Genomic DNA, 63,847 nt, shown 5'->3' with positions numbered 1-63,847 from the left:
ACCACATTTTAGGGGAGGAGGGAGAGGAGATGAAGAGAAGTACCAAGGGAGGTAGGAAGGCAAAGAATGTCAGCAGGGCCACCCTGCCAACGGTGGCCCCTCGCAGCGTACCCCACAGCCAACTCTTAAGCTCACAGTCCGCTCCCTCCATGCCACTCCCTCCTCAGCCTTTGCCTTAAGCTGCAGGCTCAAATACCAAGTACCTGCTGCACATCTGATCTTTCAAGTCCCACAGGTACCTTAAAGTACACTTCACCATAACTGAACTGGAGATCTTCCCACTCTCCCCGCCACTGCCCACCTGTGATGCTTCCTGTTTATTCTACCCCGGCTAATGACCTCATCATCCAAGCCAGAAGTTTGGACACTATTCTAGATTCCTCCCTCCCCTTCCCCGTCCAGTCACCCACCCAGTACTGCCAATTTGACTTCCAAGTAATTTCTTGAAACTATTCCTACTACCTGTTTCTACTGCCCACTACTGTCCTGTTTGCAGGCCTACGTTTTTGGCTACACTTTTTCCTTTCACCTCTTTGCATCTAACCTCACGCTGCCACCCAGTAATCTCTCTGAAATGAAAATCTGAGAATGACTCCTCGCAACACCCACTGTGGCCACATCACCCAAAGGCCAAAGCCAAGGCTCTGCATGCCTGCCTCTGCATGCCCCACCCCCCCAACCCACCTCCTGACAGTCCTCCTAGTTCATATTTAGCAATAGCACCCCAAGCCATTGGACATTTCTGTGTGCTGGTGCTGCACTTCTAACTGGAATACTCTTCACTATCCTTACCTCTTTCTTTGCATGATGAAGTCTTTCTGTTTAAGATTCTTTGGTTTCATCTCCAGGATGTCTTCCCAAACTAGTCCTCACTTACTGTACATCCCACTCACCACCTTCGACCCTTCGCTAGGCCGAGAGCTCCGGCTCTGTGCTGTAGACTTCCTGGTCTATACTCCAGTTGTTGGACTTCTCTTTTTTTCAAAAAATGTTTATTATTTGAGAGGGAGGGAGAGAGAGAGAGAGAGCAGGAGAGGGGCAGAGAGAGCAGGAAAGAAAGAATTCCAAGCAGGCTCAATGCTGTCCAGTGCAGAGCCAGCCCCACACGGGGCTCGATCTCATGAACTGTGAGATCATGACCTGAGCCGAAATCAAGAGCTGGACGCTTAAAGCTTAACTGACTGAGCCACCCAGGCGCCCCTGGACTTCTGTCTTTTCTAGAAAACAAGCATTAGTTGGCTATGTATTTGTCACATTTTTGTGTTAGGCACAAATAGAACAGATCTTGTCCCTGTCTTCATAAAATTTATAATCTGGAGGTCAGTCACAAATGGTGAGCCAGAATGTTCAATGTGTAAATACTCTCAGCCTTCTCTGTCCGATAAGGACTTTGCCTCTCCACTTCTTCACCCTGTGCTCTGAGAAAAATGTATCTCACAGACCAGTGCTGCATGTTTGTGATGCAAGATGAGAGCAGGCAGAAAACATTTGAAGACAGAGCCCTAGGGGCAAAATTTATGAAGAAATGATAAACCAACGCACACAAGGACTGGAGGAAAGTGAAAGAAGAGAGAAAAGGGAATATGAACCTATGAGAACCTTTGGGAATTGTGACTGGAGCCCCCTTGATGTTTTTTTCTTCTAAGAGATCCATGTTGAAGACTGAAATACATTTTTAAATTATTTTTGGCTGCTTGAGTCATACGTTTACGAGTGAAACTCCACATGGAGACTAGACTCTGGCTCCAGGATTCATAAGGCATTTGAACAAATATACAATACAAGTTGTGATAAAAGCCTTGAAGAAAATGACAGAGTACAGGGAAAGAATAATAGGACTGGGCTGGAGAGAGTATGTGCATACTTAGGGTTATTGGGGAGTGCCTTTTGCTGAGGTAACATGCTATTTAGTGTTCACATGACATGTTTTCTGACTGTCCAGCCCCTTTGGACACGCTTATAATACCTGAGGAATTTAATGTGACAAGACTCGCCTCCTTGACCCCCTCTGCAGCACAGGCATATGTGACCTAGGCCCTACCAATCAGGCATGGTCTGGCAAAACTTAAACTTGAACGATAAAGTTGGAAAGATTCAACTTTTTTGTTGCAAGAAACATTTGCAAGATGAAAAAGGAGGAGTGCCTTGGGGGGCTGGGTCAGTTAAGCCTCCGACTTGGTTTCAGCTCAGGTCATGATCTCATTGTTCATGAGTTCGAGCCCCACGTCCAACTCTGCATTGGCAGCTTGGAGCCTGCTTGGCATTCTTTCTCTATTTCCGTCTCTTTCGGCCCCCAGCCCCCGCTAGGGCAGGTGCTCTCTCTCAAAACAAATAAATAAACACATTAGGGGAAAAAAAGGTGAACAAAGAAATGTGCCACTCCGGCTACCCAGTGGTGAGGGTGATGAGTGTACCGAAGGGACTGGTTCCCTCATCCTTACTTTCAGAGCCTGTGTTGGGAGAAGTTGTGATTTTGGTGTCAGGTGGTGGTGGCAGCAGTGGATTTTCACTAGAGCCTCTAGCGTGTTTGGGTATCGGACCCAGCTGTGCTGCACCTGCATCTGGCTTCTGGTCTTCCTGGAGACTCGGGGGCTACATAATACTAACAAAGTCCCAATCTTCGCCAGATTGGATTCTGTTGTCTGTAACTAAGAACCTGACTGAATCAAGCCGAGACCTGAAAGATGAGTCAGCCATGATGAGTCAGAGCAGGTGGGATGAAAATTCTGGGCAGAGGGCACTGAGGAAAAAGAGAGTTGGTTTAAGGGGCTGAAAAGAGGCCTGTGTGGCAGGGGCCACCAGAAGGGAGGAGAGTGGGACTTGATGAAATTAGACAGGGAGGCAGGGCCCAGAGTCTAATGTTAAAGTCATAGCGAGGAGACTGTGGTTTATGTAAAGTGTAATGAAAGTGGACATGATTTTGGCAGGGGAATACACGATTTGATTAATGTGTTCTAAAACTGCTCTGTATGGAACATAGATAAGAAGGGGACAAGAGAGGACATGGAAACAGTATTAAGGTTATGTCATAATGCACCTGTGTTTCTAGGTCTGTGTCTTTACTAGATCATGAACTCCTTGAAGCCAAAAAACATACTAGTTCAAGTGCATAGAAGGTACTCATTATATTAAACTGAATAAACAGAAGACCATGGGGGAGGGGAAGGAAAAAAAAAAAGGTTAGAGAGGGAGGGAGACAAAACATAAGAGACTCTTAAAAACAGAACTGAGGGTTGATTGGGGGTGGGAGGGAGAGGAGGGTGGGTGATGGGTACTGAGGAGGGTGCCTGTTGGGATGAGCACTGGGTGTTGTATGGAAACTAATTTGACAATAAATTTCATATTAAAAATAAATAAATAAATAAATAAACTGCATAGTATATATGCAATAATGCATTATTTTTATAACAAATCAGGTATTATGTCCATTACATAAATGAGAAAAGTAGTGATCAGATCTATGCCCTGCATGCTAGGCATTGTCCTAAGAATTTTACATACTTATTATACATTAACACACTAATCCTCTCAATAATCTTATCAGGTATATGCTATTTTATCCCCATTTTACAGATGAGGCAATTGAAGCACAGAGAGGTTGTGTAATAAGCTCTAGGTTACACAGCTAATAGATGGGAAAGCCAGGATTTGAATCTAGGCATTCTGGCCTCAGAGTCTCTACTCTTTTTTTTTTTTTTTAATTTTTTTTTTTTTCAACGTTTATTTATTTTTGGGACAGAGAGAGACAGAGCATGAACGGGGGAGGGGCAGAGAGAGAGGGAGACACAGAATCGGAAACAGGCTCCAGGCTCTGAGCCATCAGCCCAGAGCCTGATGCGGGGCTCGAACTCCCGGACCGCGAGATCGTGACCTGGCTGAAGTCGGACGCTTAACCGACTGCGCCACCCAGGCGCCCCGGGAGTCTCTACTCTTAACACTGTATAAGATTGCCTCATAAAAATGCTGATAAACTCCACATGACTATATAAAAGTACAAATTTAAATAAGCTAAAATACAGTAAAAGTAGCCACTAGATAAAAATTGAACATAAAATTTTCAAACTACTAAAGAAAAAAAAATCTGGAAAAAGGAACTTTATCAAACCAAAGACAGAAAAGCGAAGAAAACAACAGGAAGCACAACATATAGAAAAACAAGTTAGAATTAAATCTAAGCACATAAATATGAATGGTTTAAGTTTTACTATTAAAAGAGGAAATATCTCCAATATGGGGGCATATGTATATGCTTTTTAAACATATATCTGTAACAAAACAGAGCTAACAACTCCGTTGTTAGTTATGTATCAGGGATACTTTTGCGCATGTGTACCAGGAGACACATACAATGAAGTTTACTACCAGCATTGTTTACAATAGCAAAACAAAACAAAACAAAAAACCCTGGGAAAAAACAAACAAGGGATGGCATGGATGTGAAGCAACATCATGAGGCAACAGAAACTCCTACACTGTTGGGGGCAGGGTAAACTGGCACAAACACTAGAGAAGACTCTGGCATTAAAAATAAAGTTGGATTGTGCAAACCTTGTTGTTCCACTTCTAGACATACACTGGAAAATTCTTGTGATGTGCCTAATAAGATACGTTAAAGAATGTCCGTTAACTGTGTTGTAACGGCAAATGCCAGGAGTAATTAAATTACTAGCAACAGGAGAATGGATAAATTGCTTCCTAGTCATACAATGGAATGTATGTAAAGATCAGCAGTTAAGATGATAAAGTAAGAAGTACATGAAATGATATGGATAGCTTTCACAAACATAACTTTGAATGACAAAAGCAAGTTACACAATGGTAACATTAATATTAGGTTTAAAAACCTACAAAATAATACTACAGGTACTTATATAGCTATATATACATTATACACACACATGCACACACACACATATATATGTATGTATGTATGTATAAAAGCTTTCATGGGAAGGAGTTCATTTTAGGGAAGAAGAGAGGGAGAAAGATTGCAGAAGTGTTCACAAGAGGCTGTAACTGAATAACAGTAAATTGTGAAGAAAATATGGAAAAATGTTAAAATGTGATAAAGTGAAGTGGTTGGTATATAGGTGTTCATATTATTCTCTAATGTTATGTTTGTAATATTTCCTATTGAATATTTCATTTGTGTGTGTGTGTTTATTTTTGAGAGAGAGACAGGCAGAGTGCGAGTGGGGAGGGGCAGAGAGAGAGGGAGACACAGAATCTGAAGTAGGCTCTAGGCTTTGAGCTGTCAGCACAGAGCCCATTCGGGGCTCAAACTCAAGAACCACAAGATCATGACCTGAGCCGAAGTCAGATGCTTAACTGACTGAGCCACCCAGGTGCCCCTTTCCTATTAAATATTTTAAAGAAAATAAGCTTTCAACTCAAGATTCTACAAAAACAAAACACACAAAAAACAAAGAAATAAGAAATTAATAAAGGCACACATTAATGAAAGAGAAAAAACTTCTAGATAAAGGTTATCTATAAAAAATCAAAATCAATCAGTCAAAAACCAAAACGTGGTTCAAAAAATCTGATCAAGAAAAAGAAAAAAGACTTCAATTGAATATGTAAGAATGAATAAGAACAATGTGAAATCAAAAAATGCTAATCCCAGGGTGTAGAGAATGGGATGGAGTCACTCATGTCAAGCAGGAACCTATGTCAAGCAATGACACAAGCAGTTAAAGGTACTGCAGCTAACAGGTATCATGGTGACCACCACCAGCTGACACCCCAGAACTGGTAAGAGGCAGAAGCAGAGGTCTGCAGGGGCCCCAGACTGATTAAATTCATTATTCTTAAAAAATTTCTTTTAACTTATTCATTTTTGAGAGACAGAGAATGAGTGGAGGAGAGGCAGAGAGAGAGGAACACATGGAATCTGAAGCAGGCTCCAGGTTCTGAGCTGTCAGCACAGAGCCCAACATGGGGTTCAAACTCATGAACCATGAGATCATGACCTGAGCTGAAGTCAGACGCTTAACCAACTGAGCCACCCAGGCTCCCCTTAAATCCCTTTAAAAAGGGAGGAATTTTGCAGCAAAATGTCAGACTTTCCAGACACTGACGCCTCTATGTCTGACCATTTAAAAAAGGCAGCTGCCATTGAAGATTGCCCAATTGATTTCCCAATAAAACTGAGAGCCCTCACTGCTTGAACATAAGCAGTAAGTGCTAAGAGCTGCTGACCCAGACCTGACCAAGGCTCATCTCAACTGCGTGCCCCAGACTGACTTCGTGTTTGGTTCTTTAACATCCTATCCTTTGTGTTATCTTGTTTATTGTGTAGCTTATCTTATGTAGTTCTGCTCTATGTACCGGTAAGAAGCCAGGTTAATCACATGGTGGAATGTCATTGAGTTTGAAATTCTGAACCTGCATTATAATTGTTAACCTTGATTTATGACTGAATAAAGTGAACACTGTGGAAAGACACAACCCGGGTGTGTGCCTTCATAGCATGCTCATGACACAAGGATAGTTTAATGCCAAAAAAATTGAAAATGTAAATGAAATCGATACTCTTCTAGGAAAAAAATGTTTATCTCTTAAAAAGGCACCACACCCAGGTGGCTTTGAAGATGAGTTCCTCAAACCTAAGGAATAGATCATTCACACACTAGGTCTATTCCAGGTCATATAAAAAGAAACTAATCTGCGTCGTTTTGAGACCTACCCTAAACTAATATCAAAACTAGACAAGGACAACTAAAGAAAACCATAAGCCAATTTCACTTATGAACCTAGACACAAAAGTCCTATATGAAATACACAACAATTTCATCCAGCAATGTACTGGAAGAATACATACCAGGACTGTAAGGATGGCTCAACATTAGAAAATCTATTACTGTAGTTTCTATTACTGTAGGGTAATGGAGAAAAGCTATATGATCATCTGTAAGACTAATACTGAAAGTATTTGGTAATAAATACCCATTTCTGATTTTAGGAAGCAATAAAACGAATTGGTAAACTAGAAAAAGAACAAAGTGCAATTAATTTTTTAAAAAGGTAAGTGCCAGAAACCTTCAAAAACCCATCATGAACGAAAGGTAAGATGCAAACCAAGTAACTTTAAGATGCAATCCAAGTAACTTCGGAAAGAGGTAAGCAAGCCCTGAGGCTAGTAAACAGCGTTGTGCTGGATTCTTCAGAAAATGCAAAATTGTTATTTACAGATGAAATCTTACCTACAAAATCCAAGAGGATTATTAGAAAATAAAGGTTCAGCGAAGTGACCACATAGATCCACACACCAAACCCCAAAGTATCCTAGGGTACAATAATAGTCCATTAGGAAGAGCAAATAAACCAAAGCAGCAACAAAAACTTCCAGGAAAAAAACCTAAAAAGACATGTGCAAAACACCAAGGAAACTGGAAGACTCCAGCGGAATAACGAGGGAAGACTTGAATTAACGGAGAAATATCCACAGTGCTGGATGAGAAATCTCAATATTGTACTGGTATCAAATCTGGGCAAACGAATCTATGGAAAACCAAATCCCAGGAAACCTCTGCCATTTGGCAGCAATCCACTATAGAATTTGAAATGGAATCCCAAACAAATGCCGGAAAAAGGCTGCATTTGGCGACAATCTGCCTAACGGCTCCAGGCTCCCGACGTGGCGTGCGGAAACGCCCCCTGAAGAGCGTGACAGCCAGTGCAGAACCGCCCCCGCGCCCGCAGCCCCGGCTGAAGGACTCGCGGCCGGAAGTGGCCTGTGGCCACGCCCCTCTCTGCGGCGTGGGCGGGGCGCCTCCTGGGCTGCTGCCCCAGCGCGTTCCAGTCGCGCAACGACCGCGTGGTAGAATATCCGGCTCCGCGGCTTTTGCTTCGGTGTTTCCTAGGCATCGTCGTGCAGAGAGTGTCGAGCCCGCCCAAAATGGTCGTTTCCCCTACAGTTTCCTGTAAGTGACGGTCGCAGTCAGTCCAGTGACTGGAAAAGGGTCGCATTGGCGTTTTCTTCCCCTTCCCGCTTCCCCCACCCCCCTCAACGTCTCTCCCGACCTCTCGGCCACGCCCTGGGCTGCCCTCCTCCTCTTCCCAAATGAGGCCGCTTCCAAAGCTCCAGGTTTCCCTAAAAGATGAGACCTTTCTCCTAAGCTGCATTCATCTTAGCCGATCTCTGGTTTCTCGTATATATATTGTGGAGGGTGTGTTCTTGGTCTGACACTTCTCCCAGCTCTTCCTCTCGCTGCCACTGAGGGGTCCTGCGGGTACACACCGTGGAAACGCGACTCCTCGCCCTTCTTTGAATATACCTTACCTGTCTGCTACGGAATCTTCCCGCTTCCGACGGAACGGACCATCCCTCTCCGCACAGCGCTCTCCTTCCGTCCCCAAACCCTTCTTCTCATTAAATAATAGCAACAATTAATGAAGGAGTGCCTTAGGCGTTAAGACCCTGACCTAAGCACTTCACAGGCATTATTTTAATCACTGCAACAATCTTTAGGGAGATACAAATGAGTAAACCGAAGCACAGGAAAGTTCAATAATTTGTTCAAGGTGACATAGCAATAATGACAATAATTTGTTCAAGGTGGAGTTGAAATTCGAATCCATCGTGTAGCTCACTCAAAAGCAGGTGCTGTAATCCTTTCTCTTTAACAATACCTGGACATCCCCCTGTCAGTTGCTTCTGAGGAATTGTTTCTGAATGCTGTCTTGAGCATCCCTGTTTGTGGAAATTTGGCCTCTGTCTAGGAACTGTCAGAGCTCTCCTCCTGCAGACTCTTGAGAGTTCACATTGTATCAGAGGCTAAGATCTGAGCTTACTAATATTTTGTGTCCTCCAAATGTGCTTATTATGCTTCTTAAAAATGCATTCCTAACCCAGTACTTGCTAACCAGCCCTCTTCCTTTGCCTCAGTATGACTTTTTCATTATCACTGTTCTCAGCAAACATTTGAGCAGCTAGTTTATGTAAGACAGTAAAGATAATTGGAGTTATAAAGAACTCTGAGGTTTAGTTCCTGACCTCAAGGAGAAATATGAAATTTATTCATAAAAAAAGACCAACAAAATAGCACACCAGCACTCAGTTGCACAGAAAAGTTCTACAGGAGCCACTTTGGACAAATTTGTTAAGTGCTAGATTAGGTCCTCATCTGTAAAATGTTAAGGTTAGGCTAGATCATTAAAGCTATGTGACTCTTAAGTTCAGAGAAATGAGTGATTGCTACTGATGTGGGAACTGTTGGAGAGGCTGTATTATGTTTTTTTTTTTTAATAGTGTATTCTTGAGACATTATAGAAACAAAGATTAGGTTGAAGGCTTTTCCTAGCACTTTTTTTTTTCTTTTTCATTTTGAACATCTGATAATGGTTGGAACCTTGCCTTGGAAATAAAGTTCACATTCATATCACATTTTATACTCTAATTTTAGGAGATTCATGACCCATCCCTCCCTTCCAAAGCTTGCATGTTAAAGACCCCCCTGATTTAGGAGGATACAATGGACTGCAATTCAAAAGGCAAGACTAAACCAGACGTAGAGGATCCTTATCTTGTAGGCAGAGTGGAACCATTGGAAGTTAAGAAATAAAGCCTGGCAGAAGTATGAAGGGTGAATTAAAGTGGGAAAAGGCAGTGAGACTGGTTAGGCAGGCAGTGGAATAATTTAGGTAGATAGTTTAGGAGATATTACAGGGCTGTGCCAAGCAGTAATGGAAATGGAGGGAAACTACAAGAAATACTGACAAGGACAAATCAAAAGGATGTGGTACCTGACTGGGTATAGAATTTAAAGACAGGAAGGAGTCAGTGATAACAAGGCTTGAGGCCTCTGCAGCCGTAGTTACATACTTTCTCTTTTTTTATCTGTTTTTGATCGTACTGTGTCATTCCTGATGTATACGTGTTCAAAGAGAGTATCATTACTGACCCAGTGGATAATAAGGGAATAATGTGAACAACTATATACTCACAAATTCAACAACTCAGATGAAATAGACCACTATCAAAGCTACCAAAATGTACCCAAGAAGAAACAGATAAGCTGAATAGTACTGTAACTATTAAAGAAATCAAATTTGTATGTAAAAGTCCAGATGGCTTCACTGGTGAATTTTACCAAACATTGAAAGACAAAATAATAGTTCTACACAAGCTCTTCCAGCAGATAGAAGAAGGAAGACTTCCCAACTCATTTTTATGAAATCAAAATTATCTGAGACAAAAATCAGATAAAACCAATATAGACAAAACCAAATCTATATTTCTCATGAACAAAGATGTAAGAATCCTCAAGAAATTTAGCAGATTGAATCCAACATGTTAGAAGAAAAATGCTTTGTGACCATGTGTCATTTATCCTAAGAATTCAAGTCTGGCTCAACATTCAGAAATCAGTATAATCTACCACATTAACAGACTAAACAGGAAAAACTACATGATCCTCTGAATAGATGCAAAAAACAAAAACAAAAACAAAACTACTAAACAAAATTCAACATCCATGATTTTTTAAAACTCAGCATCACAAACCCAAGAGGTTTCATCTGTGCTCCTAAAAATAAATAAATAAATAAATAAATAAATAAATAAATAAATAAATAAATAAATAAAAATAAATTTGGTTCATCCAAGATGAGGTCAAATTCATGTCTGGAGCCCCAAAAAAGAATCCAACCCATCTAGAGGTCATTGGTTCTTTAATAGCTATGGTAATGACCATCGTCTGAGGACTTCACAAGAGGACTCTCAGGCTGGGACTCCTTGAGCAGTTGAGATGTGCCTGGCCAGATTCTGGCTTTCCAAGCAAAACTGCTCTGGCAATTCAGCATCCCAACTCCTACTCCATCAAAGAGACGACATTGGTAAAATGGCAGAGAGATAATGAAGAGTGAGGAGGGGTGGTAGCATTTGACATGGTCTTAGTAGTCTCTTCAAGAGATGGTATTCACTACTTTTCTATGCATTTGTTTCTATCTTAAAAATTGTGCATTTTTACTTCAGCAAACAAATAGAATATAACCATAACATTTATAACGTATGTAGCTGTCTTCATATCTCAATGTTAAAAAAACAAACAAACAGCAATCTAGGAATAGAAGGACTCTGATTAAAGGCATCCACAAAACCTAGAGTTACATCACACTTAATGGGGGAAAGACTGAATGTTCCCTCCTCCCAAGATTGGGAACCCGACAAGGATGTACATTTTCCCTACTCATACCCAATATTTTGGTGAAGTCCAAGCAATTGCAGTAAGGAAGAAAAAAAAGGCATTCTGATTGGAAAGGAAGAAATAAATTTATCTTGATTTTCAGATGACATAACTGTCTATGTAGTAAAGCTCAAAAATCTACATAAAGGTCCTAATGTTAAGAAATGAATTTAGTAGGGTGTCAGGTAAAAGGTGAACTAATTGTGTTTCTACACTAGCAATGAACAATTGAAAGGTGACCCACTCCTCTCTCCCACAAATGAAATACTTAGGTATAAATCTAACAAAATATGTGCAGAATCTTTATGCCGAAAAGTACAAAATGCCAATGAAAGAAAGCAATGGACACCCATACAGTGTTCATGGATTAAAAGACAGTATAGTTAAGATGTCAGTTCTTCCCAAATTGATCTATGCATTTAATACAACTGCAATAAAAATCCTATCAGGATTTTTGTACGTATAGATTAGTTGAATCTAAAAGTTATAAGGAAAGATAAAGGAACTAGAATAGCAAAAACAACTTTACAAGTGAAGAGCAAAGTTGAAGAATCCACACAATCTAGTTGTATGGCATACTATGAAGCTATAGTAATCAAGACAATATGGTATTGGTGAAAGGATAGACACATAGACCAATGGAATAGAATAGAGTCCAGAAATAGACCCACAAACATTGGCCAACTCATTTTTGACAGAGGTGCAAATGCAATTCAATGAAGAAAGCACAGCCCTTTCTATACATGGTGCTGGAAAAACTGGATATCCACATGTGAAAAAATGAACCTTGACCTACATCTCACACCACATATAAATATTAAATCAAAGCTGGATCATAGACCTAAAAGTAAAAGTTAAAATATGAAACTCTTGAGGAAAACATAAGAGAAAAAAATTTTTGTGACTTTGGATTAGGCAAAGAGTTCTTAGATACAATTCCGAAAGCACCATATTTAAAGGAGAAGACTGATTTGGGGTGCCTAGGTGGCTCAGTTGGTTAAGTGTCTGACTTCAGGTCATGATCTCACGGTCCATGGGTTCAAGCCCCGTGTTGGGCTCCATACTGACAGCTCAGAGCTTAGAGCCTGCTTCAGGTTCTGTGTCTCCCTCTCTCTCTGCCCCTTCCTCACTCATGCTCTCTCTCCATCTCTCAAGAAATGGATAAACATTAAAAAAAAATTTTTTAAAGAAAAGATTGATAAATTGGACTTTACCAAAATTAAAATATTTTGCTACATGAAGGATACTACAAAGAAATGAAAGGTATGAAAAAGAAAAAGAAGATGAAAGGTATGGCTAAATGTCACAAAAGACTTGTGTCCAAAATATTTAAAGAATTTTCAAAACCTAACAAGAAAACAACTCCATAAAAAATGGGCAAAGTTTGAACAGACACTTCACTAAAGATACACAGATGGCAAATAAGCACATGAAAAGATGTTCAGCATCATTAATCATTAGGGAAATGTAGATTAAAACCACAAGAAATATTACACATCTATTAAAATGGATAAAATAAGTAACAGGACTAAGTGCCAGCAAATATGTGGAGAAACCAGAACAATTGCTACAGGAATGCAAAATAGTATAGCCACTTTGGAAAGCAGTTGTTCAGTTTCTTATAATGAAGTTAAACATACATTTACCATATAATCCAACAATTCCACTTCTGTATGTTTGTCTCAGAGAAATGAAAGCATAGGTTAACACAAAAATATGTACATAAATGTTTATAGCAGCATTTTTAGTAATTGTCCAAAATGTCCCAAAGCAAAGCTGGTTCAACATTTGAACATCAGTCAGTGTAATTCACCATGTTAGCACACTAAACAAGAAAAACTACATGAATTAAATGCTCTTCAGCGTGTAAATGGATAAATACATTGTGATTCATCCATACAATGGAATAGTATACAGAAATAAAAAGGAACAAACTAATGGGGCGCCTGGGCGGCTCAGTCAGTTAAGCATCGACTTCAGCTCACGTCATGATCTCGCAGTTTGTGGGTTCGAGCCCCACATCAGATTCTGTGCTGACAGCTCAGAGCCTGGCTCCTGCTTTGGATTCTATGTCTCCCTATTTCTCTGTTCCTGCCACACTCATGCTCTGTTTCTCTCTTTTCTCTCTCTCTCAAAAATAAATAAACATTAAAAAAAAAAAGGAAGAAACTATTGATACATGCAGCAACTCAAATGTGTTTATTAAGCAAAGGAAGCCAATCTCAAATGGTTACATATTGTATGATTCCATTTATTTGGTATTCTGGAAAAGGCAAAACTAAAGGGACAGAGAGCACACCAGTGATTGCTAAGGTTTAAAGGTAGAAAGGGTCTGACTGCAAAGGAGTAACATGAAGGAATTTTTTGAGATACTGGAATTGTTCTGTATACTGTTAATGGTTGTTAAAAGAATTTATGCGTGTGTTAAAATGCATAGTACTGTGTGCACACACACTCATACTGTATGCAAATTTAAAAGTAGATTTTTTAAGTTAAAAACACTGTAGTTTGTCCAGAATCTCTCTTAAAATCCTACCCTCGACTTCGACAGTCCCTCCAGCCATAATGCCAATTTTTCTGCTTTCATAAAACTGTGTTTCATAAAATATAGTTTATATTTCTTGGCTCTGTTTCCTTGCTTGCCATTCATTCTTTCAAAACATAGTTTAAAACCTTCAGCAACATAATGCATGCACATGATTAAAAGATCAAGGAGTGTGGACGGTTTATGATGAAAAACAATTGTCTCCATCCCATTTGCTTTCCCATTCAAACCTTTGACAAACTGACTTGAAAAAAATATATAAGCAAATGCAAAGACTAAAAAAAGTTTATTATAATAAAAATTAAAAAATTAAGGATATATCAACAGATATATTGCTCTAAAAACTTAAAGAGAACATGAAAATATGAATGACTCTGCTTACATAGACCTATAAATCTGTCTACAATCCAGTGATACAAGAAATCCAAATTTATTTTTCTATAATTCTTCTCATTTTCTTTTCGAAGGCTTCACTCAACTGGAGAGGGATGAACTGCTGTCTGCCAATTTGGAGTTTGAGGGATGGGGATAGAGAGATGAGGAAGCAGGGAGTGGTTTTTGTGTTTCCACAGCATGGGTTGGGGGAAGATACTCAACTAGACTTCATCGTTATCTGTTCATTCAGGTACCTTTTGAGATGTCCTTTGTTCTGTCTGGTCCTGCCATTGATCCATGCCATTTGCTACTGAGATGTCTTCATTCCTGTCTGCCTGGTCCCATCAGGTATGGTGGCTCTCTCTCTGTTACTTCCATGTCACGCCATGCAGGGATACCAAATGCAAGGTGATTTAAAGCCTGGTCAGCATAATCTGTCCTCGTGCTCATTTTTTCTCTGGTATCATGTTACTATCCCACAGCTCAGAGTATAGCCTCCCTTTCCCCTGGCCTTAGATTCCTCGTATTTGCATGGATCCTTACTACTTCTCTGGTGTCCAATGAATCAGAGTACAGGGTTTATCTTTTTGAGGCTTATCAACTTGTATACTCCTATCACTTCCCCACAATATCTATTTTCTTCTTCCTTAGTCTGAAAATTTCTTTCTAGTCTTGTTGCAGCTTGGGGTGGGGGTATGGGGAAGTGAGACTCAGTCCAATTCTCTCCAGTTATATTTCTCCCAAATATTGTATCTATATATGGAACCTTCTCTATTCTCCTAATGGCTTATAGTTTTAGAAATCAAATTCAGGAAGAATTCTTTTTTTTCTGTTTACTACCCTGCTTTATCCCTTCCCTAAAACAATGAGCTCACAGCTGCCTAGCTGCCTACAAGGAGTAAGGAATAAGAGAAGGAATAAGAGGGAGGAGAGATAAGAAAAAGATGAGCCAAAAGGAGAAGAAAAGTTGACATTTCAAAATATTATCCAGTCACATAAAAACATGTTGAGATGACAAATTGGTAGAAAAATGTTCGCTAATATTTATCAAACACGTACTATGTACCAGATATTATTTTAAGAACTTTAGGTGTATTAACTAATCATCATAACAATAATTAAATAGGTGCCATTACTGGGGCACCTGAGTGGCTCAGTCAGTTAACCGTCCGACTTTGGCTCAGGTCATGATCTCGCAGTTTGTGGGTTCAAGCCCTGCATCAGGCTCTGTGCTGACAGCTCAGAGCCTGGAGCCTGCTTCGGATTCTGTGTCTCCCTCTCTCTCTGCCCCTCCCCTGCCTGCTCTCTCTCTCTCTCTCTCTCTCTCTCTCTCTCTCTCTCTCTCTCTTTCTCTCTTTCTCAAAAATAAATTTAAAAAAATTTAAAAAAATAGGTGCCATTACTATTCTGATTTTACAAATAAGGAAGCCGAGATACCAGATGGATTGAGTAATTCAGCTAAGCTTTGTTCAGTAGTGTCCCAGCTTGTGTTCAAACCCAAGAAGTCTGGCTCTGTAGTCCACCTTCTTAACTACCATGCCATTGATTCTCAAATGACCTCTCCCAAGGGCTATTTGGAAATGCATGGGAGTATGGATCTAGCTTTCCTAATGACTGGGGAGTGTTACTAGCATTTAGTGGTTAGTGGCCCAAAATAATTGTCCTGTTATGTGAAGGATGATCCTGAAAAATAAAGAATTGACCCATCCAAAATGTAAATAGAACTCTCATTGAGAAACACTGCAGTATAGTACCTCTGAAGTGCCAAGATTGACTCAAAGAGTTAACAAAACAAAACTTCTTCATGGGAGAAGTCATAAATGTTATCCAAAACACAAATTGATAGGCAGATTTTCCACTTAGTTCTTTTAAGATTTTCAGGGAATAGGTGAGTCCCATATTATATATGATAATCTCCTCCAGAATATGAAAGGATATAGAATACCTTTTAATTGATTTTATGAAGCTAATGAAACACATACAAATTAGATTTTGAGATGTATTACTAGAGACCAAGAGGAACATTTCATTATGATAATAGGGTCAATATATCAGGAATGTATACACACTATAGTGTGTTGAACAGTATCCCCTTCAAAACTCATGTCCACCCAGAACCTTAGAATGGGACCTTATTTGGAAATAGTCTTTCCAGGTGTATTTTGTTAAGATTAGATCACACTGGAATCAGGGGGATGGGAGGAACCTGAGTCCAGTGACTGGTGATGGTGTAAGAAGAGAAGAGAAGAAGAGAAGAAGGGTGTTGTAAGAAGATATGAACGAGGGGGATCATGTGACTATCAAGCCAGCAACTGGAGTTATGTGCCACAAGCCAAGGACCATCTGGGGGCAGGAGAGACTGGAAATGGAAAGGAAAGATTCTTTCCTCGAGCCTTTAGAGGAGAAAATATTTGCAGACCACACATCCAGTCCAATACGGTATTAATATTTAACATTTATAAAAGGAATTCATACATTCAAACCAAAAAATAAACCCCCCCAAAAAAACCAATTTGAAAATGGGCAGAGGACTTGAATAGACATTTCTCCAAAGAAGACATGCAAACGGCCAACAGGTACATGAAAAGGTGTCCAGCAACACTCCTCACCAGGGAAATACAAACCAAAACCACAATGCAAGAGTGGGGTGCCTGGGTGGCTAAGTCGGCTGAACGTCTGGCTTGATTTTGGCTCAGGTCATTATCCCAGGGTTATAGGATCAAGCCCCACAGGCTCTGCACTGGGTATGAAGCCTGCTTAAGATTCTCTCTCTGCCTCTCACTTTGTCCCTCCCCTGTTCTCTCTCTCTCTCTCTCTCTCTCTCTCTCTCTCCCTCTCAAAAAAAAAAAAAAAATCCCTCTTTCTCTCCCTCTGTCCCTTTCCCCCCTCTCACGTGTGCTCTCTAAAATAAAAAATAAAAATATTTTTAAAACACTAAATCACAATGAGGTATCCCCTCCTACTTGTTAGGATGTCTGTCATCAAAAAGATAAGATAACAAATGCTGGCAAGGTTGTTGAGAAAAGGGAATCTTTGTATACTGTTGATGAGAATGTAAACTGGTACAGCCACTATGAAAAGCTGTATCGAAGTTCCTAACGAAATTACAAATAGAACTATCATATGATCTAGCAATCTCATTTCTGGGTATGTAAACAAAGGAAACAAGATCACTGTCTTGAAGACATACCTCTACTCCCAGGTTTCTTTGTTTTTTAAAGCTCATCTGTTTTGAGAGAGAGAGAGAGAGAGAGAGAGAGAGAGAGCGTGCACGAGCAGGGGAGGGTTAGGGAGAAAGGGAGAGAGAGAAAACCAAGAAGACTCCACTGACAGCCAGTGGGAAGCCCGACACGGGGCTCAGTCCCACAGACTGTGAGATCATGATGTGAGCTAAAATCAAGAGGAACACTTAACTGACTCAGCCACCCAGGCGCCCCTGTTTGTTTGTTTCTGTTAAGTAGACGCCACACCCAGCACAGAGCCCAGTGCAGGGTTCGAACTCATAACCCCGAGGTCAAGACCTGAGCCGAGATCAAAAGTCAGACACTAGCCACCCAGGTGCCCCACTCCCATATTTATTGGAGCATTATTCACAATAGCCAAGATACAGGGTGTATCTTACCTTTTGTGACAATATGGGTGAAGCTGGAGGGCATTATGCTAAATGAAATAAGCCAGTCAGAGAAAGACATATACTGCATGGTATTACTTATGTGTGGAATCTAAAAAATGAAACGTTGAACTCATAAAAACAGAGAAATAGTTGCCAGGGGCCAGGTGTTGGGGGAGAGAGAGAGAGAGAGAGAGAGAGAGAGAGGTTGGTAAAAGGATACAAACTTTTAGTTGCAGTAAGAATAATACCTAATCTATTACATAGTAACTGCAGTTGATGATACTGTGTCTATAATTAAGTTTGAACTTAAATGCTCTCACTTAAAAAAAAAAGAAAAAGTAAACCTGAGAGTTGATGGATGTGTTAATCAACTCTATGGTGGGAATCTTTTCACAATGTATACATGTATCTAATAATCACATTGTACCCTTTAAATATTTTACAGTTTTGTCTGTTTACCTCTGTACCTGAGAAAAAAATATTGGCACATGGCTAGATGGACAGGTCAATGAACTAACACAAGAAAAAAAATACAGACAGATTTGATATCTGATAAATGAGTCACCTCAAATCAGTAGGGAAAAGTTGGCTTATTTAAGAAATAGTGTTGATACAACTAGCTATCTGGAAAAAAAAATTAAAGCCAGGTCCATACTTCAAACTTGTATTCAGGTAGATTCCAGATGGATCAAATATCTAAGTGCAAAAAAAAAAAAAAAAAGAAAAAAGAAAAAAAGAAAGAAAGAAAAAAAGAAAAAAAAGAGAAACCAAAAAGAGTTGCAAGAAACCACTAGGAGATTATTAAAATAATCAACTGGAGAGTAATGCAGGGTCATTGAGTGCAACAGTCAAGAAAGAATTCTGGAGACATTTACGACACAACTTACTAAGTTTATTTAAACAGCATGGGGACACGACCTGTGGGCAGAAAGAGCTGCACTTGTGCTGTGTGAGGCTGGTGGTTATGTGCTCAGTAATCAAAGGGAAGGGCCCATGCAGGGAGTATCAGATTACAAAAGTTTCTTCAAATTTCTTTGAATTTCTACTTGTAAAACTACTTTTGCAAGATTCCTCTGGTGCTTATCATTCTTCAGTATTAACTATCGGTGAGATATACAGGCAGTCAGGAGACCCTTAAAGAACGGAGCAAGCAGCACGTTTTTGATCCTTATTGAACCTATGCAGGCTTTAGGTCAGCCTTCTGGGCTAAGGGTAAACATTTTTCTGCTTCTGTCCCTCATCAGAGAGGAAGGTCTTTGTGAGATGTGTATATCTCACAAAACCCAGAAGCCATGAAATAAACAATGATAAATTATATCAAATACACATGAAACACCTAGCAGTCATACTCCTAGATATATTCTCTGGGTAAATCCATGCACTTTTATTCCAGTATACCTTCATGTACAAGAATGTTTATGGCAGTTTTGGTCATAACAGTCAAAATATAGAAAGAACCCAAATATCAATCAACAATAGAATACATACGTAAATTATAATACAGGTGTATAGTAAATAATTTAACCTTGCCCAAAGAGAGGTCTAACCTTTGCCCTTGACTTCTGGGTGGTAATATTGAAACCTTTGGAATGTCTTGCCTGGTAGTGTCTTTGTTTGCTTAGGGGCCTTGGATCATGTGATTTAGGATGGGGCATAGACTGATAGTCAGTTTCAGGTGGACCTCCAGAGGGGCTAAAGATTGAGACCAGCCATGTGGGTAGTCAGTCATGTCCATGTAACAGAGCACTAATAAAAACTCTGGGTACCAGGGCTTGGGTGAGCTTCTCTAGTTGGCAATACTCCATGCATATTGTCACACATCATGCTGGGAATCCCTAACTTTTCAATCCATGTCAGAAGTGAGCGTGCTCTTGGGGATCCTGGAATATCCTTACAATGGGATACATTGCAATCATAAAAAATATTAAGGAATCCTTTTCTTACTGATCAGGAATGGCCTTCCAGTTATTAAGTCACAGATTGGTGTATAAAATATGCTACTGTTTATGGAAATGGTGGTGGAGGAAAGAATATTTGTACCTATTGGTCTATAACTGGATACAAATGTTTCTGATACACAAGAAATTTGCAAAACTTGTTGCCTTTGAGAAAAATTAGGTGGATGGTTGATAGGTGTGGAAAGGAGACTTTTTTAACCTTTTAAATTTTGAACCATGTGAACATAATCCTTACTCAAAAGTAAATAAATTTAAATAAAGAAAGTCTATGTATCTCTTTTATTGAAGCAAATGATTATTTTTTTCTTTTTAGGACAAAAGATGAATCATAAAAAAAGAAAAAAAAAGAAGTAGAAACAAAAGGAGGAAACAACCACATGTTAAACCTTTCCGAGGCATTGTGCACATCATGTTTAAAGAGTTTATTTTGTGATTGGTTTGCATTTTCACTGGTTTGTCATGATTACAGTCACAGTGTCCAATTTGTTAAGGAAAAAACTGTGTATAATTTTGCTTGTTGATTGCATGCAATGTAAATATACTTTAAAATTTAGATTCCTAGTGCCATCTCTTAAATACCTCTATCAAGATTAGTAGAGCAGACCCACCTACTTCAAACCATCAGACAATGCCAGTTGGGTTATTTTTACCTCTGTACCTTGAGAAAGATGGCATTCAGTAAACAGTTGTCTCCTTTCAAATTTTATTTTTAAAAATACGTGTTAACCTAGTTTCATATAATGATACTAAACTCAGTGTGATTGATACACAGAATTGCAAGTCCTTAGTAAAGGAATCTGTTGAAAGCAAAACAATGTCCAATGACTCTCAAAATAAATATGATCAAAGCAACAAAGATGGTTTTCATCTTGTCTTCCATTTTCTGTGGAACAGTTCGGGCAGTAGCTGCTCTTCCCCGTCAGGGCCTTAAAATCACACTTTAAATCTCTATGTAAGAGCACATAGCAAACAGTACTGTACTTGTTGCCAATGGTAAAAGTTGAGCTCTCAAGGAAAAACCAGAATTTTGGTAAATCTGTATCCACCACTCATTTTCCCTCTTTGTCTTACATCATGAGGTTAACAGTTTATCCAAACTTAATGACTTTTCTGATGAGATTAGTAATGATGTTAATGAATATGTATTTTTTATATTGTATAACTAAGGGAGTTAATTTTTAGAAGATCTGCATAACTTAGTAGACCAATATTTCTCAGATAATCAATGCACGATGTTACAGAATCATGGACCAGTAAAAGCCATTTGAAGTACGAAGTTGACTAATGGATTTTAGTGGAACAGAGTATGAAAATCATTGCTATGATTTCATATTCCACATTGCAACTGTTTTGGTCTCTGAACTGTGGATAATTTGTTTTTTTTTTTAATTGTGGTAAAATGTACATAATATAAAATTCACCATTTTCACCATTTAAAAATTTTTTTCAATGTATTTATTTTTGAGAAAGAGAGAGAGAGGGTGAGAGAGAGCGCATGAGCTGGGGAGGGGCAGAGAGAAAGGGAAACACAGATTCTGAAGCAGGCTCCAGGCTCCGCGCTGTCAGCACAGGGCCCGATGGGGGGCTCAAACTGCGGGATCATGACCTGGGCCAAAGTTGGACACTCAACCAACTGAGCCACCTCTTAAGGCTCCCTTAACCATTTTTTAAAGTGTACCGTTGAGTGGCATTAGGTGTATTCACATTGTTGTGCAACCACCACCCATTACATCTCCAGAATTTTTCATCATCCCCAACTGAAATTCTGTACCCATTATAATAGTACCCTAGTTCCCCCTCCCAGCAGGATTGAAAAAAAAAAAACTAATAAAATACTTTTCCCTCTTCTAAGTGCCTATCTGTGAGAGGGTGAATTTTCTTCAGATACTTCAGTTAAAACGTCTTATCACAATAGGTTGAATGCAGAAGCAGGTATAAGTAGTCATACGTATTCGTTTCCCATTACTGTGCGAAAAATAACCACAATCAAAGCAGCTGAAAACAACACCCGTTTATATCAGTTTCTGTGAGTCAGGAGTCTGGGTTCAGATGGGCTCCTCAGGGTCTTTGTACAAGGTCTCGCAAGGCTAAAATTAAGACGTTGGCCGAGGGCACAATTTCATCTGAGGCTCAGGGGTCCTTGTCCAAGTGCACTGCTTGTTGGCAGAATTCAGTGCCTTGGAGTTGTAGCGCCAGAGTCCCTGTTTTCTGGCCAGCTGTTGGCCAGGGACTGCTCTCGGCAACCAGAGGCCGCTCACAGGTCCTTGCCATGTGACAACATTGGTCTTTGCTTCCCACAACATTGTAACTACTTCTCCAAAGCCAGCAGGAAAATCTCACTCCAGTCTGCTATGATGGAGTCTTATATAACCTAATACAGTCACAGGAGTGACTCTGTCATCACTTTCGCCACATTCTTTTGGCCAGAAGCAAGTTGTCGGTTCTCCCTCACTCCCTTGGCTCACTGGGGTCAGTGTGTTTACTCCAGGCATTACAGATATTCAATAAACGTAAAAACAACATCACTCTTCTCACTAATATACTAATATGCAATAGTATATGCATATTATAGAATATGCATATTGTATACTATGTATATGCATATATACTATGTATATACTCTGTGTATACTATATATATATATATGTATGTATATTTGTGTGTGTGTGTATATATATATATATAGGATTAAAAATATGTTAATGTGTAATGGGTTTCTAGTTGTTATTTTAAATGAAGTTAGTAAACATTGAATTTATCAATTTTAATTTCTAATACAGTAAATATTGATAGATATAACCCTTATAAACAACAGTTCTTTGGGCTTCTTAATAAATTTTAAGAGTATGAAGTGTCCTGAGACAAAAAACATAAGAACTGTTAATATAATAAATCCTAATGGCAATTCTACACAACAAACAGTTGGCATTTTCCAAATCCTTTCTGAGACTCATAGAAATACATTTTAAAAAATTTATAATTTGACAATAAATTTCATAATAAAAAATAAATAAATAAAAATAAAATTGGAATGACACAGAAAAAAAATTTAACATTTTTATTTACTTTTGAGAGACAGAGCGTGAGTGGGGAGGGGAAGAGAGAGAGAGAGAGAGAGGGAGACACAGAATCTGAAGCAGGCTCCAGGCTCTGAGCTGTCAGCAGAGTCCAATGCGGGGCTCGAACCCACCAACTGTGAAATCATGACCTGAGCCGAAGTTGGATGCTCAGCGACTGAGCCACCCAGGTGCCCCTAGAAATACATTTTACATTGTGACCTAGCATACATATACATATGCATATATACATATTCACGGATACATAACCAAGGCAAAAGTTTCATGAAGTAATACTTATGTGAGGTACACACTGATATTTTCTACTCTATTGCTAAGAAAAGCAAATTCCTAGTCACAACTCAATACACTGATTTCATGAACCACTCAATAGGTCAGGACCTTAAGTCTGAAAATCCAGGTTTATCATAGAACCACTTGAAAAACATTTAAAAATACATATTTTCAGGGCTAAGCAAGTACTGTTTCCACCCAAGTGAACAGGAAAGGGGAAGAAAAAGAGTGAATCTATGCTTTCCTTCCCCCTTGAAGCACTCTTAGGAGAATAGCCAGGGTTGATATTTTTCTGGGGATTACCTGATTCTGGCCATGGAAGGACTGAGTCATGAGAGTACATATCCTGGGTTATTCTGCATTAGACATTTAGTTATCCTAAGCAGAAATGTTTCCAAGCAAAGAGAAGGTGTTACTGAAATGCCCAGCACTGTGCTTGTGGCAACTGTGAGTGTGCTAGGCTGTTCCTAGAGGATAGGATTTTATTAGAAGAAAAGCAGTTTTCCAGGAATCCAGGTCGCTGCTGGAGAGGTGGGGAGGTCTTTACAGCAGATGAGAAGGGGGTTCAAATTCTGGTATAGCAGTTACTCTCTGTACAACTTTGGAAAACTCACAAACTGCCTAAACTCTGTAGAGTGGGATAAAAATACCTGCCTCGCCATGTTGTTTGTGTGGATAAAATGACCTAATTGTGCACTGTGCCGAGCACACATAGTAAGTGTCCCAAGATGGCAGGTTGTTTTCTTGCTGTTCTTGCCATGATGTGCTCTTTGGTGTTGGGCATACTAGCAATGGTGCTGCTGCCTCACCTACCTCCCAGGGGAAGTGTGGAGGTCAATGAAAAAATGGATCACAGGACAGAAATATCATGTGCTGTTAGATGGGAAGGAGGTGCCCAGAATGGAGCCTGGGGACAGGGCCCTGAGGACACAGAGGGCAGGTGAGTGGGTAGAAAGCAAGAGCCCACGGGTAGAAAGCAAGGTGCCTCTTAGCATGGAGGGAGGGACTCAGAGTAATCCCCTTCTGGTTCCAGGAGCTTTATGTGCCTTAATCTCAGTTAATCCCCACAGCAACAGGGTCGTGTAAAAACTATTACTCAAATGAGAAAACAGACTCAACAAGTTTAAATTTTTTTTTAATCTTTATTTATGTTTGAGAGAAAGAGTGTGAGCAGGGGAGGAGCAGACAGGGGGAGACACAGAATCCGAAGCAGGCTCCAGGCTCTGTGCTATCAGTACAGAGCCCGACACGAGGCCCGAACTCACGAACCGTGAGATCATGACCTGACCCAAAGTTGGACACTCAACCGGCAGAGCCACCCAGGCGCCCCAGGACTCAACAAGTTTAAATAACTGGGCCCAGGTCACACAAAAGGAGAGGATATGATGTTGGAGCAGCATCTGCCCCTGCCCAGGCCAAGAGCCATCCCAGGCAGCCTTGTGGTTGGAGAGGAGAGGTGGTCTGGCTGTGGCCAGTTGGGGGGGGGGGGGGGGGGAGAGAGACCTGTGTGTCCAGCTCATCCATGGGGACCCACAGCCCACAGGATAGACTCTCTGGCTGAGCTTCCCATGACCACCAGGGGGCCTTCATGCGTCTTCTGCAGGTGAGACCCAGCTCAGTTTCCCAGACTGACTTGGGTCTGAAGACTGCTGTAAAGCCTCATGGGTCAGAGTGTCACCAGCGAGGGCACCTCCCCCCTCCCACTGGCTGTTGCCAGCTGCCTCCTGGTCTTGCCACCTACTGGATTTCAACTCTCTGTCTCTGTCTCTCTCTTACACACACACACACACACATACACACAGCCTCATGAATAGTTTTCTACAACACACACCAGATAATTGTCATCCTACCCGATTGTATGCTTCCAGGTTTATATGAAACAACTCAGAATCCGTCATTCTCTCCATCTTTTCAGTTGCTATAAACTGGTCTTTTCAGCATTCTTTAAAAGATATATCTCATGTCCTCTCCAAGCATCTCCTGAACATTGCTAAGCAAAGATGATAAACATCTATGTGACAGTCTTCCAATCATCTGTCTCTAACCTAACATAAGGCCAATGTAATAGTTCCAAAGTGCACTCATCTCCTATTGAGATGAAGTTATTTAGGCACGTATTAGATTCAGATAGATTCAGATGTGACAACAGAGAATCTGTTGAGTTCTCCCCCTCCCCCCACCCCGAGAGTAACCTAAAACAGTGGTTCTCAGCCTTGGCTGCACAATGGAATCGCCTGAAGAGTTTTAGAAAACCTGATGCCTGAGACCCATCCTGAGTTTCTGATTTATGGAGTCTGGGTTGCAGCTGGGCACTGGAATAAAAGCTCTCCTGATGATCCAATGTGTAGCCAAGCCTGAGAACCACAGATCTAAAAGATTAGGGCAATCAGGTTCAAGAGCAATGATTAAAGAGCTGAGTCTGGATATCCCAGAGGAAGGAAGGTGACAAATGATCTTCAGTGTGTCCCATCGACTTTCCATTATCCATACTAATTGAAAGGAAAACTGTCACGAACAACGGTCAGATCTTAAATTTGAAAGTTCCTTTATAGTTTGCAATGCATTTGATCTTATTTTAACCTCACCACAAGCCCGGGAGGTAGACAGCATAGCTATGCTTATCTGATAGATGAGGAACAGGAGCCTCAGAGAAGTGAGTGATTTGCAAAGATGTAAGGGGAAAACCGTTTTGCGAGAACTATAACCCAGAATTTCCAGCAGCCCCAAAGTCCCCACAATTTTATCTGCACTGTTAAACTCACCTCCAGTCCCCGAGGCAAGGCAAAATCTGTTTATGAGTAAAAGATAGGAAACCTTTTAAGAGCAGATGGAGTGGTAGAGAGAAAACCAACCAAAATGAGAAGTTCCTCAGCAGATGAGGAAGGATGTCCCATGGCTTCATCCAGGGATTATGAGAAGTGTCGCTGCTTTATTTCATTCACCACCTACTATGTGCCAGGCATATTTTGGAAGATACACACTCAAGTCAGACATGCACCCTGGCCTCATAGAACTTCATCCACTGAATGATATGGATACATCATAAAAGCCTTAGTGTTCATCCACAGCTCCACAGGGTCCTAGCCCTCCAAGCTGGTGTCCACATGCACCCATCTGTTCAGCACGTTTGTAAAGTGCCTACCTGCATCCAGAAGGTAAAGCCCGAGAGAGGAAAGGCCCGGTTCCTGCGCTTAAGCATTTCACAGAGTATTGGAGGCAGCGGAATGGCTCAGAAGGGGAAGCAGTGAACAGAAACACCACATACACTTACATCCCTGTGTGATAAGTACAGCGATCAGGATCTGGGGGGCTGTACTGAGAGGGTGTAAGGCTCTATAACACCGAGGAGCAGTGACACAACGTAAGGATCCGAAGGATCCGTGGCTTCCAGGTCTAGGCAGGCCACTTGCCTACAGCCTGAGACAAAACATAATACGCCTCACCCAATGGTCAAGATCAACTGGAGATAAAGGAAGTAAACTGCAAAGGACCATTCAAATGTTAATAAAGGAATTTGCTTGAAGACAGAGCCATTTCCATCCTTAGCAATATCGATGCACTGGCTTATTTGGATAAAAGATGTATTCCTCCCGTCCCTTGTGCACATTAGGGTGGTTTCTTTGCCTGGTACCTTGATTTCTTTTCTACTAAGGACAGGCTAACCTCAACTAGATCCCCTCTGTCCTGTGTTCTGGAGCCTGGACCACTTGGCGAGAGCCGAGCAGAGGCCCCCAGTCCCAAGCAGGGACCAGAAGTAGATGCTAAAGCTGTTAACTTCAGGACTCAGCTACACAGAGACCGACAGCTTGTTCCCAGCATGGAATTCTCCCCACACCAAATCCTAGCTGGGAGGGGAGACTGGGCTGGAGAACTTCCAAGTTTGACTGCAGGGCTTTGGGCATGTTGCATTTGTTCCGGCAAGGGAATTATAACTGGAACGTAATACAATCAAATGTGCTAGAAAACACTCCAACTTCTGCTGGCTTGTGAATGCCTTTCTCACGAATATAAAAACTCTCAGACATTTTTAGAAACTTTAAAAAATCATTCTGTTATTTTTGCCTTGAATACGATAAAGTCATGATTTTTAGTCAATGTTTTTATTTTTAGATTAACACCTGACTAACTAGAATCATGTTAATTTAATACTCTGTGCAATAACACTCGTAAAAAGGAACAGATGCCAATTTCCCCATTTAACAAATGATGTGAGGTGTTAAATTGTTTTAAAATAACTGTCTAAAAATGAGTTGTCGATAAATAAATTTTGAAATAACATTTTGTGTTATGTTGGGGAGCCATATGAATATTAAGACAGACCAAAATTTCACTACATGTTGAATAATGGCAATAAAAACTATTTTTATTACCTACTATTAGAATTCTTGAGATTTCCCCCCGAGTTATTTTGATACATTTTAGTGTATGGAAAGAAAAGAGGAGGCTTTAAGGTTGCTATTTGCAAACATGTCTCAGAAAATAAAGTACACAGACATGGAGAGCATTTTCATCCAATGAAAAGTCAAATTAGATATATTGCCACTATCCATATTTTAACATTACTTTTTAAGGTATTAGAGAATCTTGGTTGCTGTGGAAGAATTTTAATCAAATGGAAATAACAAGGATCTGAGTAAAGAGCGTCCTTAGGCTAATTTACAGAGTTGTTCTCATTTATGTGCAGTCATTAACTTCTTGCATATTAACACTAATGTTCCATAAACACTTTGTTTAAGCAATTCTTCATTGTGAAATTAAGTAAATGCTATCTGACCAAGTATAAAACAAATTATAAATTTTGTGTCAATGTGTGAGGCTTGATTAGATCCTCAGTTCAAAGAAATGAAACTGCAAAAATCACTTGTTGGGCATGGTTAGGGAAAATTGAATATGGACTGGCTATTAGATGATATTAAGGAATTACTGTTAATGTTGCTGGGAGCGATAGTACTGTGCTGGAGTCACGCAGGAACTTCCCTTATTCCTTTGCTATGCAGAGCGAAGTATTCAGGGGTGAAATGTCATCCTGCCTGGGATTTATTTGAAAATACTTCACCAAAAAATAGATTAAAGCAAATATGGCAAAATGTTAATAACTACTAAGCCTTGGTGACAGGCATATGGGGGATTCTTACACCTTTCGCTATCCCTTTCTTCTGTTTGTAAATTTTCATAATAGGATTTTTAAAAACTCCGCGAAGTAAAATAAAATCTAATCACCAAGGGTTCCAAGCCCCCACTGGCGCCCTCTGGTGGTGTTGAGCTGAGGGGACCAGGGCCGCCCTGCAGGGCCTTGAGCGTGCTCTACCCGTCCTGCCCAACTGTGACCGCCGCTACCACACGCTCACAAGGAGGCTCTCAAACTGTTTTGTTCTTTTATTTGTTCTTTTTGTTTTTTTAATGTTTGTTTTTGAGAGAGACAGGGCACGAGTGGGGGAGGGGCAGAGACAGAGAGGGAGACACAGAACCCCAGGCTGGGCTGTCAGCACAGAGCTGGAGGTGGGCCTCAAACTCAGGAACTGTGTGATCATGACCTGAACTGAAGTCCGATGCTCAACCCACTGAGCCACCCAGGCGCCCCTGTTCTTTTATTTGTTCTTATTGGGGATTTAAACATAGGAATTGAGTCAGAGATCATTACTCTCTTTTCATGACTTGAATCCAGAGGAGCTATTGGAATCCACTGCAGGACAACCGGTGTCTGAAGCTGGTGGGTTCTGTCTTGACCGAAGTGGGCAGGAAAGGCTTTCACGGACGGCCCGTTACTTCACCTTAAAAAAGAATAGGATGTTGAGACGCCTGGATGGCTCAGTCGGTTGGGCATCTGACTCTTGGTTTCTGCTCTGGTCATGATCTCATGGTTTCTGGGTTCAAGCCCTGCATCAGGCTCTGTGCTGACAGCAGGCAGCCTGCTTGGGATTCTCTCTCTCTCCCTCTCTCTGCCCCTCCCCCCCCCCAAAATAAATAAACAAACATTAAAAAGAAGCACACAGCATTGAAAGTCTCAGATCTTCTTTTTCTTTGGGGAGGATAGGGACATGTAAGGTGGTGGGAAAGGAGGAAAACAGTAGATATTCTCTTAACTGACCTCCTCTGAATTATCTCCTCCACAACCAGGTTGACCCTGACACTCCCTTCCCTCAGAAAAAACACCCTGACCCACATCCCGTGTATCCAGAAAGCTCACAGCTAGTCGATCCTATTCTAACTCTCCCGCCCCTCCCAACTGAGTTGTCTGCTCACCAAGGGTCACTTCTGCTTGTTCCAAACTTGTTTGTGCCCATTATTCTTATTGGTATGGTTAAAGTACACACAGGCCAATAAAACTGAAGTGTGGATCTCCCGTCAGACAATCCACACATGTCACAAAATAATGAACACAGCTTGGCAATTGAATGAACTTTTTCTTACGTCTTAACATAAAATATGTAAGATGTTTGAGGTATATATTTTTATTTAGGTGATTTTCTTCTTCTTTTTTTTTTAAGTTTATTTTATTTATTTTGGGAAAGAGAGTGTGAGCAGGGCGAGGGGCAGAGAGAGAGGAGAGAGAATCCCAAGCAGGTTCCACACTCAGTATGGAACCCCCATGCAGGGCTCGAACCCACAAACCATGAGATCATGACCTGAGCTGAAATCAAGAATTGGACTGCTTAACAGACTGAGCCACCCCAGTGCCTCTATTTAAGTGGTTTTCAACTGCCACCAATTATGTAATGAGACAACTCCTTCATCTTGACAGTGTTCGATAAGGGGTTTTCCACCATCTTATGATTTTCTGTCCAGACTTGAATGAAAATAATCCCAAACCAGATGATTAAAAAAGTTTTTTTCTACTGAGCTTGGTCAGGGAATATATGGATTTTTTTCCCTGTTGACTGATCTCCTGGCATTTTATTTAGACTAATATTAAGATCCACTTGCATTTTCTGAGCATGCACTGATAGTTGGGGACAGACACTTCCTCCACCATCCCACCACACCCCACTTCAGCCCTGGGTATGTGGGGAAGCCACTAGACTTCCCAGACACCGGAGCACCACATGTCCATTATAAAGGTCTAACCGTATTAGAAATGGAAGGACACCAAATGAAGCCTGTAGGGAGGCTCTTCTAGAACTTTCACTTGGTTCTTTGAGGCCAGTTAGGGGTTTAAGCATCACTTTCCTTGAGGACAGCCAAAGAGCACGTGTGACCAGATACAGAAGGTGCCCTGGAATCAGAGACCTGGGCTCTCAGAGCAGTGAGTAGGAAGGCCTTGAAGCTCTACCTCTGGAAGGAGCTGCGAGGTGTTGGCTACATCCTACATGATGACACTCTGGGGTGGGGCAAGGGTAGCCTACTTCTGATCCCAGCCACCTTAGACCCTCATGCCAATTCCAAGGTAAGAGATGTGTCAGACCACAGGGAGGTGGAGACATGGCCCTTGGGTCTGTCCCATCATAGCCCAGCACTCAAGGACTCAGGGGCAGAGACTATGCCTACAGGAACAACCTCACTGGCTGCAGTTTAAGGTGTAAGAATGAGGCCCTCTCTGAGCCTCCGTTTGTGCATTTCACTAGCTGAGGACAGTGGACCTATTGGCCTTTGTGGTCCCTTTCAGCTCTGCCTGACCATGAAGCTGTGACCCATCTGCAGTAGCCAGACCAGCCAGTCACAGCAAAGAATGGACATCACCCAACAAGTCCCACATTACCCAGGGTGAGGGGGTGAGTAGGACATCCTTGAATTGGGGGTGAGAACCCAGGTCTTGGCAAAAAGGGCAAGTCTTCCCCTTCCGGACAGATGGGGCCGGGGTCTGTCTGCCAAAACCCTGAATCTCTGCGAGGCAGGGAAGGGGACGCTGCAGAGGACTTTCGACTTTCGCAAGGGAGGGAGGGGGGGCCCGCTGCGGCTCCAAGCCCTGACCCTGAGCCGTGTGGCTGGTGGCAGAGTGTGGGCCAGAGGGTTGCTGCATCTTACAGGGCTGTCTTGGGACGGGGCCACCTCTTGGGCCCCTTGTCGAGGGCAGGTGGGGAGGTTCCAGGACTCGGACCCGGTCACCGGCCTATCATGCCCTCCCGCAGGTGTTCTCGGCTCCCGGGCAGGGTAGGGCACGGGTCAGTCCTCTTTGGGCGCCCGGAACTCGGGCAGGCTCCAGGTCCGGAGCGGCGGCGGCGTGTCCCGCTCCACGTCCTCCGAGATGGTCCGGATGTCGCTGGTGAAGGGAGAGATGCGCGCGCGGGTCTTGAAGGTGGCCAGCGCCAGGTTGCCGCGGGGCCGTAGGCTCCACTGGCGCGTCAGCTTGCGGGCCTCCTCCTCCTGCTTCATTCTGTCCAGGACCTCCTGCAGCACCGAGCGGAAGAGCTGGGACACCTCCCGCACCTCAGGCTCCTGCTCGGCCAGTAGCTGCCGGAACCTGCGGGCAGAGCGGACAGGGCTGTGCGTGAGTCACGAGGCGTGGCCCGTGGCAGGTGGCGGGGGGGGTCTAACACCGGGGGCTTCCCGTGCACGCCCAGGGGCCAGTTCCCAGTTCAGCCACTTCCCCGCTTCTGACGTCAATCAGAAACCACCCCACCTCCCCCACTGCTCCAGCCTATCCTGAGTTCAGCTCCCCGCTCGGCTATTTCTGGCTTCTGTGGGCCTCAGCTTCCTCATCTGTAAACTGGGGTCATAAACCTTTCTGTGGGGTTTAAAGAGCTACCATAGGTGAAGATCCTGACATTAACCTCAGGTTCTCGGTGCCAGAGTATTAAGGGTAGCCCACTTCCGTGTTAGCATGGCCCGGCCTTACCAATGTGAGGCTTTCTGGCTAACCTCTCCCACCCTTCTCTGCCCCCTGGCCAGAGCGATCTCTCCCAAATGTGTATCTGATGATGGCACCGGCCTGCGATACTCCTTCCATAGCTCCACGCTACCCACTGGGTGAGGTTTTCCTCTGCCTCAAATGTCTTTGCTTAGAGCTCAAAATGAATAACAGTTATTAGCGAGTCCATTTAACATCTGGTTTCCTCCACCACCTTGAGAATCAGGACCTCTCAAACTTTTCAGCAGTGAGACAGGAAATGTGAGCGGACAATCATGAACACATGTGTGTCCCCAGCCTCCTCCTCACTTAGGAGGTTTGGTTTACCAGCCTGAATTCTGTCAGCAACCCCCCCCCTTCCCCCCCCACCCGCCACGACTCACCCCACCCCTTTCCCCAGGTGCTTCTGGAAGTAGGTACATTTGGCGGGGGAGGGGGGGTTCCTTGGTACAGAACAAGAGAAACGGGAGAGGGTAAGAATTCTCATCCTGGAGGAAGAAAGGGGGCCGGGGGTGGAAAAGACTACAAAATCCAAAGGAGTGTAGCTAGGACGGAAGAAGAAGGAGTTTTAAGGAGAATTTTCAAGAAAAAAAAGGTGTACAATAGATGCTTGTGTTGGTTAAAGAGACGGGGGACTAAAGATGTGGGGAGACTAAGTGGGGTGTTCAGATGCTTTCCTGTGGATCTGTATTCCTTTACGAGTGCTTGGGGAAGTGCAGCTAAAGAACTTGAGTGACTTTGGAAATTATTGTTGGTTGTTGGGACCACACTTCTTCCACATCACATGAATCCAACTAGGACCGGGCCATGTGGGTCCAAGCTTTAGCAAGGTTACATTTATATTTATGAGCATTGTGGTACCCACGCTCTAAATCTCTAAATGTTCAGTGCCCCAGGCCTCCGGACGCTGTACAAACATGCATGCACACGCACGCACATGCACACACACAACACAAGCCCACGCACACATGCACTCACGCGTGCGTGCACAGCCCCCTTAGGCAAGCTAATATGAAAGCTGGCTTGAAATAGGATAATTGAAAACTCAATTTTGGAGAGATTACCTGGAAAGCCTTTCTAAGAAGGTAACATAGAAGATGAACTGATGAAGGAGGAAGAGCCGGCTACGTTAAAATCCAGGGCAAATGTAAGCCAGGCGGGGAGAACAGAAAGCTCCAAGGCCCGGGGTTCTCTCCCGTCAAAACTCCTGTGCCTCCGGGAGCTGCCTCCTGCCTCCTTCTGAACCCCCAGCTCTGGGCTGGGATCTTTCAGGGTTGGCCTCCTGCCTTGCTCCTCTTAACAGGTAACTGGGTCATCTGGGTGCCCCGGCTCCCGGTCCAGTGGCCTCAGGCCACCGCCACAGCAGCCACACCCCTGGAGCCCACAGTGCAATGGCTGGGCCCGGTGCCAGCGGCAGGGGTTACCTGAGGATGGCGGGCCCGCAGTAGGACGGGTGGATCTTGGCACAGACGTCCTCCAGCTGCAGCCGCTCGCCAGGGCTGAGGTCGTAGGTGGGCCGGGGTGTGCTGGCCAGCCAGCTGTAGTCCACCCCAGTGCAGATCTTCCTGACTGCGTTGCTGCGCTCCCATTGCTGCCTCTCCACCTCTCGCATCTGTCCCGCCAGCTCCATCATGAGCGTGTCCAGCACCATCTCAGCCGGCCTCCGGGATGACGGCCGCGGGGGGCCTTCATTCCACCGAAGCCATGGGATGAGGGACATGGCCCCCCCAGGCCCTGCCGAGACAGGGCAGGAGTGCGTCTTCCTTGGACCCCTCTGTCAGTTAAGGTGGGGAGAACAAGGGGGAGGGAGGACAGCTGGGACCCCAGCGAGAGAAGAACTGCTCCGCCCTCACAGCTGGGTGGCCTCAAGTAAGTTGCTTAACCTCTCTGAGCAATCATTTCTAATTCTGTAAGACAAGATTGGGCTGTCGTGAGAAGCAGTTGTGAATAAACTCGGGGCTCTCTGCACACCACGTACAAGTAGTCTCACGTTATAACGATCCCTAATGCACGCAGATGGCTGAGCCCAGAGACACTGCCCTCCTGAATCTCTGCTAATTCCAAACAAAGAAGGAAATATACTGTGTATGGCTGAGCACAGTCTTATCACTATGATTTAAGGGGGAAAAATACACATCTACATCTTATGTTAACCTGACAGGAAAACACCCTGAGTTTCTTAATGCCCCAACCTGTTGCTGAAGGAAGCTTGGAACTGTATGGGGTTGACATCACCCTGCAAAAGACACAACTTACCATTCATTTATTCAGAAGCCTTAATCAGGTACTGTGTGCACACCTGTGGGAGGAACACAAGCAAGAAAGCATGTCGGGGACCCTGCTTTCCAGCAGATATCAATAGAAAGAGGTAAACGTGACTGATGAAGCATAGCATCAGTATTGATGGGGAGCAGAAGGAGTGACTCTGGGTGATGACAGGGGTCATGGAAAGCTTGTGGACGAGAGCAGGGTGAAGAGGGAATGCGGGCTTCAGACACATGGACTGATGGAGAAGGTGTCCCAGGTGGCGAACCCAGCCATGATACAAGGAGTGTCGGGTGCAGAAGCAGAAACCCTAACTCATATATCCACAAGGTCTTGTGCAATACAGGTTTGGTGACTGACTGACTAGATGAATAGATGGATGGATGGATGGATGGATGGATGAGTGAGTGGATGGATGGATGGATGGATGGATGAGTGGATGGATGGATGGGTGGATGGGTGGGTGGGTGGGTGAGTGGATGGATGGATGGATGGATGGATGGATGGATGGATGGGTGGATGGGTGGGTGAGTGGATGGATGGGTGGATGGGTGGATGGGTGGGTGGGTGGGTGGGTGGATGGATGGGTGGATGGGTGGGTGGGTGAGTGGATGGATGGATGGATGGATGGGTGGATGGATGGATGGGTGGGTGGGTGGATGGATGGATACATGATTGGATGGATACATGAACTGCCATCTCAGACACACTGCAATGCCTGTCAGAGGTGGGTTTGTTCCTCTGATAGCAGTGAAGGTGAGGGCCATTCCTGGGCCCAAATCTGAAGTGGGTCTTTAAGATGCCCCAACTGCCTTTTCAATGACCTTCCCCCTCTGGGGGACCCTCTGTTCCATGCACCAATGGTCTTCTTCCTGCCCAGACCCCCCAGAGGCCGAGGAAAGTGATTTGATGAACTCAGCCTCAACAACATGGCCATGAGGCATGGACACACACACATTTTTAGGCAGCCCTCCCACCACCCTGCAGAGAAATGAATTGTTAATGCTGGAGAATCAGACACAAAGAGGAAAAGTATTATGGGGTAACAATAGCCTTCTGGGGTGGCACAAAATCAAACCTCTTCTTTATTCATGAACAATCCCTAGCAACCATTATATTTAGGAAATTAAAAACCTTCATCTTCCACTCAGCCTAAGTCTATCATGAGTGGGGGCCTCAGATTACACCCTGATCCCTTCCTGGGAGGTTGGGAGAGAAGGACAGACCATCAGACCCTGTCCTTGGGGTCTGGACAGTTAGGATCTTTTCTTCTCCACCCTTAACTGCTTCGTGTGTTCAGAATAATTGAGGCTGGGTTGTAGTGTGGGGAAATGGGTTTGGGGGGGGGGGGGCTATGTTCTGTCCTGAGAGCCGTGAGCACCAGGATCCTCTGTCCGAGGCCAAGGGATCTGATTGAATCAGGCAAAACGACACCTTATAACTGTGTTTGTGTTTTCAAAAGTGCATGGGTCAGGTTGATGCTTAATATCAAAAGAGTGAATGGTGTCTTCATGGTGCCTCATGAAGGGCACCCCAACTAGAGATGGACGAACAGTCCCGTAGGTGCTGCCGAAGATGTTGGCCACCCACAGCTCCATACTCTCTCTCCAGTGTCCCTCCCTCCTCTGCCTGGGGACTTAGCTCTAGGGTTAGCAACTCTTCTGACACGCGTTTCCTGATGTGACCACTTTCCAGCTGGTACCCTGAAAGCATCCTGTACAGACATTTTTCATAGCATCAGGGACACTTAATGGAGTGTGACAATTTACCTTCCACCACCCCCTGCTCTGTGTCACATGGGGGCAAGGACTGTGCCTTAATCATCCTTCCATGCCTGGTGCTGGGTAGTACTGCGAATGAATGAGTGAATAAATGCATGCACAAAGGAAGGAATGATTAAAGAATGCATGCATGCGTGATGGTGAAAGAGCAAGTCCCCACAGATCTGACCTTCCCCAAGTGAGGGGGCGTTTGTCAGCGGCCACGTGGAGGACAGTCTCCTCTGGCCCCCATGGCACCACACTCTCCTGTCGCTCAGAGATCCCTCCTGAGGATGAGACACTGGCTGAGCTGTGGGGTCAGAGGTCATGTGGGGACCCCCTGATGGAATAGTTCCCTCTCTGCCCCATGGAGCCTCACCCAATGATGCTTCCAAACCTGGCCCTGGCCCTCCTTCCCCAGGAAGACTTCCTTGGTTGACTCCCTCAACCCCTGCACCCCAACATTCCCGCCCCCCCCCCCGCTATCACCAGTTCATCCTGCACCTGCACCTGCACCTGAATGCTGGGCACCCATCCCTGGAAGATGATTGGAGGAGAAAGAGACTGGTGAGGCTCAAGGCAGAGGGATGTGACGCCCTTGAATGGTCTCTTAGTGCAACCTGCCACATACACCCTCACCCCCACAACCCCCCACCGCCACACCCCTGCCGACTGGTTAGCACATGTCCCAACTCACCTGAGGCTGCCCAGCCCAGCCCACTGACCTCTCCTCCCTGTGGAAATAATCTTTCCTTGGCTTCCATTAGACCACAACCCTGGGTCTACATCCTGCCTCCGTCTGCCTCCTGGGACTCCCTCTCAGAGCCCTTATGGGCACCCCTCCCCTGGCCTTCCTTGGGTTGTTGCTGTTCCCTGGCGCTCCATCTCAGGCTGTCCATCTCATTTCAACCGGCCTCATCCGTTCACACGTCTCCACTGACAGTGGAGATAATTCCCAAATCAAAATCCATACGCCAGTTGTCTCTTCAACCTGAGGTCAGGATGACCAGATGCTTCCTGACACCTCCCCCTGCAGGTTCCACTCACACCGTAACCCACTTCCCTCCCCAATGGCTGCTGCTTCTCCGTAGCCCCTGCTTGCCAGTGGGCACACCTCATCCCTTTGCCTCATCTGTCAAGTCCTGCATCCAATTCCTTTTGATTCTCTCAAATTTAAATATTACAATTCTCCTAAGTCTGTCCGCTCTCTCTCCCTCCTTTAGTTCAGGCCTTGCCCATCTGCCAGATATATTATAGCTGCTGCCTCCTAGCTGGCAACCCAGGGCTGGTCCTTCTGAGCCAATCTCTACTCCATTTTCCTTTAATTGTGGTTAAAAAAAAAAAAAAAAAGACAAATAACATAGGGGCATCTGGGTGGCTCGGTTGCTTAAGTGTCTGACTCTGGCTCAGGTCACGGCTGATCTCACGGCTTGTGGGTTTGAGCCCCACGTTGGGCTCTGTGCTGACAGCTCAGAGCCTGGAGCCTGTTTTGGATTCAGTGTCTCCCTCTCTGCCCCTCCCCTGCTCATATTCTGTCTCTCTCAAAAATAAACATTAAAGGGGCGCCTGGGTGGCGCAGTCGGTTAAGCGTCTGACTTCAGCCAGGTCACGATCTCGCAGTCTGTGAGTTCGAGCCCCGCGTCGGGCTCTGGGCTGATGGCTCAGAGCCTGGAGCCTGTTTCCGATTCTGTGTCTCCCTCTCTCTCGGCCCCTCCCCCGTTCATGCTCTGTCTCTCTCTGTCCCAAAAATAAATAAAAAAAAAAATTAAAAAAATTAAAAAAAAAAAATTAAAAAAAAAAACATTAAAAAATAATTTAAAAAAAGCAAATAACATAACATTTACCACCTGAAACATTTTTAAGTGTACGGAGTGTGAACTGTAAGCACATTGCTACACAACAGATCTCTGGCACCGGTCCAGACCGAGTGAGAAACCAGGTCCTGGGTATCATCCTACCCAGCACCCAGCAGGGGTCTGGCCTATGGTGAGTGTCCATAAGTAAATGGAGTACAGTACTTACTTGGATTAATCCCAGAGTGATGGATGGGGTTGCCTTGTGGTGCTTTAGTCCTTGTTCTCTCTCTCTCTCTCTCTCTCCCCACCGGCCCCCCACCCTGCCCCCTTGGGAGCCCCTTTCTACTCCAAAACTTCTCACCCTTCCTAAGACCTATTCTGAGGGACTCACCTTAGGGTCAAGCATTTCCCCCTCAAAGAGCCTTTTTTCTTCTTAGCCTGGATTTGACCTGAGCTGGAAGGAGGCAGCAGGAGAAGGAAGGGCCCGGCCTGGAGGGCCTTCCACAGAAAGAGGGGATTGGGAGGCACTGAAGACTTTCCTCTCCACCCCAAACTGGTCTCCAGAATGCGGCAGCAAGGCCACTCCAGGCCCGGCCAGGGCACCACGCATTTGCTAGGGGACTCGGGCAGTATCGCAGATGGAACCTCACATTCCATGCGTCTAAATATCCGTAAGTTACAAATTGGGCTAATGAACTATTAAATAAAATATGTTTTGCTTCCTTGTCAACCGTACCTTCATAACAACTTGGAGGCTCAGATTCAAACTGAGAAATCTTGGGCTCCCGAGAGGGCTCTGCTAGAACACGGAGGCGTGGGTTGAGCCGGCTCTGGCTCCCAGCCTGACCCCTTCTCTTCTCACCCCCTGAGGGGCCTGGCAAAGGTGTGGGGACACCCCAGCCTTCACGTCCAAGGCCCATCCGCACGCCTACCAACAACCACTTCTTTGCCACTTCCGCAGACCTGAGATTGTTTACACTGGTGGTGTGGCTCACCCTGAGGGGACGGGGCCCTGGAGGGGACTTGCTCACGTTCTGGAAGTAGGCTGGGGACTGTCTGGCCAGGGAGTCCCGGGTCTCAGAACTTAAGGCCTGATCTGGAGGGAAGTGACCTCAAGATGTGCACGTCTTCCTAACCCCGAGACTCCTTGCTCCAGGTGGGTGAGGCCAGAAGAAGGCCAAAATGCGGCCGAAAGTACAACCCCGGGTGGAGTCCCTTTCCCCTGGTTTCAAGGCTGTGCCCCTGACCCCAGCTGGCCTCTCAAGACAGGTGCTCACCCCACGGCAGATGGCAGGGGATGGGCGGGGTGACCTCACCTAGGTCCTGGGTTCTGTGGGCTCTCAGCGTCTCTGGTCCAGATGGTGGGGGCCCCTGAGGGCAGGGGGCAGGTTCTGAATCTTCCTCCCCCTCCCCCCATGCTCCTCCCCCAGCCCTCACTGGGGCCAGAGCTTTTGACAGAGACCAGGTTTCTGCCGGAGCTATTTCTGTCTCTGGTGCCAGCTGCTGTCCCGGAAGGCTCTTCAGCAGCTCTGATTAGGTTCTTAAAAGGGCAAAGGAGGGAAAGAGGGATAGACGCAGGGACAGCCAGGATAGAGAGTCACGCTGGATACCCAGATGCCAGAGGTCATTGGCTTAGCTCACAGCAACCCCAGGACCTGACCCACAGCCGAGCCCCCTTTGTGTTGTGACTGGGGAAGAACGTGATGGCCAAATGTGGTGTGACAAAGACACCTAGAGGGTTCATCAGAACAGCAAAAGTCATCTTCTCTGGGCACTTTGCACAATGTGGATTTGACTCCTCCCTACCCCCCAAATCTGGATTAACCCCCCTCCCTCTGTGGCAAAGCCAAACTCCTCAGTGTAAGCTTCAGGTCCCCTCACACTCCCGCTCACCGCCAGGCCTCGCCAGCACCGTGGTGACTCCAGAACCTTCCCATCATGAATACCTGCTTCCCATTCAGTCAACGGCACCTACAACCTGCCTCTGATGCGCAAACATTGATTGAATCCTCGTTTAAAACAGGACTTTGGGGGAAATTTGAATATGAACTGGAGGTTAGGGAATGAGTGTTGATTTTCTTAGGTATAAAAGTGGTGTTATGGTTGTAGGGGAGTGTGGACAAATAGCCCAACTTAGGAGGCCATGTTGATGTGCCCATGCCTGATGTCTGCAATGTCCTCCCTTCCAGTCCCTGAGAAAAATGTCACCTATATATGTGCGCACACACACAGACAGGGCAACTATGGCAAAGTAGTAACGGTCCATCTTCTAGGGGGATTTTATGTGTGTTTACTGCATTAGTCTTTCAATTTTCCTGCATCTTGGAGCATATTCACAATTTAAAAGTTGGGGGAAAACTCTAGTTCAAAACTCACTTTCTGTAGGAAGCCCTCCCAATTCGTTCTACCCGGTGGGCACGACTTCTCAGCCCCTCTGTCCGCTTTCCGTCAGATTTGTTGAAGCGCTGCAGGGTTTCTCCACGGAGGGGCGTGGGCGCGGCAGTGGGGAGCCGCGGTCTGCGGTGTGGACACCGAGGCCCAGGCCGGTCTCTGACCCATGAGGCCCCGCACACACAGGTGGGAGTGTGCAGGGGGCCTGCACTGTGCCTGCTTCGGGGCTCCATCAGGGAGCGCCCGTTCAGGAGGGGAAGGAAAACAGGGAGAGGGGCAAGGGGCAAGGACCTTACTGCGGAGGGCCGTGCCGGGTGGCGGTGTAGCCCCCTCCGCGAGGGCACTGCTGTAACCCGGCAGAACAGCTCGATGGAGGGCGTACCCGCCCTGCCCTCCGGTGATGGGGTGATCGCCAGCTCAGAGGAAGCAGGCGGGGGTTGGGGGCCGGGGTTGGGGGCTCTCGCGGAGACAGCCCGAGTTCCTATGCCTTTTCCTCCCTGCCAGAGGCTTCCTGTGTCCAAGTCCCTTTCACTGCTCCCAGCCTCAGTCTTCCTGTCTGTAAGATGGGGTGGTACTAGTACCTACTCCACTGTACTGTGAAGAGCAAAAAAGGATGTTCACGGAAGTGCTTTATAAACTAACAAGAGACATCGAGGTTTATGGATTCAGGTAGGAAAAAAAAACATCTCTACTTTCACTAACTTTAACTGAAATGTGGGATTTCTGTCAGTTATGAATGCAGGCCACCACCGGCCAGAGCTGTATGGGTGACTTTATCTCCAGCAGGGATCACAGGTATTTTCGTAACACTTGAAAGCTGTCATTCTTAAAATATGGCTTATGTTTATCACTACTGTGAAATCGTGATATTAACCCTGCCACTACATTTTATTCTTTTACATGTTGATAGAGAGGCACATATATTACCATATCTTAAACTGATTAAAAAAAATTATATATATATATATACATATATATATATATATATATATATATAAAACTACATTTCAGTATAGCTGGTTTCTTTCCTAATACTATGGACTTAATTTTATGCATTTAGAAACATTTTGCTAAGAATATGTCCAAAGCCTTTACAGATTTCCAAAAGGGTCTGTCTGTACCATAAAAACTAAAGGATCCCGTCCGTGGTTTTGGTGCAAGCTTGACTCCAACCTTGTTCCTGGCCTTGCCCTAACCCTGAATTCTGGTCATGACATTGGGAGAGCTGAGCCCCCTGGAGGAAGGGAAAGCTCGGGCGGGGGGGCCTCAGTTTACCCCCACCAGCAGGAAAGCCCTCCCATGCTCTCTCTGCCTTTTGGCATCACTCAGCTAAGCCCTCTCCCTTTCATTCTCTGCTTTTCCCTCTCCTCCCTCCCTTCCCCTTCATTACCCTTTCCACCCCCACACTCTCTGAGCTCCTCCTTCAGCTTATTTTTGAACATCCCTGAGGATAATCTTTTCCATGGCTCCCTGGGAGACACTACCACCAGCTGTGGCTCGTTAGATAGTCTAGAAAAACCATCCCTATGCTCAAGGGCAAGAGGAGGGGTCTGGTTCCAGAGGAGATCGGGGATGTCTCTGGTGGGAACATTCAGGGGTGTGCCCTCGGAGTTGGGAGCCAGCCTCCGATACCCAGGCAGCAGGCATGAGAGCTTCACCTGCTTCTGCTGAGATCAGGCCACCAGCCCCCTGGCCAACCAGGGAGGGGCCGTGCAGTCCTGGCCAGGAAGCAGCTGTCTCAGTACAAAGGGAGCCACGCCCAGGCCCCTCCTCCGATGCAGGGCTCCAACAGCTGAACTGGGTGTCTGCTGCTCAGGGCGGGGGCTGCCTCGCATGTCCCCCAGGCCCATGGGCATGGAGCGGTAATTCGCTGGGCTGTCCCAAATCGCCCACTGCTTCACAGAGCAGGCAGGATGGCCCTGCTGAAGCCAGACCCTCTATCTGGGCAGAGGCCTCGAAGCAGGTGCAGAGAGTAAACGCTCCCCGCTGTGACCTTCCTTCCAGCCCTGTTTTTGCCAAGGCCCACGGCCAACTTCACAGATTACAAACTGACCTTATTTCTTTTTGGCATCATAGAAAAATAACCTGGAATCCACCAAGCCAGGAGTGACTCGGGCTGACTTGCTGATCTGTGGGCTTCCGTTCACCTGACAAACACCTGCTCATCTCTTAAGACTCACCTCCAGGGTGGGCCCCCTGCAGCCTGCCCCTCACCGACCCCCACTGAGGTAAACTGGGTGCCTGCTGGTGCCGGCATGAGAGCCTATCATATCATGGCATCTGTGACAAATACATTTCTCACTTTTTTGATTGTTTTTTTCTCTCTCCCCCAGCTAGCTATGAGCTCTGTCGAGAGCAAGAGCTATATCTCTTGTATCTGCTGGCATGTGAGGCAACTCATAAGTGGTTCCTGGATGAATGAATGAATGAATGAATGGCAGTGAGTCCTCCTTGTTCTGAGGCACACGTGCAACCAGGAGGGGTCAAATGCTCAGGTACTACTGACCACAGTCATGGAGGAGGTGGTCCTCCATGGAGGAGGAGCTCCACCGACTTCGTGGGTACTCAAGTCGCAGTTCTCAAATTGAAGAGAGAAATCTCTGGCGGGTTTCCCCTTTCTTCCCCCTGACTGGGTCCTCCCCAGCAAAGCAGGAGAGAAAATGCTGGGGCTTGCAGAGCAGATGAACCTATGGCTTCCCACGGGACAGGCCACGGCCCTAAAGATACTGCGGAATCCACCGACCCTTGTGGAACAGATTAGGACCGATGAGGCCTCCCTGAGGCCATCTGGACCCTGGACTCAGACTGCTCGGTAGGCTGTCCCCAACCTGCTGCAGCCTGAAGCCACCCCTCCCAGCTCTCAGCCTCTGCTCTCATGTCTAAAAGGTTTCGGGACCGGGTTCCTGCTTCCAGATTTCAGGTGGGGAAACCACAGTCTCCTGGGGAGACCACCCTCTTACCTGGCGTTTTGAGGTCACCCTCTCCGGAGGTGAAAGTTCTTGTGGGGGGCCTTTCTGCTTCCCAGCCTGGGAGAAGAGAGTGTCCAGGGCAGGGTGGGGTGGAGGGAAGACTATATTCTAAACGTCTTCTTTTTCTTTCTCTTCTGCTGCTGCCTGCTACCTCATGCTCTTCCCTCTTTCTGTCTCTCGGAAGTTGTGCTGAGAGAGAAAACAATCCTGACCAGAGGAGGGATCCAGCCCGGGCTGGTGTTAGTGGAGCGTGTGTGTGTGTGTGTGTGTGTGTGTGTGTGTGTATCTCAGGAGGCTGGAACCACAGCTCCTCCTCCTGAACCTCAGAGGCGGGCCAACCTCTGATCTGCGTTGCCATGGCGACCCACCTAAGCCTCTTTCACCTGGAGCTGTATTATCCGTAGAGGGAGCCCGCCTGACCTGCCACAGATGCCTGGGAAGACCCAGGTGGTGACAGGGCACCTGTGTCCAGATGGCATTCCTTACTGCGCTCTGGCTGGCGCATCTGCTGGGGACAGATGATTCCATCTTGGTGAAGCTCCCCTCTTCCCACGTGTTGCCCTCCACCAGGAGAGGGGACATTCTGGGGGCTGTCCCTGAAGAGCCATGTCCTCGCCTTTGCCTCACCACCTGTCCTCCTCTTTGCTAATTGAAATTCAAGAAAGAATTTCTTCAAATTTCAAATTTCTTGAAATTCAAGAAAGAAATCCCTCAAGCAAGCTCAAGGGCAGGAAGTTCTGCTGACTTTCTCAAGGAGAGGTGAGGCTGAGAAATAATCTGGGGAGAAGAGGGAACATGGATCATGGGGATGGATTTTGAGGTATTTGAGGTAAATGCGGGACTGGCAGGAGTCTTCTGTTGTCCTTCTCCCGTATCTGATACTTGCATCTGAGCCTCCCGTCTGTCTCCAGGCTCTGGACGCTTTATCGCTTGCAGACTATTTTGGTTAGGGGCCCAGTGTATCCAGGCTGTGCGCCCCCCCAGACATTAGTGGGCACAGACACGCAGGCATGTCGCCCTGTGAGCGGCATCGACCTCCAGTGATGGGCACCGAGCTGCATTATAATAGATCTCAGGTGATGCTGTGCCAAGTACCAGCTGATGGAGTGCCTTCTGGACACATCTAGTCCTAACTGTGTTGAAAATAAAGCAGAACGCATAGCCAAGGAGAAATTACACTATGATGAACTGACTCGGCTTGTCCACCTGCCTGCCTGCGTGTTTTGACTTTCTCCCTGGGTGCTGTGCCACTCGGTGCTTGCTCTGTGGTTGCATCCCCTAGGTGAGTCTGCCTCCCTCATCCATCTTCTCAAGCAGGAGTCTTAAGTCAGGATCTGGGCCATTCCTTCTCTCTCTCTCTCTTTTTTAAAGTTTATTTATCTTTGAGAGAGAGACAGAGCATGCGTGTGCTCATACAAACTGGGCAGGGGCAGAGAAGGGAGAGAGAGTCCCAAGCACTAACCATGCAGAGCCTGACTCTGGGCTCGATCTCACAAACCGTGAGACTGTGACCTGAGCCAAAATCAAGAATCAGACACTTAACCGACTGAGCCACCCAGGTGCCCCGAGCCATACATTAGTCTTAATACTTCACCCTCAAATACACACACACACACACACACACACACACACACACTCACAAGTAATGTAAATGAGGTTATACAGGTCAATGTCGTCAGCCATCAAAAGGAAGATCTCATTGCAGCAAGGGGTGAGGGGTGAGCTTCAGGACCCCTGACCTGTGACTCTGGAGAACATGCACACAGATGACCAGGTTTTTTTGTATCTTCCTTCCTGGCACAGCTGGCTCCTTCCTTGCACTTTTCAGTGATGTCCGTGACCAGGAGAGACGGTCATCCCCTCCCTCTGTCCCTCCCTTGCCTGCTGCCTTAACACTGTAGCTCAAAGAGGGCTTGGCGTTTGTGTTGACTGCTAATTTATTTTGATTTGTTAGCCTGTGGAGGCTTTGTGATTATCCATGCTGAGTGTGAATTTGTACTAGACAGAGAAGGTGGTGGTTGTTTTTTCTCTCATTTGACATCAATGGAAGTTGCTGAAGCGTAGTTAAATATTCAGCAGCCATTCAGATGGAGAAACACCAGTGGGGCCCATGACATTGCCTCACAGATGGTGCTTGATTAATAAATTGGAGATGTGGATTTAGGAAGCTGTTGAGCGCAAGGCTAGATTAAACACCATGAGGAGACTGGAGAAGATCCCCTATCCCAGATGTCAGGCTGCCCTTATGGGGGTTCTCCTCCTGTTTCCTCCTCCCTGGCTTCCTTCCAGGCTGTGAGGAGTGTTCCAAACCACTTCTAGCCGCTCGGTCATGCATGGGGCTTTCAGAGTCCTGCAGAAAGTCCATGTAGCCCAAATCCTGAATGAGATTGGATTAAACTAACATAATATTCATAGATACAGACCACACTCGTGTTTACTCACACCTCTTCTCTCCAGGAAGCCCTCTTGCCACTCCTGTGGCCCCATTTCCTTCTCCAGGGAAAGGCAGCATTGTATCTGACTACAGGAAAAACGTGAATGCTCACCTTCCTCCTCCCAGCTGGCTGGCTTAAGCCCCTGTTCCCTTTCTCTGTCCTTCTCCCCTGCTCCTCCCTCTAGCTTCATTCAGGCTAAACTACATTAGGCTAAACAGAACTCAGGAGAGAGACATAATGCATTTCTCATTCATTCATTCACCGCGTTAACTGACCATCTACTCTGTGCTAGACAGATGGCTCATTTCCATAGAATCCAATCACTACCAACTTCTTTTAGATTCTGCCCTGTGTTTTGACAGACTGACCTGAGAGCCCGTGGCAGAAACATCTAGCTACCCACCAAAGATCCATGCCCCCTTTCCAAGTGTAGGCACATTTCTGGGAAGCAGCTGTCCACCCAGGGACTTCATTACCCAGCCTCCCTGGCATCTAGGGAGCACCACATGACGACGGAATGTGGGTGGAAGGGATGTGTGCGACTGTAAGACTTATGGAAGTCTCCAGTGTAATTCTCCACCTCCCATCTTTTCCCGCTTGCTGATGGACAGCAAGGACTCAGGCTCTGAAGGATGGCAGAGCCACAGTTTGGAAGGAGCCAAGGTAAAAATTATGTGGAAAGCCGCCTGCCAGTCACCTATGCTGAGCTCTAATAGCGCAAGAAATGCATTGGGTCAAGCCATGTGGAGTGTCTCTGCCACAGCAGTTGGCCCTACCCTAACGGAGAAGGAACGGATGTGGGACCTTTCTGCCCTTCCCTTGGTTCCTGGAGATCAGAGCTCTTCCCGACATGTCCCCTCCCAGGTCTCCCATCTTCATCCCAAAGAAATTAACTACCTCACTCCCCATTGTTTCATGACTTTGCGCACAATGCACCCTCTGCCCCACACGTGCCCGCCTGGGGGAGTCTCACTTCCCCTTGAAATTTCGCTCCAGTGGTAAACCCCAGTAATCCTTCCTGTCTTCCTGGTTGCTCCATCCTCTCCACAACCTGAAACTTCACTGGATCTTCATTACTCATGGATTCTCTATTTGCAAATGTTCCTACTTGCTAAAATCTGTCATCCCCAAATCAATGCTCACAGCACTTTTGTGGTCATTCTGGACCTGTACAAAGCATTGAAAAATTTGACTTGCCTGGTGAGCACATTCCCAGCTGAGGTTGAACAAAGCCACCCTCCGCCTTCTTGTCTCAGCTCTCCTACTATAAACATGTGTCCCTTTCATGGTCTAGTTAGTGCCACACTTTTCATACTTGGTGGCTTTTGTTGGTGATTTCTCTGCTTGAAAAGGCCCCAAGTACAGTGCTGAAGTGCTCTGTAGTGTTCCTAAGCACTGTGACGTGCCTCACAGAGAAAATACACATTACGCAAGCTTAGTTCAAGCATGAGTTATGGCACTGTTGGCCATGAGTTCAATGTTAATGAATCGACATTATATATAAGTAAAGTGTCTTTAAACGGTAATACACATGCAACAAGGTTATATATTGATTGATCGGCAAAGATGTCATGACCAGAGGCTTTTAGGAAACTAACCCTGTATTTCCCCAGGAGCGATTGTTCAGTATTTGCTATTCCAGCATTTGCAGTGACTTTGAGAACGTTATCGTTATCTCAAATAATGAGAATCAGCTGTGCTTCACACTGTTTCTTGAGCATTTGGTTCAGCATCCCTGCAGAGTCCAAGCTCCTCAAGGACAAGGAGCCCAAGCCCCAGCACATGCTAACTGCATGTTTGTCATACATGTGATTTAAAGATGATAGCTAGAGCGGCACCTGGGTGGCTCAGCCAGTTGAGCGTCCGATTCTTGGTTGCAGCTCAGGTCATGATCTCACAGTTCATGGGATGAAGCCCTGTATCAGCCTCTGTGCTGACAGTGCAGAGCCTGCTTGGGATTCTCTCTCTCTTTCTCTACTCCTCCCCCACTTATGTATGCTCTCTTTCTCTCTCTTAAAAACAAATAAACATTTAAGAAAAAAGATTATTATTAGAGCACCCTGAGCCTGATGCCTGTGCTAAGCAAATGTCACAGACCTGTCCCTGGGCTTTCTGGAACCCGAAAGAGCCCCAAGAGATGAATTGTCACAGGCTCAAGGACACACGGGCACCAGGCACAAGCCAGGCAGGAATGGACTGTGAGGAGCTCAGGTGCACATGCCAGGGAAGGTGGGTAAAGCCGGGGGGCCTCTGGAGGGTGGTCTGGGAGCCTGGCCATTCTACTCCCAGGTCCAGGCAGGGTCGGCCTAAGAAAGCCAGAGAGCCCCTTCCTCTCAACCTGGAAATGTTTTTGGGAGGAGGCCAGGTCATGGAAAATCAATGGGAAGAGGGGGCCTGCCATGTGGCATTGCATTTGAGAGAACCAAACCTGAAGGGGCACAAGCAGATGGGGGCCCTGGGGGTAGGCACCAAGTGAGACTATGGGGGAGGGGTGCCCTGGGGCCTGGGAGAAGGTATGACTGTGCAGGATGAGACAGATTGTCCCATGTGGGCCTGAACATCGCATGTGGATCTTACTGGATTCTGAAGTCCGTTCCCAAGGAAGGACATCAGTGAGTCCGGAGCAATGGTGGCAGCCCAGTGATTAGCTCCCTGCCTGACCACCAGGAGGCTGCATGGACTGGGCGTGGAGAACAAGGGACGGGGGATTGTCTGGGAGCTCTGACTTCGATGGATGGTGGTGAGACATGACACCCACGGGGAAGCCAGGCTCAGCTCTAGCTGTGTGGATGTGGAAGAGACAGAGATGGGGTGATTGTCGAAGATACAGATCTGGGAGGTTGTCAGGGGCTGGGACCACAAGAGGAGAGCGCCTGGGACGGACCCCCGGGCCCCAGAGGAGCAGGCTGAGAAAGCGCCAGGAGGCCTGGCAACATGTCCTGCCTAAACTCGTACAAAGGAACACAGGGAAACTAATATAAGCGTCCCTTGGCCATGTGTCTCCATACTGTTCTGACACCATCCCAGGGCCCTGGCAAAACCCTGGGCTGTATTAAATAGTATGTGAGCATTTAGAAAAGGGAGTGGAGTGGCGCCTGGGTGGCTCAGTCGGTTCAGTGTCCGACTGCGTCTCAGGTCATGATCTCTCATTTCGTAGGTTCGAGCCTGGCGTCGGGTTCTGTGCTGACAGCTCAGAGCCTGGAGCCAGCTTCAGATTCTGTGTCTCCCTCTTATTCTCTGCCCCTTCCCACTCGTGCTCTGTCTGTCTCTCTCTCTCTCAAAAATAAATAAACTTAAAGAAAAAAGTTTAGAAAAAGGAGTGGAGATCAAGCAGAGTTGGCAGATATTTATTGACAACAGGTCCGGAGAAGCACCCCAGAGAGACGGGGGAAAGGTGGTCAGGGATAGCAGGAACGATGCCTCCGGTGCCCCCAGCGCATCCCCCTGCCCCTCTTCTGCTCTGAGCACAGCTCTGGAGTCCAGTTCTGTTTGAAGTCAGATGTTCCTTTAACTGACAACATCCTAGCTCGAGCTCACAACCGCCTGAGACCGAGGAGGCCCCCTGGGCCCACATACAAGTGTAGTCCCCAAACATGGGGCATTTAGTGTCACTGGGGACAATCTTCAACCTACAGGGGGTTGGAGCTGGCAGATAAATGCTCCAGACTCCCGTCCATCAGGTTGACAGTTCTTGGAAGGCATGACGTTACAATTCCCAAGGGGTCCCCAGGGATCATACCTTGCTGCCCTCGGCAGTGACCTTGCTAACACACCCTAGGCTGGTTTCCTTTCTTCCTGTCTCACTCTCTTGTGCCCTCACTCCTGCCTCCTCCATTACCTCCCAAGCCCCAGGATCTGCACCCATGTCCTGGGCTCTGCTTCTAGAAGAGACAGAAGGGAAAAGTCAAGAATGTAGGGGTCGTTTGTGACATTAAATGCCACCAAGAGGTCCAGTAGCATGATGCACAGGAAACACCATTAGCAACAGGGAGGTGGTGCAGGTCATTGTGGGGACACTGCTGTTGGAGCACGGGGGCAGGACCAGTACCCCTGCGGCAGCCACCCCAGCATGTAGACACTTCTTGTCTCTGCAACCCTGAACACTGGGCTGAGCCTCAGTCTCTGGAAATACTTATTCCCTAAACCAGAGTTGACTGAAGGGTTTATGGACAAGCTGAACGGTGGGGGGTGGGGGGTATTACACCCTGCACTGCAAACCCTGTCAACCCCCTTTTGGACATTGACTCTTCTCTGCCAGCACCAACCAGGTCCCTTTTCTGATGCCTGGGGCCCTCTGCCCTGCTGCTTCCTGGACACCTGTCCTCCATATAAGTGGCTATCTCTCTTGCCGCCACCTCCCTGAGGGCTGGGCTCGCCCATTCGGTGACACTGAGCAGTGAGCCACAGAGAGAGGTTTCAGGTCTGAGTGACCCTGTCCTCCGTGGGGTTCCCACATCAGCAGAGTGTCTCCTCCTCCAGTGGCTTTGTACAGAGAAGACCTGCCAAGGACAACAGAGAGGCTGATCTAGTACAATCTTTCCCCGTAAGTCAGAGCCGATGCCTTACTGTCACACACAGAGGCCCGAGAACAATTCTCTCTGGAAGTCTTTCCCTCAAGGTCTTTTACGATAGACTCATAAATGGCTAGAGCTTACACGAGCCCTCTGGGAACTCCAAGTGTATTGTTTCATTTACCACAACCGGCCTTCACTGCGCGTCCTGGCCCCCATTCATCTCCCCAACAAAGCTTCGCTGAGCAGGTACTTTGTGCCAGCCCCAGGCTCAGTGCTGAGGGTGAAGGTGGAGAAGGCAGGCTCATCTGTGCCCTCGGGGGCTTCCAGCCAGAGAAGGGGAGCAAGGCTGTGTGCTGCTGGGCTGATGGCCTGCAGAGATCCAAGGACACCCCCAGAGAGTAGCCCCTGGCTCCCCAGCTCCCACTCCCTCTCCCACACCGTACTCTCTTGCCCCCGGATTGCTCAACTGAGGGTCCCAAAGCAGCAGGGGCTTAGATGCCCTTTACTCCCACACTTGCTGAGATGAGTTCAGAAAGGTCAAGCAACTTGCTCTCACAGCACAGTGAGTGGGTAACAAAGTCAGGATGATAATCTCTGCTCATTTTCTCCAAAACTCCCCTGCCCGTTGCTGCCTTTGTGGCATCCACAAATCAGATGGGCATGTACGCCCTAAGCCTTGGTCGTGAGCACCAGACACATCTCATTTTCTCTGTGTTACAAGTATTTTATCTGGAGCGATAAGGAAGTACTGTGTGTGTGTGTGTGTGTATGTGCATGTGTGTGTGTGTGTGTGTGTGTGTGTGTGTGTGTTGTGTAGAATTCCATGTTACTTGCTCTTCTCATAATCCTGGAAGGCTGCTTGGAAAAGGTGCTTCAGCAGTCTTCCACATAGATAGATGTACTTGGTGAGTTGATGAACGAGGGACCCCAGGGACAAGGAGGGGTGGGGGATTGAATCTGAAATCCAGGGCTGGTGAAGAAGTCAGGATGTCAGCTGAGGCTGAGCCCTGTGCTGTGTAAGACCCTGTGCTGGCTGCTAGAAATTGCCCGAAGGTGGCAGCAGGCTCCCCAGAGTTCCTTTCACCTGTGCCCTTGGTTCTCAGAAGATAAAGTACAAGCTTAATTTAACTTCCTCCTGCCAAACAACCAGTCAGGAAAGAAGAGCAGAGCCATCCAATCAACCACAGACAGGCAACAATACAGAGAGGCTACAAGCCGGTGTTGAGGCCCCAACATGCTTCTCACTGGGGCAAGGGGCCCCTTTGACTTCTGGGTGGAAGCTGAGTGCCTTGTGCCAGCTGCCTGGGATCTCTGGAAACCTCCTGGGGAGGAAATTGGGAACAGGAATTGAAAAGCCAAGATTCTGAAGCTTGTTCTGACACATACTGGAAGCAATCTAGCTGTCTACCAATGGAGCGGCTACTTACAAATTACGCTGCATCAACCTCCCAGACTTTATCCCGCCGTAAGACGATAATTATGCCAAAATTCGCCTAGAAACAGCAGGGCCCACCGTGGTGGGTGTACTTGTGGATAAAGGCGGGGATAAAGGCCAATTTATTGCACCCAAGAACCCCCTGGTGTTGTGCTAGAATTAATTTAGTAGCCTAGATGAAGAATATGACTTCATATGTGCAGGGATTCTTTCCAAGGTGTTTGAATAATGGTTACGTTGCCCTTTAAAACCAGGGTATAGGGGCACCTGAGTGGTTTAGTAGGTTGAGCATCCGACTTTGGCTCAGGTCATGATCTTGAGGTCCGTGAGTTCGAGCCCTGGCGTCGGGCTCTGGGCTGACAGCTCAGAGCCTGGAGCCTGCTTCAGATTCTGTGTCTCCCTCTTTCTCTCTCCTACCCCGCTCATGCTCTGTCTCTCTCTTCTCAAAAATAAATAAACGTTAAAAAAATTTTTTTAAACCTAGAGTATAATATTTTTTAAAAAAAGGACTCTTGAAGGAAAAAAGAAGTTTATTCATTTATTTTCTAGCCAATAGCTTTTCAGTTTCCATTAAGTTCACACTATTTTCTTGACGTATGTGAAACCCAGAGGGAACTGTAGGGCTTCTTTTGAGCTTGCCCATTTCCTCAAAGGGTAAGAGAATTCAGACTCTCTGCCTGTCCTGGTTTTCTTAACAGGCTAAAAACCAACACACACCTAACAGTTAAATCTGTCAACACAAAAGAGTCCCTTTGGATCTAAAGTTGGAAAAGATCTCTCAGGGAATGTGTAATAATAAACTATTTGGTGCACACTGTACTGGGCGGAAAGTTGTGTAAGACTGTGATTGTGGGGCTTGATCAATCTACTTTAGGACTTCACTAAAGAAGGATTAACCACAGAAACCCAACCTCAGAGTTCCTTGGAGAGGCATTATGCCCACCAGGGAAAGTAAATTGCAACCATGTTGCATTTGCATAGTGGCCTGTCCATTTGCAGTCAAATGCTCTACCTCTGAGCTATACCGCTCCCCCCCCCCGCCCCCCCCCCCACCAGGCCAGTCTATTTGTAAAACCCTTTGACTTCCTTTGTTTCATTTTCTTAACAAATAACCATCCTCCTCCTCCAGAGTCCAGGGAGGAGGGCAAGGCAGGTTCCTGAGTGTTGGGGCTGTGGAGAATCCTAGCGCTCATTCTCTGAGTTCAGGAAGCCTCAGAAAACATTTGCTTTCTGGTGTCTGGGATGAGTTACCCAGAACCATCCTTGTCCTCGTGGGAGCTTGGCATAGAGGCAGATGGCTTTATGGATGAGGAGGGGCGCTCTTCAAAGACTTACGTCTCTCTAGTTTCAAACCTAGACTCAATACCTGTTTGCTGTGTGATCCTAGCTTTGTGTCCCAACTTTTCTGAGCCTCAGCCATAATTTGGGGGCAATAATACCTTCCTTGGAGAGTTGTAGGGATTAGAGGAGATGCACCGCTGAGATTAGCCACCTCAATAAGCCAGCAGCTAGTTCCAGGTTTGGGGACCCCCAGAGTCAGTTTCTCTGTGTTACTGCACTGGCACATTCAGAGGCAGAGCCCATGGCCCCAAACTCCTTTGCTCTCTCTAACAAAAGACACCTCAATAAAGCAGATCTTCCCTCTGTGAGAGGCAGCAGGGCGGTGAACTGGCTGTCCCGGCTGTGAAGAGGGGCCCGGCCAGGGTCTCCTCTTGTCTTGCCAGGAACCATCACCTCTCAGACCAAACCCTGAGGTTCCTGACAGAGTATCCACAGAGAAAGTCTGCTCCCTGGCTGGAGAGATGCTGTTTTCATGGCCCAGGCTGGGCACTCTGTGAGAATGGGGGCAGAGGAGGCTGAGACTCACCGCAGGGTTCTCCTGAAACTTGGGGAAACCATCACTCCGGCCCTTGTTTGCTTGTGCAAGCCCAAGTGTCAAGGCTGCATTGGGTAAGACTGGCAGCCATACCTCAGATGCCGTTGGGCACCTTCTCTCCAGTTCTCTCCCTCCTTATCTTCTCATAGTGGCTGCTTCGCACACAGGAGGAAGGGCCTAGTCTACCATAGCCAGGCCTCTTCAAGGCCGCTGACACATCAGCCCATCTAAGTCCCACAGCCGCCCCGCGACGGCATTCTTAGTGTCTTCCTGTGCCAGTGATAAGCTGAGGCTCAGGCAGTTATTGTTGAAAGTTTCAGAGTTAAACTGGCGTCCAGTCCCTTTGCATTATGCCAGAGGTCGGAGCTGTCACTTGTGGTTCTGGTGATGGCTGCACAGGGTCAGAGGCCCCCTCAGGCTGATGAAACAGGGAAGGAACCTGCTTCTTATGGAGCCTGGACCATGGCTTTTGAGAAATGGAGCCAATGCTAGGCACACCCTTCTCACTCCCATGCACCCTGGCCTAGAGCCCTGCTGTTCACCTATAGGTGCTGTACCTCCTATCCCATATTCCTCCTCAGTCCTCTCGTTCACTGGGGCAAACTCCACCGCCCCCAGCTCCCTTGTCTGATGGGTGGCGGCAGAGCAGGGTCAACGGCAGTGCTCAGAATTCCCTGCTGGCCCCTGAGACTTCTACCTGTTGATGCAGAAGTCAGGCACCACACCTAAGGGGCTACTTAGAGAGGCTTCTCAGAAAACCCAGCTGCACTCCTCCTGCCCTACCCTTAGTCCCCAGGGCCACCTGAGCCGGTAACCATGGCAACAGGAGTCACCTGCCCTCATTACCTGGCATCATCCTGAACTCAAACATCTCTCTCTCACCAGCCAAATAGACACTGAGGCAGCCAAGCATTAGGCTCCAGCTGGGAGGCCGGGTTATTCTACCCATCACGTGCAATGCCACTCTGTCCCCAAGGGTTTACTGAGGCCTCATTGCATGAGTGCCCTAGAATAGCTTCCTCCACTTCTTCTAGGGTCCTGAAATTTAGTGGCAATAATTTGTTTGTTTATGATTCACCCTCTTTCCAGGGGTGACTGGGTGGCTCAGTCGGTTAAGATCCCACTCTTGATCCCAGCTCAGGTCTTGATCTCAGTGTTGTGAGTTCAAGCCGTGCATTGCACTTGTGCTGGGCATAAAGCCTACATAAAAAAAAAAAAAAGTAAAGTCTAATCTGCCTTCTTTCAGAAACTGCCTGATGCACAGAAGCATTCAGAACGTTGGTTAATAAAATTATCTACTTACATATATTTACACACATGCAACACACGATCGAATTAAATTTTTAAAAAATGGATGCTAAGGCCTGGACTGTGATCTTGAAATGCCATTTATCCTCAAAACTAATGAGGGTTTCTTGGAGAAGAGGCTGATTCTAGGTCCAGGCAGGAAAAGTACAAGACAAACCTGGAACTTCTTACATTGCAAAGCAAGGGAACCATCGCAGACTGCTAGGGTCTACAGATCTGAGGGCAATGCCAAGTCAATGCTGGTTTGAGGAAGGACCCAGCCTTGTTGAGGGGGTGCATGTGGCCAGAGGTTCAGTGATTCACCCGTGATCACAGAGCTAGAAAGTGAATCCAAACCCAGTGTTCTTTCCACCACTCCACACCGCGGCTCACCACACAGGGGCCTGGGAACCATGTTTTGGGAGCAACCTTGAGAACATGAGCACTGTGTTGGGCTGCCTGAGTTCAAGTCGAGCCCTACCACTTGCTAGCTAGATGGTTTTGTGAAAATGATGTAATCTCTCTGTGCCTTAGTGTCCTTGTCATTGTCCCTCACAGCACCTACTTCATAGGGCTGTGTGAGGATTAAACAAAAGAAAATAGAGAAAACAGGTAACTCAGGATCTAGAACATGGGGAGTGCTCAATGAAAGTTGAGCTTTTATTAGCAGGCTGTATGCTGCATTGAGCATGGCTTTCCCTGGGTCCCTGAATGGGGATACTGGGTGGGGAGAGAAATAGGGGTGTTGAGAGAAGGCAAAAGAGAGGATGGAATCGTCAGAACCAGCTGCATTCAATTGTTTGGAGCTTGTCATGAAGGGAATAAAACAGCATCGGCCACGACGCACCCTTACCGCATAGTGCTCTGCCGCTGCAAACACATTGTCAGACGCTGTCTCGTTCTGGCCTCTTAAAAGCCCTGTCCGGTTGCCAAAGAGGAAATGGAAGCTCTGAGAACGTAGGTCCTGCCCAGGTTAGGTAGCAAGATGGGGACTGCAGGTTAGTGACAGGCTGACCACCTGCAGAGGGGCAAGACCTCAGAGGCAGCGGGGCCTGCAGGATGACCTATATCAGTGCTTCTCAATCATGAGTGTGCAGCAAAATCCCCTGGAGGGTCCGTTAGAAACACAGATGGCTGGGTCCACCCCCAGAGTTTCTGATCCCAGAAGTCAGATCCGGAGTTGGTCCAGCCCAATGCCCTCTAACTGTGAGCAGCAGCGACATCTCGTGGCGAGGAGGGGGACGAACCTTGGGTTCCCCGCGAACCTCCGTGCAGGCTGTGCCCAGGGGTCCAGGATGATGCTGGATCAGGGCAGCACCTCCCACATAGAATGGAATCGGCCCAGTCTTGTCTCGGAGTGCGCAGGCGCCTGCGTGCCTCATTTTACCCTAGGGATTGGGAAACCTAATCTTACTTCTCGGAACGTTCAGCTTCATTTCAGAAGCTTTTATCCTCATTTCTGTGAATGGGTTCCTTCCCTGGTCTTTCCACCCCCGCAAAGGCAAGGCCTGCGAACCAATAGCTTAAGGTCTCAGCCACAGATGGGATGGCTCCAGGGTCGGGAGAGGGATTTCTGGGACGGAGCGCCTCACTTAACAATTGCTTTCAGCCCAAAGGAGCATTTTATAATGTAGCTTGACATGAATCCTTGGCAGGATTTTCTGACTGATTAAGGTTGTAGTGATGGCTCCTGAGCAGGTGCTGACCCTTATTTCCTCTACTCCTGTAGTTCCTCACTTGGTAGACTGGGGTGTGGACGCGAGTTGGGCAGGTGTGGGGACAGAAAGCGACAGTGGGCCTGGGTCTACAAGACCTTTGGTTTGCCTCTGAGCTGTGACACCTTGGGCACCTCACCCCAGCATTCTGAACTTGTTCATCCAGCAAATGGGGAAGACGAAATCAGCCATTTAGAGGAAGCGCCCTGCGGGGGGCACGGGGAGGCGGGAGCTGGATGGACAATTGGTAAGATGAAGCCGCCGTATGGCGCCCCGAGGGGGGCTGGCCCGGGAGGAGGGCGCCGAGGAGGGGGCGGTGTGCGAGGAGCAGGAGAGGAAAGAACTTAACGGTTCCATTCCACCTCCTCCGGAGTTCCCTCCACCCCCCACCCCAGCCGCGTGCCGGTGACCTCATCCCGCCCGGGCCTCCGCCTCCCGCGGTAAAACGCTTCCGAGTGCGCTTCCGAGGCTCTCACCCCATCTGAGTACCGTGGAACTTTCGCCTCTAGCTGGGAGAAAAAAATTAATAACTTCCAGGTTAACGGGGACGGCTGGGGCTCGGAGGGAGCAGGGTGCTTGCCCCCAGTCCGGATGGCCCCGGGGGTGGGAGGGTGGGGGGAAAGGAGCGCAGGCCGCCCTCCGCAGGTGTGCGGTCACCCTGCGCTGTGCTCGGCCTCGGCCAGCTCCCTGCAGCGCTGACCTCCCCGGGGAGGAGGGCCTCCCCGGGGAGGAGGGCCTCCCCGGCTCACCGAGCGCTCGGCCAGCCAGCCTCCTTTGCTCGTCAGGGCAACGCGCCCCCTGGCCCTCCGCACTGGCCCTGCGGCTCCCAGCCAGCAGGGGCGCCCGCCGGGACCGCCCCGGGGGCGTGACCTTGAGTGGGGGAGGTGGTGCCTTCCCACAAAGCCTGAACACTCTCGCAGCGATGACTGGGTGGGCTGAGCCCTATCCCCCAACACCCCACCCCTACGCTGGACAGGCCCAGTTTCAAAAAGGGGCCTGTGAAGTTATTCAGGGAGCCAAGGTCAGCCTCTTGCCCAGCCCTGTCCAGTGGAACTTTCTGCAGTTATGGAAATGTCCAGTATCTGTGCTGTCCAACCCAGGAGCCGCTGAGTGCTCCAGGTGCTCTGAATGTGCAACTGGGGAATTTTTTGTTTCATTTTTATGGATTTGAATTTAAATACCCACATGTGGCTAGTAGCTCCTTTATCAACCACCACCCCCCCAATTGTCCTGGAAAAGACCAGACAAGTTAGTGGACAATGAGAAGCATGTAGTTCACATCATTACCCCTCCTCCACCAGATTCAGGGCCTCCTGGCAAAGAAACTGGCACACAAGAACTGGTAGTAGGTTTTGGAGGGGCAGAGGAGCCCCAGCACCTGGAGATGGTCTTCTGTGACATCCACTCCCGAGGTTAAAGTCTTCTTGGGCCCCAGAAGAGTTCCCCCATTCTGCTGTGGGGGCCATAGGGCCACCAGTGGAGATGCAAAAGTGTTCTAGCGTTTCCCACCTCCAAGTCCCAGGAAATCCTACTTTATCTGATTCCCCCATAGATTTGAAGTCAAGGAGGTCACTTAACATTTTAATCTGGCGCTGCCGGCCAGCAGGTCAAAGATCACTGCCATGTCCATCTAGGTTTCGCTTTAACTGCAGTGGAGGCTCTGATGGGACTGTGCTGGGCAAGCTGATCCCGGGTGCTGTCCCTGCATCGAGTGGTGTGGGGTGAAGGGGGAGAGGAGCTGAGAATGCTGTGGACCCAGGGAGGAGACCTTAACAGGAAGCAGAGAGAGCAGCCCAGACTGTCCCCACAGCCCAGAGCCATTGGGGTGCAAATCAGTCCACAGGGTCCCTGTGCCTTCTCCTGTCAGGCTCTCTGCCCAAGGAGTGGCTGAGAGGGTGCAGGGGGGTGACAGGGACAGGCAGTGGGCAGTAGTGCAGTTGTGGGTGCTGAGAGAACACGATTCTGACCCCAGTTGGCCACTGCATACCTATGTGTGGCATATAATTTCTCTGTGCCTCAGTTTCCCCAGCTGTAGATGGCACTCATGGTAACTGTCTGGGCTGCCTTAAAGGGTTGCTGTGGGGTTCAAATCAGATAACAGGTGTTCATTCATTCATTAAATGTTTATTAAGCACTTGCCTGGAACAGGACAATCCGTCTTCTCAGTGGCAGCAGAAAGATCAAGAAGGACCCCTGTGGGAGTGCCTGCCGGTCTTAAACACCAAACACTGGCAATTAATTGCTCAGATGGGCTTGGCACCAGCCTCTCCTGACCTGTGTGAGAGGAGGCCAGCTCAGGGGAGGAGTAGGAGGAGGAGGAAGAATAACACAGGAGGGAGCAGAGAGGAGTGTGCTACAGGGTGGGGGACACAGGAAGAGGGATGAGGCAGAGGAGGGTGGCTCACCCGGAGGGCCTCATCAGGGCCCTGGAGCTCACCGGCGAGCTGTGACTTCAGACAGTGCCAGGCCCAGTCTCCCGTGGAAGCTGCCAGGAATTGGTGAGCAGGGTATGACTTGGTAGCCCCAAGTCTGCCCGGCCAGCTCAAGGGTCTTGGCACTGTCTTAGGGTCTCGCCTCCATCTGCTCTCACTTCCTCACCCCCACCTGTCTGTTAACTTCCTCCTGTGCCTGCCTTCTCCAGGCCTCAGTGATGAGTATTTGGAAATGGTGAAGCCTGCAGAAGTGCCCTATGTGGCACCTGCAGGAATCAATCTCATTCCACATTTTGGGCCCAGGAAAAATGACCTTTGGACCTTTCCCTCCAGCAGAGGTTCTGCCAAGAGAGCCTGTACCAGCCTTGCCTGATGATACCTTCCAGGCAGATGTGGGGCTGGGCCATCGTGAGAAGGCGGGGTTCTCTTATCAGGGGCAGGCGCTGTGCCCGGGGCTCCTGGGTGCCCTGGGTAGTGAACCAGGCTGTGTGGTCAAAAGGGGCTGGGACCACAAGGGCAGAAATAATAGAAAGGACAAGGCAAGCAAAGACGGTGTCGGGCAGACCTAGTCCCTGGCAGAGGTGGCTAGCACGCAGTGTCTCTGCCCCAAAGTACAGACTCGATCTTGTCTTGTTACTTTCCTTTCGTCTGGCCAGGAACTTCCCAAACACGTAAATCATGTTTCCTCTTCATCTTACACCCTCAACGTGTTGCATAAGAGGTTTATCCCTGAGAGCTCAATCCGCACTTACAGAGCACCTGCCAGCCCGCGGGCCCTGCTTGCTGGGAGGGAAGCAGGGCACCAGCTATTCCCGGCCATCCTGAGTGGCCCGCTTAGCCAGTCTGGGCCCCAGTCCTACCGGTTATCAAGCTCGGCCTCCTGGGCATACAGTGTTTGGAGAAGCTCAAGGGCAATTTTCCATGCAACTTGGCAAACATTGCTCTCCACCTCCTCATCAGTTTCTGGGACGTGCATAGACTCAGAATTTCTCTCTGGTTGTTCAATAGAGACTGTTGGCACAGATGGAAGTAGATGGAAGTAGATGGAAGTTCAGCAGCTGGTGTGGGACCCAGCGAGGTCCTGCTGCCCGACCCTCCTCATGTCTCCTCCCCAGATGGTTCCAGCTGGAGGTCAGCCAGTCAGTGCTATGGGTCAAGCACGTACCGTGGGCAGAGCTGGGTGCTCAGGGTGTGCTAGTTGCTTTTTGTTTTGCTTGTCCATCATCCCTTCTCCCTTATTCTGGCAAAGGTGTTCCAGTTCTGAAGCACCCACCTGTAGCCTATAAGATTCCTGCAGGTCCCATCGCCAAAAGCTATTGCCTGGCCAGTAAGAGGTTTCACCCCACCCCCACTCTGGCCACAGCTCTTGGTGCAGGGATCAGCATCAAGACTTTTCCTGGGGGAGAACAGTCTCTTCTGGTACAACATAGGAGTCTGGGGCTACAGGTGGCATCTTGCCACCCTGGGAGGAGAGCCAGGGCAAAGAACAGAGAAAGACCAATCCCTTGAGCTCTGAGAGCCATCATGCCTGGAATTGTCCAGCTATGGAGGCATCTACATTTCTTTCTTTTTTTTTTTTTTTTTTTTGCCTAAATTAATTTGAGTTGGTTTTCCATCACTTGAAACTAAGAGTGCTGGACGAAATGGGGAGAGGGTGGGGCAGGGGAAGTGAAATGGTTTCTGCTTTCAGAAAGGTCCCAGGCTGAGGGGAAATATGGTTTCCATTCTTGGGTATCTGAACACATGACCTTCCATTTCTTAAACCAGTGTGTGTGTGTGTGTGTGTGTGTGTCTGTGTGTGTGAATACATTCAGAAAAGTGCTTATACTTTTTATTTCTCTACCAAGTAATAATACTTAATGGAAAAAAAAAAGAAAGGAAGGTCACTTGTATCCTACTATTTGCTGTTACTCATTTTCAATGCATTTAAAAATGGCAGTAGGGTCATATTTTACATGTCACTTGAGTCTGTTTTTCTTCACACTTACCAGAACATGGTGATCTTCTTTAGGAAAGTACAAAAGAAACTACTAGGATGTAAGTTTCACGGCACAACCAAATTCATGTGTACCTCACTGTCGAACCCCCCATCCTGTTTCAGAAAGAGGCACAGGAGGCCATCTGTGGACAAAAAGTGGTGATTTTTCTTCATCGTGTCATCTTTGGAGAAAGTCTGAAAAAATGGAGCATTCATTAATTCACTTGTTCAGTGAGCAAATATTTAGGTGCCTCCCATGTGCAAGGCACTGAGCAATGTGCTTGAGTTACGACTAAACACGGTCTTTCCTTTCATGGAGCTTATGGAATAGTGAGGAGAAGTCATTCATCAAATACTCACCAAGCTAATGTAAAACGTGAGCTGTGACAATTGCTACATGAACGTGACCTAGGAGGGTTCTGACCCACTCAGGAAGGTCTTCCTGACAAAATGGAGTTTGGGCTGGAAATCTCAAGGATGAAAAGGCATTACCCAGGCCAAAGGAGGGAGGAGAGCATTTGATGCAGAGGAACAAGAAAGTACTGTTCCTGCAGAGGAACAGGAAAGCTGGAGAGGCTATGGCGTGGGACTGTGGGAAGTCAGTGTGGCTAGTGTGGAGGAAGGAGGAGCATGTGTCATATGACATGCGAGCGGGTGGCAGAGCCAAGCAGGAGCCAGACGATGTAGGGCTCTGGAAGTCATGTTAATAAATTGTGGCTTTATCTTAAAGATGAAAGGAAGCCACTGAAGTTCCCCCAAGCTAGTGTGTGTGTGCGTGACACATCTAGATCTGTGCTCTGTGAAGGTCATGTGACGGCCTTGTGAGGGATGGTCTAGAATGGGCTCGGGTGCCCTTAGCAGGTAGATGGCTATTGCGGTGGTTAAGACGTGAAAGGTCAGGGTAGCTTACATTAGGGTAATAATGTAGGAAGTAGAGAAAAGGAGAGGGTGGTTAAAGAAGTATTTGGGAGATAAAATCAGCAGAACTCGGTAACCAATTGGATACGGAAGGTGTGAGAAAGACAGTGTGTGTGGGTTTCTTTCTGGCTTGCTCAACTGGGTAGGTGGAGCCACCAGTCATGGAGCCAGGAACCAGAATGAGAAGATTAAGTGTTCACTCTTAGACACACTGAGCTGGAGGAACCTTTAAGACATTCAGAAAGAGATGTCAAGTAGGCAGTTGGCTGTTTCAGTTAGGAGCTCGGAGATAATATGTGTGAGTCATTTGCAAACTGTGTGCACCGACCCATGAAACAACCAGCTGGTGTGGGTTCTGGTCCCAGCTTCATTGATCAAATCACTGCCTGCCCCTGGGACTCTGTCCTCAGTGTTTTATGGGGCATGGACCAAAGCTCTGTCCAGCTATAAGATTCTCTGAATCTGTGAGCATATGAGGATGAAGCATTGCCCAAACATCCCAGAATCCTCCCTGTCCACCCCCCCCCCAAACAACAAAACCAGAGAAAGAAGCATCCCAATTTTGGGAGTGTTCCCAGCTCTGTTAGACTGGCCGTTGGGAAGTTCTTGTTGTGACCTTGGCTGCCTCTTCCCTGGTCAGATCGAAGACCGTCCTGAGCACCCTAGATTCCTATTCTTGAGTGGGAAACTGAGGCCCCTCACCATTCTTTGAATGCAAGAGTGAACTGCATAAGCTGCTGGTACACAGTCAGGCAGATTCTCTGATGAAGGTTAAGGTCAAAGGTGTGAACTGTGGAACAAGGATGTTTTTCTTGCCACAGACCCTCCAGGGTACTTGCCTCAAGGTTTTCCTCTCCTTCCCTGCCCCCAGACTGGTATCTCCTGAACTCTCTGCTCTCTGCACTCTTTCCAGAAATGTGTTACTGGGCTTCCATGCTGTGTTTGCTTATTTCACAAATGACCCAGTTCCTGATGATGTCCCAGGTTCCACTGACCTTCCTTGGCCATGGAAACAGTATCTTCCTGGAACAGTGTGCCACCCAACTGTCTCTCCTGGATCCTGACCAAGAGCTAAGAACCATTCATTCAGGGCTCACTATTAATGTCTATTATGTGTGTAGACACCGGAGATACAAAATAAACAAAGCCCAATCCTGGCCTTGGAGAAACCTTCCCTCCAATGGTTTTGAAGTATGATCTGGACTATTTCCCCTTAAACTCATTACCAGCCTCCTCACCATAGGAAAGCCTCTTTTCTGCTCCCTCACTCAGCTTTTGAGTTTGTCCCAAAGATCACTGATACCAGTGGTGACCATTTACTGAGGGCTTATTGTGTATGTCCTGATGGCAAGCACTTCACATTCGTCATCCCGTTTAATCCCGGAAAACAACCTGTGAAGTAGGTTCTGGCCCTTCCACTTTACTCGTGATGGCGTGAAAGAGACAAAGTCACTTGCCTGATTTCAAATAGCCCAGCTTTACGCCCAGGTGTAGTCTGACTTGAAAATGCCAGGCTTTTGTTACTCCGCCGGCTTTGTCGGGACGACTGAGCGTTTCTCACCTGAAAACTTGGTGTTAGCCACAAAGTGCCAGTGTGATTCCACCGTAGGCCCCTAGAATGTGGGAACGAACCTCATTGTATCTCAGCCCTCATCCCCAAACATCTAGAACAGGGCCCTGCAAATATTTGTTGAATCAATTTGAATTAACGAAACACTTTGAAAAGCCTTTCCCCCACACCCACTATCATCCAGCACAGTTTTTTTTTAAGTTTATTTATTTATTTTGAGAGACACAGAGAGAGAACCAGCGGGGGAGAGGCAGAGAGAAAGGAAGACAGAGGATCCAAAGCAGGCTCTGTGCTGACAGCACAGAGCCCCACACGGGGCTCAAACTCACGAACCGTGAGATCATGACCTGAGCTGAAGTCAGACGCTTAACCGACTGAGCCACCCAGGTGTCCCTCACCCAACACAGCTTTGACAAGCGCCAGCCTCCGTGTGTGCAATACATTGGTAACATCAGGAGAGCAAATCTCTAGCTGTGGGGCTCAGGGGGCTCTCCAGGCTAAAGACCCAAAGCAGTGGTTTATGAAGCCATTGATAAATGGGTAGGTACTTGCATTTCTCAGGTAGGTTTGAATTTCTTCTTTTTACCCAAGGAAACTAGTTTGGTGCCCACACTGTCATTTGCCAGTCACCCGTATTAAAAGTGAAAGGTTTGTAGCAAACAATGAAGCAACTCTTTGAGAAGAAAAGAGT

The 63,847-nt window shown here is 46.8% G+C and overlaps 1 protein-coding gene and 1 long non-coding RNA gene across 8 annotated transcripts; one reads left to right on the top strand and one right to left on the bottom strand.

The window, feature by feature from the left end:
- Nucleotides 1-7,769: 7,769 nt before the first annotated feature.
- Nucleotides 7,770-21,037, top strand: LOC125155477 (uncharacterized). Its single transcript, XR_007148240.1, has 3 exons — nt 7,770-7,925; nt 14,360-14,457; nt 19,994-21,037. It is a non-coding gene; the product is annotated as an uncharacterized LOC125155477 (long non-coding RNA).
- Nucleotides 21,038-28,525: 7,488 nt separating this feature from the next.
- RD3 (RD3 regulator of GUCY2D) lies at nt 28,526-61,797 on the bottom strand. 7 transcript variants are annotated; one of them, XM_047841222.1, is made up of 6 exons: nt 61,787-61,797; nt 43,624-43,631; nt 42,988-43,136; nt 34,072-34,114; nt 33,240-33,589; nt 29,622-31,428 (listed from the first exon to the last, which is right to left on the bottom strand). In XM_047841222.1, the coding sequence occupies exons 4-6, from the start codon at nt 34,072-34,074 to the stop codon at nt 31,131-31,133; spliced, it is 651 nt and encodes a 216-aa protein (XP_047697178.1). In that variant the 5' UTR covers nt 34,075-34,114; nt 42,988-43,136; nt 43,624-43,631; nt 61,787-61,797; the 3' UTR covers nt 29,622-31,130. The 7 variants fall into 7 exon arrangements, 6 of the variants coding, with proteins under 6 accessions (XP_047697178.1, XP_047697183.1, XP_047697181.1 ...); XR_007148316.1 differs by lacking the exon at nt 61,787-61,797 and adding an exon at nt 28,526-28,801 and having other exon boundaries at nt 30,993-31,428; nt 42,988-44,055; XM_047841227.1 differs by lacking the exons at nt 42,988-43,136; nt 43,624-43,631; nt 61,787-61,797 and adding an exon at nt 55,397-55,432 and having other exon boundaries at nt 33,240-33,722.
- Nucleotides 61,798-63,847: the final 2,050 nt, after the last annotated feature.

The sequence above is a fragment of the Prionailurus viverrinus genome, chromosome F1, assembly GCF_022837055.1.
Source record: "Prionailurus viverrinus isolate Anna chromosome F1, UM_Priviv_1.0, whole genome shotgun sequence".
NCBI classification, from domain to species: domain Eukaryota; kingdom Metazoa; phylum Chordata; class Mammalia; order Carnivora; family Felidae; genus Prionailurus; species Prionailurus viverrinus.
Note: the sequence above shows the minus strand (reverse complement) of the source record. Positions and strands in the feature narration are given on the sequence as shown.

Coding starts and splice junctions, on each gene's coding strand:
- RD3 (XM_047841222.1), bottom strand. Junction 31,429..33,239: donor TGCGGGCCCGCCATCCTCAG/GTAACCCCTGCC, acceptor CTCTGCCCGCAG/GTTCCGGCAGCTACTGGCCG.